This window comes from Benincasa hispida, chromosome 1 (assembly GCF_027475165.1).
Source record: "Benincasa hispida cultivar pf3 chromosome 1, pf3_genome.v1.1, whole genome shotgun sequence".
Taxonomy (NCBI): domain Eukaryota; kingdom Viridiplantae; phylum Streptophyta; class Magnoliopsida; order Cucurbitales; family Cucurbitaceae; genus Benincasa; species Benincasa hispida.
Genome location: NC_143478.1, coordinates 43767568 through 43839656, shown reverse-complemented (window position 1 = coordinate 43839656; position 72089 = coordinate 43767568). Strand labels below are relative to the sequence as shown.

Here is a 72089-nt window from a genome sequence, read left to right as displayed (position 1 = left end):
TTGGTTTGTTCATGAATCAATGAAGTAATCTTTCAATTAGTTCTTGGATTAAGCACTATTTGTATTTTGAAGAGTTTCAGTTCAATTTTTATGTTTTTATCGAGAATTTTGTTTTTTTAAAATCTTGTTTAATTTAGATTTTATTTTATTAGATTGACGCCCCTATCATGAATGCATATCTTCGCTAGTTAAATTCAAGCTTGCACGCATCCTTGTATCATCAATACTTTAAATTTACCCTTGTAGCACAAACTAGATAAGCATGCTTAGGTTTTTAGGTTATCCATGAATCTTTGCATCGCACGTTTAATCTAGATTTAAGGAAATAATTGATTATTTAAACACAGCTTTCCTGACACTTAATCAACATAGTTGAATCCTGAATCTTAATGCATGTGTTTCTAGTTCTTTATGGCTACTGGGGACCCAATTATATCTAGGAATATGTAGGTTAGTTAGAACACGATTTTCCAGCCTCAGCTACGAAGTAGGGCGCTTGATCAATTCGGATTAGTTGATTTTCGGGCTTATAGAGATTAGTTAATTTGCATCAATTGAGTAGCTATGCATGCATAATTCGAATATATGATATTTTGGCTGAAAACAATGATTTAATTTATATTGAATGGCTACTTGACCCGAGAACTAAACGAATCCATTACCGTTTCATATATCCATCACACTTTACTTTTTACTTGCATATTTTCAATCTCAAAACCACAAACCAAAATCCCCTTTTTACTAGTTTTCCACTGTCAAATCTAACCCAAAACAAATTAATTCTTCACTTCTCTGTGATTCGACCCCACACTTACCACTATTGCTATGTTTTGGTAGTAATAGGAGTAATTCGAGTAATTATAAATTTTCTTTTGTTTCGGTTCGGGGTCAAATTAACGACATCGATTCCTGAGTCCCAACAATATATGCGATATATTTAACCTAATATTTAATTGTGAATTAAACATAAAGAGAGAGAAAATATGAGATATCTAAATAAGATATAATATCAAGTGTAACATCCCACACTTTTTTATTTATTTATTAATAATGTAAAACTTTTCCTTTTTCAGTAATTGTCCTTAGTTAAAGGGCATGTTTGGAATTTTGAATTTAAAGTATAAGTGCGAGATTTTGAGTGTTGTCGTGGAATTTATTCAAAAATTATTCAATTTGAAAAGTTATGGCAGGAATTAATTATTTTTGGAAAAAGGAAAGGAATTAAATAGTATAAAGTGGGTTAAAGAAAGGATTTAATTAGAGTTATACAATTTCCCTTTTATTATTATTATTATTATTATTATCATCATCATCATCATCATTATTATTAGTAGTATTTTTTAAAAAAATAAAAAGGACCCTCCCCTCACGTCTTCTCCCTCACGCGAGCCCCCCCTCCGTTTTCTGCCTCCATGCCGCCTTACTGCGCCGTGCCCCTCAGCCATCCAATCGTCGCCGTTCGTGGGTTTCGGCTGGCTAGATCCCGCCGGTCAGACACGCCGCCAGTCGCCCAGCTCTCCAGATTGCCGCCGCCCGAGCCCAAGCTGGTCTCCACCATCTCTCGCTGTGTAAGCTTCTACCTAGCTGATTCCTTCGCCACGCGTCCGCCACTCTCAGCCCGACCAAATTCGAGTCGCCGACGTCCTCTTCCTCCCAGATCCAGCCGCTTGCCCTCTACCTTCGTGTCGACTCCGCCAAAAAAATCCAGATCTGAAGCACCGCCTTGCCGTTTGCGACCCAGCACCACTCTTTCTCAGTTGGCTGGATCCGACTCCCACCAGCGATGCACCGCTCGACGGCGAGCTTCAAATTCCTGCCTCTCTCTCTCTGACCCACGAATCTGTAGCTTGCCACCTCTGGTTGCGAATCGTTGCTGCCTAGGTTGTGCGACTCCACTCTGACACCACCGTCAAGCAGGATGTCGTCGCCACTCGCTGGATCTACTAGTTTGGGTGAGTTTTGTTGGGAATTTGAGGATTTGTGGTTCAAGTTTTGAATAACCAACCAATTATGGGCCTAATTACTGGATTAATTGTGATTTTGGATTTTAGATACAAAGTTTGGAGGCATTTTAAAGTCTTTTGGGTGTTACCGACAAGATTATGAATTCCGTCAATTTTGGTAAGTTTTGGGTGAGTAGTTGGTTTGGTTCCCTTTTTGATTAAGGGAAATCGTTGAAAATTTAGTTATTATACTTTGGTTTTGATTTAGGTTCAGTTTGGACAAATAAATAGAACTTTGGAACTGGCCTCGAACCAAGCCGCAACTTCGGTAAGTTAAATTTGTGGTCATTTGATTTAATTTGGTTAATTAGATCTAGACCCCAAAAATGAGTTTAAAACTTTGAATTTATTATTTTTGGACTAAGGGTACTAAATTAATATTTGTAATGTAAGTTATAGGGTGGATTCAAAGTCTTCCAAGAGTTGTAAGAAGGTTAATTACTTGGGTTAATTTGGGACCAAATTTGAGGTAAGTAATCTTACTACTGGAACTGTCCACGGGCCAGGCTTTAGTTGTATGCTAGCATGATAAGCGTATGTTATGGTAAATGTTAGCATATTGATTGACAGTATGACCTGAATCAAAGTATGTTCTGGCACGAATTCTGATTTGTTTACATACACACCTAAGTACTTGATCGTTAGTATCTGATAGTATGTGTTTTCATATGTCGATATCTGATCTGTTGGTGTTGAGGCATACTTGCATGTTGTGGATTTATGATGTAAGTTATACATGGATGATGTATAATATGTTATTAAGAAATATGTGTATGTGATGAAGCCATGGTATCAAGAATTTTTATGTATGTTTTAGAATTGTACAATGTTGAATCTTAGTACGTTAAGATTGTATGAATATCCTCATTGATTAGTTAGATGCTCACCAGTTTGTGTTTCCTTCGGGATTCACCAGTTTGTGTTTCCTTCGGAATTCATCAGTTTGTGGTTCCTTTGGGATTCACCAGTTTTGTGTTTCCTTCGGGATTCACCTGTTTGTGTTTCCTTCAGGATTCACCAGTTTGGTTTCCTTTGGGATTCACCAGTTTTGTGTTTCCTTCGGGATTCACCAATTTTGTGAGCATACTTAACTACAATAGGATAGGATTCAGTCTCTTGGTTGTTCCATATGTTTATGTGCCATATGTGGGTATCTAGAGGACGTAGATGCCTAGCCTGACCCCAATGGTGGGGTTACTTACTGAGTATTTCATACTCATTCTTTCTTATGTTGATGTTTCAGGTAAGGGTAGAGATACACCGACGATGGCGCATCGAAATTCATGATCGAGCCACTGGGACTAGTTTTTACGCTTCCGCATCATGAGATTTAGAGTTCTTTTCATGTTTCCCTTAATGTTTAGTTTTGATGTTTGAAACTTATTATTAAGGATTGTTTTTCATATGTATTTATTAACCTTTATGATTTATGGGTACCCTATTATTGTTTTTAACAATTGCATTTAATAAATGTCTTTTGAACTTCTCTTGTTTTAATTAGCATTTATTTCAAATAACTGAGCGTCGTTTTAAATTTTTTGCATTAGTAACGGCCTTACCTAGGTCCTAGGGGGTCGGGTCGTTACATCAAGATTATGAATAGGGATTCATATACATTGAGATTATTGTTGGATTTAATATTAAACTAAATTAATTAAATTGTTTAACTAATTATTTAATATTAATTTAATTTTAAAATTGATTATTAAAATTAATTTTGAAATTAAATGAAATTTGTCAAAATTGCATTAAAAGTCAAATTGTTGACTAGGTTAAAAATGCAATGAAAGTCAAATTGTTGACTTTTGACGTTTGATGTTTGAAAGTCAAAAAGTCAAATTTGTTGACTTTGGACTTCGAGAGTCAAACTTTGACCAAGTTAGTAGAAAGATAAGTATTATCTTTATTTGAAGATACTTGTCTCGCTAAATCCCATTTTGAGTTAGTGGATTTTTTAGTCTCAAATTCTCATCAAACTCAAGGTTGCATGTTTTGCATGTAATGACCTTTAAAAGGAGGAGTTTCTTATTTGTTTAAAACTCTTAGCCATAGTGGAATTTGATGAGATTATGTGATAATCTCATAACAATTTTCTCTCAAAGACTTAGCTTTTTCCTCTCCAAATTAGTCATTCACTGAATCCCACCATCCTGTTCCAAGGTCGGAGAATAGTCAGGAAGACTTTCGCGGTGGTTTATGAACCGTTCATGAGGAGATTGGAGCTGATTTAAAGAAGACTAGAGACTACAAATGTTGTATTTCTACTTTGTATTTATTCTTGTTTCAATTGCATGGTTATTTTTTAAACTAACTTAATTAGAGTATTTTAGATCTATTTTTCTTCTGTTGCGCATGTGTTTGTTCCATCAAAATGCTCGGCAGAGGCATGGCTATAGGAGGATTGGCTCTGATACCATGTTTAAGATGTATATATCAAAAGTGTAGTTATACAGAGGTATAAATACCATATGAACATACTAAAAATAGGATCAATTAAAAACTCTAACCATCCTAAAGATCCTCAACCCTCCTAAAGACTCTTTAACTAAGGAGACTAAATACATGTGGAAAATATACATTCACACATACTCAGAATTGCAAATACATCATATTCAAGTTAACAAAAAAAAACTTGTTAATGAAAAGAATACCTTCTATGCAACAACTACCATCATACTATCATCCAAATCAAGAGAAATTAGTAACCAGCATTTTATGTCGTAACATAGTAAATATTATTCCAAACCCAAACACCTTCCAATCTAAATTTTTCAATTATGTCAGATAGTTTCTTAATGAAGTTCCAAAACCCATCATCTCAAAATAAAAACATCATCTCAAAAAAAATTGACGGAAATCGTAAGCTTCACCCATGAATTTTTTTCATTGCCAATACGCTCTCAACCAAAATAAAAAACATTCATTTACCTGAAATTTTCGACAAGCTCCTTGATATTTACTCCCTTACGATTATTTTTCCTTGCAAATACACTCCCAACCAACACATCTAATACCTTATATTTAAAATCACTATTAGATGAAGTCTTTCTAAGCTTTACAATACATTATACTAAAAAAACTATAGTAAACAATTTAAATCTTGGTTGGATTGAACTACACAAATACCTTGTAACATCTAAAATCTTCATCAAATTGAGTATGCAAGTATGTATATATACTAAAAAGTAAAATCTTAACTTGAGTCACACAACGTATTTTATACTAACTTGACCAGAAAACAACTTTGAAAAATAAAATTATGCACAAAATACCTTGTATTTGAAGACAATTGCCCTCCATCTTCAATAATCTTCGACCGAAGACCATCATCATCATGTTAAGATAGTTATGATGAAACGTACAAAGCCAAACGGATGCTTTTATGTTTGAAAGATTGGAACCAACCTCCCCTATTGAACAACAAAGCCTCTAATCACTTCAAAATCGCCAATCCTTTATATGTTCTCAAATATTTTTCTCAATCCCTTCAAAATCATCACTATTTTTTCTTCACCCTCACAAATTACTTCCTTTTTCTTCCTCCAAGAAGTTCACTAATCTCCATCTCGTCATTGTATATAATCTTCCAAGTATGAGCTTTTTCATTGGACTATCTTTAATAATTTTCTACCCATGGTTTCTTTTAGATGAACTCCTTAAAACATGTAAATTAATATATATAGAGATTTATGGAAATCTAATTAAAATCTAAGAGAGAGAATTGAGAGAATCTTTAAAAGGTAGATATCGAATTTAAGCATAAAAATTGAGAGATTTTTTAGGGATGGTTGAGGGAGAGATGCATATTGAAGACTAGGAAAAAATTGAAAAATTGAGTGGGGAGATGGCCCTTCCCATAACGTATTGATCGTAAATCTTAAAATTTTAAAAATGGTTATTTATGCAACCAGAACTCCCTTTCTGGCTATTCTGTGCAATCTTAAAAGTTGAGTCAATCGATCCAAGCCCAAGCAATGTATTAGACCCTTGAGGCTGAGCCTGATTTGAGATTGGGTCTTTGTTTTTTAGGACCGAGTTGGGTTGGACGGGCCAAATGATGCGAGTGACAATAAGGATGAGAGATTTGAACCATATATCTTGTTATTTAATATATACTAAATGTAAGTTTTTTTCCTTAGAATTCTACTAAATATAAATTGAGCTATACTCATTTGGAGACTGTTGATTAATTTTTCTAGCATATGATTTTCAACTTTAATATTTTATATCTTGTGGAGAAAATGTGTGCTTTCTCTTACAACTATAATTCATAGGAGAATTTTCAAAAATAGAAAAATAATGAAAACTATTTACACAAAATAGCAAAATGTTAATCTTTTTTTATAAAGACTGATAGAAGTCTGTCAGTGTCTATCAGTGATAGAAACTTATAAAAGTCTATCACTGATAAAAACTTATAGAAGTCTATCACTGATTGATAGCGATAGTAAATGTTGAGAGAAGTCTATCAGTATTTATTAGTATTTTTTTCTTTTTTTGTTATTTATGGATCATCTTCATCTAATCTGTTGATACTCAACCAAATTTAAGGGGAAAAAATTTCAAAGTATCTTTTGCAATTGGCCTTTTCTTACTTTTTCTTTTTTAGGTGGGAATCAGAATACTTTGCACTTTATAAAAAAGGAAAAAAATTATTAAAAGAATCAATTTTTTATGTGGAAACACACATTATCCCAGGTTAAAGATTTCAAATAATAATTACCCAACTTTGTAAGTTTTAGAAGTTATGATTTAAGAAAAATACAAAAACCAATCAACCAAAAAAAAAAAAGTAACTTTCTTCAACTTAGCTGGATGAAATAATTTTTTTTAATCAATATTACCGTTCAAACCATAGTGAAGTTTCAAATCTACAACTTTTATATAAAAGAAGATCAAATCTTTTAACTTTAGAGATGTCTACATAGTCGGATGGTTATAGAAATGACTTTCTTATTCCTATTCCCGCCCCCTATTTTATTCTCATACCCACGAAACTTTTTATTTAATTTTATAGGGATCGAGATGAAGATTACTCATGAAAAATTTGTGGAGTCGAGTCTCTCAAAGAGAAATATTGTCTGTTTAATTTTTTTTAGAAAATCAATTAAATGATTTTTTAAAGAAAAAATCAATTCAATAATTGGTTATATCCACTGTGAATCCTCATGAATTCTTCTTCTAATTGTTTATTCCTCACGGCAAATGTTATGTAAATATTCATAAATAAGACTTAAAAAATGAATCATTCCTACAATCTCATTATTCATACATAAGAGTTTAAAATGATTCAAACGTGTACATATATTTATATGTACGTGTGTGTATATATAATTTTTTTAAAATATATATATGATGAAAATAAATAGGACAGACAACGAGAAACGAAGTTGGGAATGCATTCTTCTTCCTTATCTTCGTTTAGGTCAGAAAGAATTTTCTTCCTTCACTCCCACCCTCATCTTCAGCCTCAACATGGATTCTTCATTATCTTATTAGGGGTGAGTCTCCATAAGTGTCTAACCTAACAAGAGAAATGGACATCTCTATTGAACTTCAAAGTTAATAGTAGAGGTGTTCAAAAAACCTAATGACCCAAAAAAATCGATCAACCCAATTCAATCCGTGCCGTTTGAGTTGGGTTATCAACTCATTTGAGTTGGATTGGGTTCAAATTAATGAAAATTTTATGGATTGGGTTGGTTCATGGATTCACCTAATATAACCCGAACCAACCCGAATTTATTATAACTTTAAAATATATATTTTTTTTAACTTATAACACTATTATTTATTCATATATTGATTTTATTTTATTTTATTTCAATATTTTTTTAATAATTTATTCTTCAATAACTCTTAAAATTAGTTTCTTTGCACTTTAGAAAGAAAATTTTCACTATATAAATTGAAATTGAGTTGTTAATTTCAATTCAATATATGAAAATAATTAAATTAGATTTTTACATATTTACATTTTGCTTCTTTTTAGAATAAAATTTTAAATAAATAACCCGATTAATCCGAACCAACCCAACCCAACCCAAATATTTTATAGTTGGGTTGGGTTCATTTTTTAAATAAGGGTTATTTACGTTGAAAAAATTTACAACCTAAACAATTGGGTTGGGTCTAAAAAGTCTTTCATCCCAATCCAACCCATGAACACCTCTAGTTAATAGTACATATTTTGTTTCAAGTTGAGCTATTTTACAAAGTATATAATTTGTTTGTTAAGTAAGATTGTTCTTTTTGATTCAATATAAACATTACAAACAATTAGACAAGGATTCTAAAAATTAGCTATTCTCAACTTGGAGCAATCCTTTAAAATTTTCATTTCTATCCTTAATATGTTAAATTTTAATGAAAAGGATGGTACTATTACATTATTATTCCTTTAATGAGTGGGTCAAATTTTTTTGATAGATCACAAATAGAGTTTTATGTGCCAATTAGTATTTAAATGGCATGTTTAGCTTATTTGAAAATTCAAGCACACAACCTCCAATGTAGTTGTTAATCAAAGACTTTGATTCATAGCTATAGGACTGCCTCTAGAAGGCTTGAAAGTTGCATGATATTAAAGACCAAATTCAAGAAATACACATAAAAAATTTAAGAAAAATAATTAAGTGTCTTATTCACTTATATGTTTTGAACAATGATATGTGAAAAATGCTATTAGAAACTCTAATTTATTGATTCTTGGAAAAAGAGGGAGTGAGCCTATAAATCTAAGAAAGTAAATTCAATGAATAGATCTCAAGTCAACAGTACAACAGACAGCGCTACCTACACGCGAATTAGCTTCCAAGGTCAAGCAGTCTCAATTTCACTACAGGATTGATTTGTGAATGAATGTTGGGCTGGCCACCTCGAATGGCGTGAGCCACATGCAGGGGAGGATCTGTTTGAAAGACCGATCGGCGCCTACCCGACTAGAGGGACTGAAAAATTAATAGAGTACAAAACTTATCTTCAAGTTTTACCTTATTCTGATCGTTCAAAGGGCGATCACGGAGTCACTTAATGAAGTCCTCCGTTTCTTTCGGAGACAAAGGGAACGTCATTTCCTAAGAACCTTGCAACCTTGCGGTTCTCGGTAATCGGCCGCATCGGCCCGGTTACCTTCGTCACTGTCAGTTCCCGTAACCATTTTTTTTTTTTTTTGTTTTTATTTCTGAAGGGCTTACGGGTCATTACACCAAAGGCTTGAAGTCCCGCAGTGTGCCCCTCCTTGAATTATTCGGTCATGCAATACATATTGAATACAAAGAACAAAATGCATTTCAACCCCGTCGTAGTTCTCAATCATTTCGTGGCAACTCAAAATGTGCCTTGCGACGAGACGCAAACATTCCCCATGCTGCGATTCCTGTTATAATTGTATGTATTCAGGATGTAGCTTGGTCAATGTGTAAAGAGGGGAGAGTAACAATGATAAGTCGGAGAAGGGAAGAAAATATGTTAAGTATGAAATATTACATTCTCAGGTGAAGTAGAAAAAAGTTGACACTTATGAAAGATGGAAGGTTCCACACGTTGGAACTACGAGGCACCATGCGACTAACTTTTTATGTTATTGATGAGGGCTAGCTTGGGTTAGGAGAACATTCGAGCAATTGCCTTCGCGGACTCAAATGCGCTCACAAGACGCACAATAAGAATAAGACCAATAGAAACTTCATAAAGGACCATTTGAGCTGCAGATCGTAATACTCTAAAAAAATATATTTTGAATATAGAGGAGTGAAAGTTTATATCTAAAATAATATAAACTAACATAACTATAACTAAACAATTAATGCATTTCAACACTTTATAAGGTTGTCATTGATCTTTTATCTCAATAATAGGACGTAATAATATTTTGAAAAAAAATATATTTTGGATCCTTAGGTTATTTTGAAACCTAAAGATAAAATAGAAATTTGAAATATTAAATTTTGAATTTGGTTTCAATTTAGTCTTTATGTTTCAAAATATTGCAATTTTATCCTTGACATTTGAGTTTTGTTTGAATTTGGTCTTTATATTTCAAGATTTTATATTTTCAACCTCAATTTTTTTTATTAAATACTTACTTCAAATATGGCGGTCAATTTCTATTAATTAAATTAAAATAATTATGAAGAAAATTTTTTAATTTAATTTTAAAGTGATGAAAAACAATGAAACTTAATTAAGTATTATTCATTTAGTTATTTTAAATTCATTAACATACATTAACATCGAAAATGAAAAATGAGAATCTAGTAAAAATTTGAGATTAAAAATGTAAATCTTGAAATCTAGAGACTAAATTCAAATAAAAGCTCAAATGTCATGGGTAAAATTGCAATATTTTGAAACTTATAGACTAAATTGAAACCTATAATAACCAAACAGAAATTAGATTCCAAATTGATGAACAAAAGAGTTTTTTTTTCCTAGTTTTTTAAGGGAAAAAAAAAACAAAAAATGTAATTTGATATCATAATAAACATCAAATTCATATTTCATATCATCTAATTAATTTAGCCTAATCATTTAGGCCAATGAAATTATGAATGTAATAATGTTGAGCTTTTTGGTACCATGTCTAATCTTTTTTAGATGAAGAAAGAAAGAAAGAGACTGCAAAGGCTGAAATGGGTGTGAGTAAAATATTTGAAAAGAAAACAAAGGGATAATATAAAAAGGAGAATCAATATTGTGTTTGGACCATTTTTCTTCTTTTCTTTTGCTTTTCATGTTCATTTATGATTTAATGATCCATATATATATATATATTCTGCTAGGAAAGCAACTCTTGAGCTCATTATTGCTATATTTTAGGTATTGTATATTTGAGAATGGTACAAAATTTCACTGCCAATTGTGTGTGTGGACCATTTTTCCTTTAATTTCCATACCACTCAACCACTTCTTCTTGTCATTGAAATGTTTAGAATATTTAATGGGAGAGTGGAAGCCAATTGAAAACTTTGGAAACAATGCCAACAAGAACGTAGTTCAATTGGCATAGTGCTTGTACTATCGAGCTTGAAGTTCGAGATTCGATTCCCCCATTCCACATTTTAATTACAATACCTTTCAAAAAAAAAAAAAATGGAAACAATTTAGTGTTTTTCTCTATTGATCCCCACTTTATATTAGATCTTTTTTTTTACTTTAATAAATAATTATTTAATGTCGTTGTTTGGTTACGGTTAATAAATATTGACACGATAGTATGAATGAGAATAGTTAAATGAAGATTTTCCAATTGACTTTAGAAGTTGAAATAGAATTGACACAATATATTTAGTAAAATTATTTCAAATGGTAAAACTGTTGAAAATATTTATAAGATATAGTAAAATTTTAAAAATAGGCGTTGATAGACACTGATAGACTTCTATCATGTCTATTTGATAGACATGATAGAAGTCTATTAGTGTCAGCATCTATCATTAATAATTATAAAATTTTGTTATATTTTGTAAATATTTTTGTTCATTTTTCTATATTTAAAAACAACCTATATATTTACTTGCAGGTTAACTTTTCTTATAAAGAGTTATATTTAAAAAATAAAATAAAATAAGCCCTCGTTCAAAAGCACTTCTGTTTATTAATTATTTGAAATTTTGTTTTTTTCAAAAAAAAATATATATATATATATATATATATATATTTATATATATATATATATATATATAAATACTATTTCTACTACTATTTATGGATTTCTTTATTTTGGTATATATCCATTTTTTTTTTTATAGATTTTCTTAAAATTTAAAACTAACTTTTGAAAACTAAAAAAAAAAAAGTTTTTAAAAACTTATGTTTTTGTGTTTTAAAATTTAGCTATGAATTTAATTTTTTTTAAGGAAAGATGAAAATCAAGGAAAATTATGTTTTTATAACATTAGATGCTATATTTCTACATATTTTTAGCTTTATCTAATAGAATTCTATTTTTATCTTTAGTCAATATAATTATGCATTTTAAATTTCAAAAATAAAAATTTGATATATTAACATAAAATTATTGTTTTGACCATTTGTATTATTTAAATCACATAACCTAAAAATAACTTTCGAAAATAAAATCTAGATAATCAATCTCAATGAATTTGATAACATAAAACAAGATTCAAATTGTGGACCAAAGAATGCCTTTTTTTTAATTAAAAATCAAAGTTTATGTTTATATTAATTAATCTATTATTTTCTTCTCCTACACTTAATTAAATATTTTCTCCTGGTATATGACCCGAATTTTAAAATCACATTAATCTAAAATATCCTAAATATTATGTTGTTAGAACATCACAGTTAGAAATAATAAAAAATAATAATAATAAAAAAAGAACTAATAAAGTCGGTCCGGTAAGCTACAAGAACTATACAATAGAAAAAGTGGATGAAAGCCAACAAGTAAAACTAGAAAGCCATAAACATGAATGTCTAGTAGATCTTCTTTGAGCTAGATTGTGGGTAGAGGGACATTAAGCACTTTGAGAAATAACATTAAAAAAACACTATAGAACTTGAAACGAGATTGCATATTACAATAACATAAATCCATATAAAGACCTCTTTAAAATGCTCGATATCCATTTTCTACATTTGAATTAGTTGAAGTAATCTGAATGAATATTGTTATAGGTAAATTTGGATTATAGGTCATGATCAACTTTGAGAGAATTTGCAAGTTATCAGGAAAAGGACGAAATTTGAACTAAAAACTATGTTCCTAAGGATCAAACTAACTTACCTGGCACTGGCCGGGGTTGAGACTCCCCTTTCAACAAATGAGTCTTATTCAATATGTTTTCTAACCCATTTAGCCTTAAAAATGAGGAGAAATATCCAAACTAACTTGCTTGGCCTAGTATTGAAGGGATCGAATCCCAAGCGAAAGCGTGTGGACGTCTTACATTTAGAAATTCGATTTTTAAATAAACAAAAACAGTAAAATAAAACATGTAATTTTAGAATAAACATTCAAAGAAAACATAGGCATGCTTGAAAAAGGAAAGAGAAATCACAACCAACCTTTGTTGATTGCTCTGGTTTTCTTCTTCCACCATTGTTTATCTCAAACTTCTCCAACGTAAAAGGATACCACCAATGAAGTTACTTTGCTATTCTCTAGGATTCAAAAAACTTGAAAGTGCGGTCTCCAAGAACTTTGAGGAGGAAAAGGATAGAGAATTCTAGAGAGCACTTAGAGAAAAGGTAGAGGCTAGGTTTTTGTGTGATATCAAAACATTTTTTCTAAAATTGCTATAAAGATGTATTTATAAGGAGAAGGGTTAGTCCCTTCTCCAATAATTTCTTTTTATACCCTTAATGCTAATTAATTAAATAACTCTTATTTAATTAATTGACACATTAATTAAATAATTATATATTAAATCATATTTAATATACATTTAATTAATCATCATAAATATCATATATTTATGCTAACCTCTAATCTCCATGATTTCTTAATCAATTAATTAACCATTAATTAATTAATTAATTAACTATATTAAATCATATTTAATATGTATACATCTCATATTTATATGTATACATCTCTTTATGAATCTAATTCAATATATCTTTTACATAATTTGAATTATAGCTCATATCTATAATTAACCATTATATATTAATCTCACTAATATAAAATTCTCTCATTTGATTTGAACAATTCAAATCATTCCTCGTTAATATCCTTTTGTGAGCTAGCAATGGAACTTTATGGACCTACATATTAGAAGCTCCAATGATATAAGATTGATTGATTAAACTTCTTTAATCCAATTAATCGATATTCATTAACTACCGATCACTCCACTAAAGACTGATTGTTCCACTCTTCGTACAATAGATATATTTATGTGTCTATATTTATGTATCTATGGATATAACCAATTAACAGAGAGATGACCATTCACAAATGCTCATAGCTACAGCTGAATCAAAATATCATTTTAACCCCGCAGTTACATCTAACTCCTTAAGTACCAGTGATTCCTCCATAAACAAACAGTTTATAGTCAAACTATAAACTAACACCTCCGAGAGATTGAAGCCTCATTGTTCAAGAATCGGAACCAGCTATTAAAGGAGCAATTTATCTACTTTCCTAAGGAATGAGAATGAGTGGATTCTATCTTGTGTAGCTGTATTCCCAACTCCCTAATCAGACAAATCTCCAAAATGGTAGGCTTGTTGAGTCGGCTATCGTAGTCACTCCCACTCATACAAATCAAAGAACTACTGTCATAAATAGAAGTTCACAACTCACTCAGGACTAAGGTCAAGTCTCCTATACTCATCCTAGTGAAATATTAGTTTCTTCAAATAATAGTGTTATAAAGAGAAACCAATTATTTCGTGGTCCGGTCTATGTATAAACTCTTTTATACAAGATACCCCACTCACATATCTCTACATGAACAATATGGTTCATATTGTTTATAACACTAACATCTCATGTAACAATTACAAAGTGGGTCGTATCCGCAGTGTTACTAGGATAGACACACGACCTTCATCCATTTACTACAGACCTTTTAGGTTATTACTTGAACATGAACCATCTGTATGTCAACCATATACCGTTCAACTGACATCATATAACCTTGGATCTTAGTTTATTAGATTGAATTAATGCTGTATAAATGTCAAATAAAATACCTATGATTTTATTAGATGAATAATTTGCGTTAACATAAACTACAAACCACGAGATACACTAGATTTAGAACATCAATCCTAACAACATCCCTATTTGATGAATGGGACGTGAAACGCATGCAAGTATTAGACGCATTGTGACATGGTATATGTATCACATCAATGCTTAGATTTTCATTGTTTTTGCTAATCACTCCCTAAATTATAAATTCACCGCAGTTTTTACATGAAAATCAAGATCACTTTTTCTTGTCTGAATTTTGAGATCAACGAATATCATTATATTAAAGACCATATGACCAACGAATATCATTATATTAAAGACCATATGACCGATGGACTCTTCCGTAAAATCATGTTTGATGAATGCATTGTATTATTAATAGTTTCATCACAATTATAATTAATCTAATAATGATTAATTTTAATAGTGGGTAACAATTTAATGAGTAATGATATTTTGACTATTTAATGACGTATTAAATGGTCGTTGCTTATAAGCTCATTAATCTCAATTCAGATGGGTTACATATTGATGAGAATATACTTCTTTTTTTTTCTTAAATACAGATACTAATCTTAGCGAACCGTGAGAATCCTATCATCAAATATTATTTAACTAGGTTTTTAACACCTCTTTAGTTTCTCATCAACACCAACAAATAGAAAGAGTTGTTTCATATCCAAATAATTAAAATAAAGCAACAAAATTTTGGAGAATTTACGTAGAAAAACTCCAAATCAGAGAAAACACCACAAATTAAAAATATATATATTCACTACATGAAAAATTATTACAATCATACATAAATCTTTCACTGACTTCAATTACAAAGAAAATACTCTCTCAAACCCTTATATCACTCACAATTAGAGTTGGTATACTAGATTTAAGTGCTTCAAATCGGAATCATTTGAGACCGATGCTATATAAGCTCATCTTACACTTCTTGAAGCTCGTCACTTTCTTGAATCTTTCCGATGTGAAACAATCGCTCTTCTAATATTTTGTCAAAACTCAACACTATTGTTACTCGAGACATTTTTATAGATGAACCAAATTTTACAGTCGAATTGACGTTTGACTCATATTTTGAAATATAAGGATGTATAACATTTTGCTTGGATCACTTCTTTGTGATCTTGCTCACATTCAATCAATTCAATACAATAGTTCTCTCATATGTTAGAGCTCTTTCTTCCTCACTCTCTCGTCTTCGCGCTCTTTCTCACTCTCTCACTTGCATTTGGAGCCTAAAAAACGTTAGCCAGTGATTTATGACCTTAACAAAAAAGATTGTTTTTCATTATTTTCAAAATCCGATCAAATCACATCTTAACCCTAATATTTGCTACATATATATAAAATAAAATGAATAGTTACTTCTAATCATAAATAATCATGCGAGAGCTATCGTGAGTAATAAAGTTTTATACACGACGAAGCATAAATAAATAAAAATGTGGATTGAATTATGTCCCCTTATTGTCGGATTATTGGAAGGAAAAAAAACAAATCCAGGAATAAAAGTGGATTTTTTTTTTTTTTTTTAATAGGATAAAAGAAGAAGAAAAAGAAAATCCAATTGGAAGCACCGACAAAGAGTACCATTTTGTTGGGAAAATGTTAGAAATTAAAATAAGAAAGAAATGAACAAAAACTTAGATGGCCTTTAGAAGGCGAGTAGTAAAGGTATTAATTACTCGCAGCGCGTAGATAAGAGAAAAAAGAAAGTGATGATTTTTTAAAAAAGGTTTGAAAATCGAGCTCTCAATGGCAGGCCCGACGTAGACTTGACGGCATTAGCATAAGACAATAAAAACCATACATACTCTCTCTCTCTCTCCTTTATTTTATTCTTTTATTTTACTTTTGGATAAAATAAAAGTTTTTTTTTTCTTCTCAATTTTCTAAAATGTTCATTATTCCAAGATAAAACTATTTGACTTAGCAAGAAACAAATTTCATTGTAGGCATTGTTTACATTTTTTTTAATTCCTAAATCGCCTCTTTTCACTTTTTTTTTTAATTCCTAAATTGCCTCCTTTCACATTTGAGATTTGTCGATTTGTCTTTTTTATCGATTTTTTTTCTTTTGCACGAAATCAAAATCTTCTTGATCGTCTTTTTCATCTACTCCGTTCTTCATCAACTCGATCTGTCTTCTTCTTCTTCTTCTTTTTCCTCTTCTTGATCTTCATCTTATTCTTTCAGATAATTTTAGGCCAAATTCTTATTCTTCTTTTTCATCACGAAATTTTAGGCTAAATTCATATATTCCTTCTTTTTCTTCTTATTTTTCTTCTCCTTCTTCTCCACGGTATCAACCTCTTTCTTTTCTTTTCTTTTCTATTTTTACAGAATTTTCACATAAACTTTATGTTTAGTTTCTTCTACTTCAATTGACATGATAATATTATTTTTCTTCTTCAAGATGAGACACAACAATAGAAACCTATCATTGTCTATTACATCTTCTTTATAAAATAAAACTAACTAACTATAAAATAAAAGGTTATTTATCCATCTTCTTCTCAATGACCTATGAAACAAAACTAACTATTTTAAAACAAGCTACATATTTCAAGAAGAAACAACCACCAAATTACACACTCTCATCAACCTAAAGGGTAATTTGATGGAAGATAAACCAAGTGATAGACAGTGATAGTAGTCTATCGCTATACTATAACTGTCTATCCGATCGTGTTCTATTGGTGCCATTTGACAGTGTTTTATCGGTGTCTACCTAATAGTGTTTTATTAATGTCTATCACACTAATATCATTACTTTCTAGCTTCAATCAAGAAATTGTAAATTTTGGTTCAAAGAAATGAAATTCTCACCCCGACTTGTCTTTTCTCTTATTCGGGAAAATCTAAATCGAAACTTTCCAAGCCATTTAAAGAGTGATAAAAGACTATAACCTACTATCAATGATAAAAACTTCAATCACCTTATAATGAAGTAGAAAAATGTTTCACTATCATTGACAAGTAGTGATAGTGTACTACTGCAATCTTTCGATGATAGATAGTGATATAACATTATTAGTGGTAGATACTGATAAAAGTATATCATCGTCTATCAAGGATAGTTAGTGATATAACACTATCGTTGATAGATAGTAATAGTAATTTATCACTGTCTATTAGTGATAGACGTCTGTCAGAGCCTATCAATTTTCATGCATATTTCTATCAATGATATATATCGACGGAAGACTATCACTTGCTACTAGTGATAGAACTATGTCACTTTCTATTATGTCGTTTCTCCCCACTCGATTGTGAAACCTTAGTCAAGTTATGTAGTAGACAATGTTATATTAACCATCTATCATTTACAAATCAGACAATGTTATATAATCACATATCATCGATTGATACTATATCATTCTTTAACAATGATAGACTCTCACTGATAGATTTCTATCAGCCTATATTAATGATAGACTTGTATTAGTTTCTATCACTCATAGTCTCTATCAATGATACACTTTTTAGTTTTGACCAAGGAGTAAGCCATATTTCCTTTCTGTTATTCATTTTCTTCTACCTATCATTTCCACCTATTAACCTTTGATTATTTCATTTCTGTAGAGATTGAGAGGTTTATCCTACTTTGCGGGTGCGGAATTGTGTGGGAATTTTGTCAATTTTAAGAATAAAAAAGTGCCCAAAAGGACCATTTATAACTTCAGTTAAGCATTGTTCATCTAGTTTCTTTTTTATAATCTTCAACACGTCTAGATTTAAGTATATTGTAACCCTTAAAACACTTTCATTTATTCAACGACTTTTTCGTATTTTTCTACGTCGACTAAATGGGCGGTTGGATAGACTCATAATCACTACAAGAATTTTGGGCTTTAATGTCGGTTGGAAAAAGTGAAATCGGATGTATAATGTCGGTTTTATTTTTTAAAAAAAAAATGCGGATCTTTAATGTCGGTTTTAAACTGACATTGTAGGTATACCTTTAATGTCGGTTTAAAACCGACATTAAAGATCCACTTTTTTTATTAAAAAAAAAAGGGAAAAAAAAGAAAAGAAACCCATTCCCCCCCCCCCCCCCATTTTTTTTTCCATTTATTTTCTAAACCCTATTTTTCCAATCAGCCACTGCACCTCGCCCCCCCGCTCGCCGTTTCTGCTCAACACCATCTCATTGACTGCCATCGCACACTGCACTCTCAAATCTTGCCGTGGAAGATTTGAGGTTACGTTAATGATTTGTCGTGGAAGATCATCTCATCAAGACGAAAATGATCTTAGGTTACGTTAAATAAATCCTTGCAGTGGAAGATCTACTGCTCATTCAAATATTGTCGCCGATAGAGCTAGTTAGTTCATCATGGCGGACGTGATGCTGATGAAGGAGATTGAGGAAACGGTTGGTCGGCTTTTTGTTGTACGTCCTTTTTTTCGCGCATGTGTGTGTAATCTCATTTATCTTGTGTGTATTACTGTAGTTCTGATCCATGAATGGAACATCTCATTTAATTTCAGTCATATTGTAGGAGGCTGAGCTTGCTAAAAAGAAGACTGATGGGTACAAGCTGGATAGAGCTCATATTTTCACAGTTAACATGTTTGAGGACTTCGACAGATTTATGAAAGTCCCAGATGAGTGGACCCCTCTTGAAATTAGCCCATATACTCCTGGGGTAAACTATTTGCAACGTTACTTGATTTTGCTTACCTAGCAACGCAGTTTTTTTACAGTAACCCTTTTATGTGTTGCTTGTTTCCTATTTTAGGCTATTGTTTTGAGTTATTTTCTTTCCCAACTATGCCTATTTTTTCAAATAATAGTTACTCTCAAAGAAATGATCAGTCTATGCTCTATACCAACAAAAAATAGTAGTTATAAGCCCCATTGACAACACATGATAGCAGCTATTTCTTCATGATTTTTCATTCTTTGCTGCTAAAATGACTCAATACCAGCGTAGTTATACCATACTCTTCAATTCTAAGATGAATATTAAAGAGTGGACTCACCAAGGATTGGTTTTATGGTTTATCCTTCCTCCAAATCATAAAAAATTCTACCAACAGTCCAAACTTCCAATTGTTCGAACAAAACTATTCCAAACATCTTGCATAAAACTCATAGTTACTCTCTAAACTATGAGTTTAGAGAGTAACTATATTGAAAACAGCTCCAGTTTCATCAATTACAAACCAAAATCCTTTCAAATTTCTTGCATTGAACTCATAAACAAATTATTTCACCGTTGCTCTTTTACGATCTTCATTTTCATTATATATTTTCATATTCTATTGTAATTGATCACACATACATACCTTTTACCCATTGGCAAATCCCTAAAATATTCTAGTCAAGACTTAGTTGATAAATTTACAAACAAGGATGACCTGAATGCAATTCAAGAGTATGAGGTATGTAATATTATCACCTCCATCGCTTTCTTGCATATTAAATCGACAACGTTATTGTTAAGGATATTAAGGATGCGCTTGTTATGTAATGTTGACATTGGGTTTAGGAGCACAAATTCATTCACTAAGCGTGGAACCTTCATTGAAAGTTAGAACTTTATAACCATCATTCTCATATGTAGATTTGAACTTATTATATGGTTATCTATGTGTATATTCCTGAAATTCTTGTTGAATATTTAAATTTTAGTTCAATTTTTAAAATGTCCCAGAAATTCTAGAATAAATGTGAAAACGCTAGGTTAGAATATAGCTTAAAATCATTACAAGTATGAATTTATAATGAATTTGCTCTACTAGCGTTCTTTAACATCAGATTTAAATAGTTAGTATCTAGCTCTGTAATAGAATCGGTATTTCTATTACATTAGTAACATTTTTCATATTAAGATTCGATAAGCATCATTCTAATATTCGATTTAAATTATTTGATCATTCGATAAGCATCACTACAAGAATTTTGCCTTGAATGTACCATTTATGCACATTCCCAATAAACACGATTAGTTGAATATGAATTTTGATAACATTTTCACTTTCAATCCTTTGTCTTAAACCTTTTTTGTTTGTGTATTTTTTAGGTGTCTGGAAGGGGTAGGGAGAAGATGAATTTCTTGTAACAGCAAGGGATTCAGGTGAAAATTGTTCCTGATAAGTGCATTTTTGAATGCTTGCAGTTTTAAGCACAGTTTCTAAGTGTTTTCAAGTGACTCTAATGATATGAAAATTCCTGTTTGAGAAGTTATAGTGTGCTTATTTCTCTTTGGACCATATTGGATTAGAATGTAACACCCGTTTTGACTCATGGGTACTATTTATTTGTAGTTTAGATTTGATTCAAGGTGCTCGAGTTTGTAGGTCGCACTATGGTAGTCTTTGTGACAACTTTTGAGGTTTGAAGTATATTGTGAGCTAAATTTGCTTATTGATGTATGTGTTCTTGAATATTCATTTTTTGGAAATTCTGATAGTTCTGCTGAGAACAAGTAGTTGTGAAATATTTTTGGAAGTGTGTTTCTTTGAACAGGTTCAAGGTAAATTTTTGGCTTTGTTGTGGTAGCATCGTTATGTTGCCAAAAATTTTCCATTGTCTTCGTATGTCATATCTAGGTAACCAAGCTTCTCTTCTTCAAGATCTTGAAAAAGAAGATTCTCTCATTTATTCAACTATTAAGTTTTCTTGTTTTGCAGATGCAACAAAGGAGTAAATATTTGGTATCGCAATCTCTTTATGCTTTTTCTTAGGGAACTTTAGATCCAACACATTCACTACAAGAATTTTGCCTTGAATGTACCATTTATGCACATTCCCAATAAATACGGTTAGTTGAATATGAATTCTTATCACATTTTCACTTTCAATCCTTTGTCTTAAACCTTTTTTGTTTGTGATCCTTTGAACAACAGTGGTCAGACAAAGATGCCTACAACCAGACACTGCTGAAGTTAGGGGGTTGGTTCAAGAAGAATTATGAAGGGATCCATACTTACCAAGTAGAGAGAGACAGTAATCTCATCATGTTTGTAAAATCATAATGTTTGTATTACTTGTAATTTGTGTTTTCAAGACCTGGATTATTGTACAGCCTTTTAAATTATAATTTTATAGCAGAATTTGTGGATTTAATGTAATAGATTTACAATTCATACATGAATAATATGTCATAGCCACAACGTTCAATGATGATGTGTCATGTTATACTTAAAAAAATGGATTCGGCAATGGAATTTAAAAATAACGGACAGATTCGGGCTTCAATGTCGGTTAATAATTAAAACAAAAAATAGAGGCTTTAATGTCGGTTGCAACCAACATTAAAGACCTTTAATGTCGGTTGGAAATTTGACTGAAGGTCTTTAATGTCGTTGCAATCGACATTAAAGACCTTTAATGTTTAATGTCGGTTGCAACCGACATTGAAGGCTGTGTTAAAAACCGACATTAAAGGGCTTTAATAACACTATCTTTAATGTCGGTTGTCAATCGAGATTAAAGCCCTTTAATGTCGAATGTCGGTTTAAAACCAACAGTAAAGCTTGAATTTCTTCTAGTGAATTTTTCCTGTGGTGATGGTTGGAAGTTGAGGATTGAGGTGGCGGGTGGCAGGCACAGTTGGTTTGATAGATTTCTATCAGTTTCTATCACCGATAGACACTGGTAGACTTCTACCAGTCTTTATCAATGATAAACTTATATTAGTTTTTATCATTAATAGACACTGATAAACTTATATCAACCTCTATCAGCAATATACTTCTATCGAGTTCTATCACTGATAGACACTGATAAACTTTTATCAACTTTTTATCAATGATAGACTTGTATCAATTTTTTTATCACTTATTGTATTAATGATAGGATTCTATCTGTTTCTATCATTGATAGATACGGATAGACTTTTATCAACCTCTACTAATAATAGACTTCTGTCAGTTTCTATTGGTGAACACTAATAGACTTCTATCAGCCTCTGTCAGTGATAGACTTCTATCAGTTTTTATCCTTGATAGACACTAATGGACTTCCATTAGCTTTTATCAATGATAAATTTGTATCCGTTTCTACCAATAATAGATACTGATAGACTTCTATCAGCCTCTATCAATTTTTATCACTTATAGACACTGATAGATATCTATCAAGATCTATCACCAGAGTTAGAGATACAACATGTACAAAAAAAACCTAAATTACAACCTATCAACAAATTGTAAATACAAAGCTCAATAAAAGAATAAAGAAGCTGAAACCTTTCATTAACTTAAATAAAAAAGTCACAGCAGAGGGAATGCAAAAGTAGTTGATTGTGAAAAGGTAGGAGAAGATTTTTTAAAACGAAAATTGGTTGATGAAGATGATGAAGTAGACGGTTTCACGATTTTTTTTCGTTAGTAGGCGATTAATTACTGGTCGGGTCACGTGCAATCGTGGGTATCTTCGTGTGATTTCCTGAATCGTGAGGGAGTGGTATCTTCGCGCACATTTCATGAGGGAGTTGGGTTGGGGTTTTTTAGTCAATTTACATAGGTTTTGTTTTATTATTTAATTTTTTTTTGGTTGGATCACTACTTTGCCATATTTTTAAAATATTTTGGGCATCTTTTTTATTTTTAAAAAGACCTCTATATATATATATCTCGTAAATTTAGTCCCTACCATTTGGAAAAAATTATTAATGTTTATAGTTTGATAAAATTTTTATATACACTATTTATGATAATTTTATCAATTCATATAGACCATTTATTACGTTTTATTCAACCATATGAACTAAATTCTAGCTTTTAAAATCAAATATATTAAATTATAACTCTGTACGAACCATAAGGATCAAGTTTGCAATTTACCCCAAATAATTTTCTTGGAAAAAATACCTTTTTTGTTTAGTTTTTATTTAATTTATTCTCTAGTTTTCAAAATATTACACATTTAGTCCCTAAGTTTTGAGTTTGGTTTCAATCTAGTCCTCAGGTTTCAAAATGCTACAATTTTATCCTTGATACTTGAGTTTAGTTTCAATTTGGCCCATATATTTAAAGATTTACACTTTTAACATCGCTTTTTTACTATACACTTACTTTATGTATTACTTGATCCTTATGCTTTGCAATTTTAAGTTTAAATTTATTAACAATTTTAAAATTTTCGATTTAATTAAAAAAATGATCAAGTTTGCAAGTTTAAGTTTATTAAAGTTAATTTATTTAATAAACTTAAAATTGTTAAAAGAATTATAATTAATTAAGTTTGACTATTTTTGTATCACTTTTTTAATTAAATCGAAAATTTTACTTCATAGTTATTCTTAATTAATTACTAGAAATTGACACCAATAATTGAAAGTGAGTATTTCATGAAACGTATTTAGTGAAAAATATATTAAAAGTGTAAAGATTGAAACCTATGGACTAAATTAAAAGAAAACTCAAACCTACAAAATTGTAACATTTTGAAACCTATGATTAAATTTAAATCAAATTCATAATTTTTTTTTTTAACAAAATCAAACTCAAAATTTAAGGTCTAAAAACATAACATTTTAAAATATATAGGTCAAATAGAAACTAAACACAAAACTTATGAATCAAAAAGATATTTTTTTTTCTTTTAACTTCTCTATATCTCGTTTTTTCTCAGCTATAGTAGCAATAGGATATAGGCAAAAGTAGGAGTTTAAACTATCCATCTTTAAAATGATAATTAATACATTATGTAATGAGTTATATCGTATTCACTCCAATTATTCACTTTTGAATTTGTGGATAATGAAAAAAATATAATTAGACAACTTTTTCCTCACTTAATTTCTAACTAACATCTCAATGAATGTTACTGTGTTAATTTTTCAAAGGTTGTGTATAATTCAACTAATTAAGACATTAATAACAACATTTTTTAAATTTTCACCCATAAGATATGTTTATCAATTCAATTGCATTACTAATGAATAAAACATCTATTATCCGTCCAAAAATCGAATAGTTAGATATTTCACCCCATTGTCAAACTTTACATTCGAAATATTGTTTTAGGCCCATTTGATCATCTTTATTTTCTATTTTTATTTTTAAAAAGTTGTGCTTGTTTTCCTACCACTCCTTTATCATATATATATATATAAAGGACTTAATTTTGGAAGAACGCTACTATTTAGAGTAACAAATCAATTAAATCAAAAGATGAAAATAATGTCTATAAGCTTAATTTAAAAAAATAAATAAATAATTATAATGATTATCCTATGACCTCAAAGGTTTGAAGTCTAATTTGGTTCATTCACTTTTAACTTATATTTATTTTGTTGTCTTTAGGTTCAAAACATTCAATTCAGTCAATATATCTAGTTGATATCCATGTTAGTTCTGTGATTTCCAAATGTCTCATTTTTTAATACAATGAGGATGAAAGATTCAAATTACAGATCTCGTAATCACTAACACATATTGTATGTCACTTAAGTTATGATCGTTTATCTCAAATGTTCATTTTTATCCTCTTAACTACGAAAATATGATTGTCTTTATTTTTTAAATCTAATTTATTCTTTTTGAATAGTAATTTCACTATAAATATGACACTCAATTTTTTTTTTTTTTCTTTTTCAAAAGCTACACTCAATTTTTTTTTTAAATAATGTCATATTTTAATTTTGTGTTATAATGTTATGATTAGACATCATAACAATGACTAATTCAATTGTACGTGAACCAATATACATATTAAATATTTGAATATAGATTAGAAAAACCAAAAGAATGTTTAAATTGAGTAACGCTTTGGTGTAGCTTCATACATCTCTTTTAATCATAAAAAAATATATAAAAATATTTTTTTCTGTTTTAAAAAAATGTCACCTGATAATTTATAATTAGGCACCATATGTATTTTTCTTTTAAATTTATATAAAAAATGAACTTTTATAAACAGTTGAGCATAAATATATATTTTTTAGAATAGCATAAATAATCTTAGTGTTTTTTAATTATTATTTTTTAGTTCAACCAGGATAGAAATAGAGATTTTGATCTTTCAACCTTTGAAATGATAATTTACACTTTATTTAATAAATTATGTTATAAATTATAATGGACTCTCTTTCAATATATTGTTTTCAATATCATTTCTTTTTTTTTTTTTGTCGGTTAAATAATATGCATGATAGAGGATTATTTGAACCTCACTATCCAAGTTAGCAATTTCAATATGGAGTTAATGTATTGACAAATTGACACAACAAAAAATATTAATATCATTGTTGATGACATGAATTTTGATTTTAATATTCGATTGGTTATGTGTGCAAGAGTTAAATATTATTTAATATCCATAATTCAATTATCAACATGAGCGCAATTTAACTGATATAAATTTGTATTATCGACTTCAATATCAATATTCGATTCTCTTACTCTACATATTATTAAAAAAAAATCTTTGTATATTGTTTGGATTAAAACATGAAATAAAAAAAAGTAATTGTTAATGGAAAATTGTGGTGCCTATTTTTTAATTAATTATTAAAAATTTGTTACAGCTATTTATAAAAGCTTTTATTGACATTAACTTTCTCAATAAAACTTTAATAAAAGAAAAATAAATATTTTTCTTAAGTTTGCAATTAAAAACTAGAAACAATATTTTTTGAAAAATTAGAAAATAGATGGGTCAGTTTTCCGTTTGTAATTAATGGAAAAAATTTAAGGACCAAAAATACTACAAAAAAGAAACCCTGAAGGGTCAAATTTTAAATTTGAAAACTCAAAAATCTAAATGCTCCATAAACAAAACCTTAATAACAAAAAAAATGCAATTTTATAAAAGAATAAAAGAAAAATAATAATTTTAGTCTTGAGTTTTGAATAATAAATGTATTTAATCCATAGATTTAAAAAATTAGTACCTTTTTAAACTAATTTTAATTTAAAATAGGGATTTTGATAGATAGAAAAAATGTCAAACTATTTACAAAAATAGCAACAACAAAAAAAAACATTGATAGGCTTCTATAAACTTTTATCAATGATAGACTTGTATTAGTTTTTATCTCTGATAGTCTTTTATTAGTTTTTATAACTGATAGACACTAATAAACTTCAATCAACCTCGATCAATGATAGACTTCTATCAGTTTCTATCACTGATGAACACTGATAAACTTTCATAAACGTCTATCTGCGATAGATGTTGATAACAATATTTATCACAACTATAATTGATAACAATATTTATCACAACTATGATTAAAATTTTCTATTTTTTAGAGATCATATAAATATACTTATTTAAATTAATAAAATAAATTACTTTATAAATCTCGTAAACCTATTCTTAAACGTCAAGAGACTAGAAAGTTACATTTAAAAAATCTGAAGACTAAATACACATATTTTAAAAATCTCAAAGACTAAAAAAAAAGTACATTTTATAAGTTGATACACCAAAGACACATATTCTTCAAAATTTAGAGAATAAAAAAATAACATTCCAAAAAAAGAAAAAAGAAACTATTGACAAAGAGTCATTTACATAAAGATGGTTAATGGAGTTAGTCATTGGAAGTGATCATCGAAGTTGGCCGCTGGATGTGGTAGTCATGCTGCAATGGACACGAGTGGTCATTGGAGATGATTGTCGAAAGTAGTATTCACTAGAGGTAGTTGGCAAATGTGGTCATTGTTAGAGTGAGGGGCCAGTAGTTGCATTCTGATGGTTGTTTGTCGAAGTTGGATGTTAGAGATGGATATCAAAGTATGTCGTCGAAGTCAGTCATTTGTGGTGGCCGACGTGTGGAGTCATGGAAAATTATGGAGGGAGAGAAAGAGAAAGAGAGAAAGATTTTATTCGATAAATATGCAAACTTCAACTACTATTGAAGTTGGTGTAATTGAGTTATTTAATATCGATTTGTGAAGTTGGTGGACCAAATATTAGATTGGTTATTTTAATCAACTCAACTCAAATCAAGTCGGTAGACTAAACATTCCATAAACTATACATACCAAGTTATGTTTTGAGTTCCATCAATTTTACATTTGTTGTGTTTTATCCAAACAATCTTATTCTAGTCATTTTATTTTCAAACACATTTTTTATGGACTTCCAAATGAAACCTTAAACCAACCACACCATTTTTTAGGGGAAAAAAGAGTTGAAACAAACAACAAATACATATATATATGAAGTTTAACCTTTGAACTGTAAAATTTGTCTCCATTTTATCTTTAAAATAATTCAACAAGTTCTTAAGGTTCCATTTAGTAATAATTTATTATTATTATTTTTAATTAAACTTATAAGTAGTGCTTAGATCTCAAAATTTCTTCAATTATTATCTACTTTTTATCGATGTTTAAAAACTAAGCCAAAATTTTAAAACTAAAAAAATAACTTTTTAAAACTTTTTTTTATTATTATTTTTTATTTTTAGAATTTGGTCAAGAATTCAACTAATGTATTTAAGAAAGATGCAAGCCATCGTAAGAAATGAAAAGATAATAAACTTAATTTTAAAAAATCAAAAATAAAAAAATATTACCAAATAAGACATAAACTTCCAATTTTATATTATTCAATTTGAAAATTTTAAACATTTATTGATCCATTATATAAATTTCCAATAATTCAAAGGTATAGCCAACTAGAGTATAGTTCAATTGACATAGTGTTTATATTTTTGACCTTGAAATTTGAGGTTCGATTTTTTTACCCCACACTTTAATTACAACACATTAAAAAAAAAATTCAAAAGTATAAAACGAAGTTAAATTTATAATTGAGAACAAAAATTGAACTCAAATTCCATTCTCGGTAATACACGTGCCAAAAAAAGAAATGAAAACCGTTAAAACCAAAAGTTCGAAATCAGTGATTTTATAAATCCCACACACGAAAAAATTTGTCTATACTCTTTAGTCTCTCAATTATTTAAAACAAAACCAAATTAAACAAACACAAAATCACAAATTAAAAACAAATTTAATTAAATTTAATAATATTATCCGATTTGTCGTTTCATCATCTCATTTCCCACCGTATTTTCCAATTCCGTTTCACTCCACTCGCCAGCGCGTGGTTTCTTGAACATCCTTCACGCTCTGCAACTGCATATCCCCTTTCATTTTTCTCTGCTGGGTTTTGCAGAAGAAAGAGAAAAAAAAAAAAGCTTTCAGGGGCATCGTCTCGAGCTTCATTCTCTTGGTTATCGCGATCATACGACGTCCTCCTGTCCGATTCCATCCCCTTTTCCCCTTCCCTTTCCCCGCTTTTGAGGACTGTTCTGTATCTGCTCTTTCTGCTCTGTTTTCACTTCTCCTCTTTGATTTCCCTTTTTTCTTGTTTGGTCACCGGCTGTTTCTGTTCCTGAATCTCTGTTTGTTTATGGGTTTTGCGTGTGGAAGGTGATGGGGCTTACTGAGTCAGAACTGGGTCAGAACGAGTCAGGGGAATGAGCGAGTGGTGGCTGTTTTTAATAGTTTTGGCACTGTCGCTTCATTGTTTCCTAGTGCCCTATTGAACTTTAATCTTTCGTTTTATCAGAAACCCTTTCTGGGATTTTTTTGTTTTCTTGTCTGCAGGTCCCATTTCGCCATTATTGTACTGGTTTCCATTTTTCTTTAGGTTGTTCTTTTTTGGCTTTCGTGATAATCTTGCATTTGCTGGTTGTTTGGTATTCTTTCTGGGAACCTGTTTTATTGAGCACTGCAGCCTATTTTTGGACGGTCTTCCTGTTTTTCTCTCGCTTTTTGGTTCTTTTGATGGGGGGTGATTCTAATATTTTGGTGGGTTATCGAGAAAATGCGGGCGAGTTTGAAGGTTCAGAGTGTGTTTTTGGGATTTGTATGAACAATGTGGAGGAAGCTTTTGGGAAGAACTGGGGGAAGGGGGGGTTTTTGGGGTTGAGGAGGGGATTTTGGTAGACTGAAGAGCATCAAGTTGCAAGTTAAGGGTTTCAACTCTGTTGGAGTTTTGGGGTTTTTTTTTAGATATTAATGGAAAATACAGGGAGAGCATCGTCTTGTTTAGCTATTTCAGAGAAGAAGACGCATAAGCCTGGTGGTTGTGTTGGCATTTTCTTCCAGCTTTTTGATTGGAACCGGAGGTTGGCTAAGAAGAAGCTCTTCTCCAGGAAATTGCTTCCTCCAGGTTAGCTTCTTATATCTATCTAGCAGGGGCAATGTTTTATTCTACTGTTTTTTCTCTCGTTCATTCCTAAAAGCAAATGCTTAGCTTAAAATTTGCCTTATCTGCATTCTAATTTGAAGTTAAATCTGGTTCTGTAATGTTTAACTAGCTCGTGCACAACAAGTAACTAAGAAGTTCAAAGGAGGTGAAAAGATGCCGGCTTCAAAAAATCATTTGGTATTTACTTGTTTTCCTAGTTGTCTCTTATTTCCACTTAGTAAGTTTGTTTTCTTCTTGAGCTTATATTCTTGCTCTTTTATGGATGTTGTGCCATTCTTTGAGAAATAGATTGCTGATGAAAATAGAGGCGGTTTCCCAAATGTGAAGAAGAATGGAAATCATTGTACAGACATAGGCCACAAAAATGAAATGCGAGTACCAGGACTGGTTGCTAGACTCATGGGACTTGAGGCCATGCCTGTTATAAATCGAGATAGGCCGAGGAAAACTGGTTTTTCCAATCCTTGTGATAATGCAGAAAAGAATATAGTGGAGGATATGAATTTTGAAAAAGTAAGTGTAAAAATTGAAGCAAGGCCTCTAAAGCTTCAAAAGACAGGAATGGAGGAAGGAAAGGTGATGAGACGAATAGGAGCCGAGGTACTACAGTATAAGAGTGTTATGTCACGGTCAAGGAAGCATCCTTCTCCTCCAAAACTTCCTTCATCAACAAAAAGTCCAAGGCTTCCCTCTGGTAGGAATGTGTCTAGAGCATCCCGGTTGATTGATGTTGCCAGCAAGATATTGGAGCCTAGTCTGCAGATATCGAACAGAGCAAAATCCGCAATCACACTTCCAAAGTCTATGCATCATTCTCCCAATGAGGTTATATCGAGGGAAATGAAAGTTTTACCAGAGGAAGGTTATGGTTTGTCAAAGTCCACGGGGCAGGCATCATGTAAAAATTGCAATAATTTGCTGAAAGTTGAGGTCTTCAATCATGGTGTGGAAGAATACAAATCTGCAATTCCACCCCTCAATTCAACTTATGGCAATACATCTTTAAAGGGTTCAGGATGGAGTAAAACAACAATCTCTGAATCACTACTCCAACAAGAAAGAGATGAAATCCTCCAAACAAATTGTGATGTTCCTAAAACTGTTGCTTCCAAACAGAATGAATCCAAGGGCTGTATAATATCCAATGTTGATTCTATTGCAGAAAGAATGCCTCTGAACAAACATAATGAATCTAGGGGTTGCATAATATCTCATGTCGATTCTATTGCAGAAAGAATGCCTCTGAATAATGATTCTGTATGTCCATCATCCAGACCGTCCAGCCAACAATTCAAGCCTAGGACAAATGAATCATCCATGGTCAAGCATTGCAGTCAATCTGAAGATCATATGACATCAGTCAGGGATAGGATGTCATCAAAGTCAAAGGCAAGTATTACATCAAGCAGAAGAACCACATCGCTGGCAAATGCTGTGGGTGGGACCAAGAACTTTGTTGCTTTAAATAGAAGTCTTAATGGCTGCAGTAGAGGGAAGCTGCCCGCAAAAGTTGAAAATTCTAAGTTTGGCCTAGAAAGAAAGTCTGGATGTGAAGATTTTTCATCACAATCAAGTACCTCACCAAAGAAAAGGAGGACTGCTCACGTGAGTGGACAAATTGAAAGAAAAGCTTCTGTAGATTCACCTGCTCCAAAACAACGCTCCCATCCGTGTGATAAATTGTCTAGAACAAGTTCAAGGCTTGAAAGCAAACCTCTCCCCACAAAGCAGCCTCGTGCTGGTAATAGATTAGCTGGTCGTAGAGATGCTGCTGAAAGAGTTTGCAAAAGGGATAATGACATTGTTTCTTTCACCTTTAATTCTCCAGTAAGACAGGAAACCAGAGTTGCAACGGAGACGAATGAGGAGGGTATGTCAAATGAGAGAAACGTATCTTCCCAAAAGCCATCCTTGTTTGGAGGAGATGCTTTAGATATACTGGAACAAAAATTAATCGAATTAACTTCTCAAGGAGATGATGAGTCGGCATCTCCATTGAAGAAACCTGCTTCTGTAATCATTCAAGAACTGATAGCTGCCATAGCAGCTGCACGGAAAGTTTCATTGGAGGGTTCCACAGTCAATATGGATGTAACTTACTGTGTAAGAATCCTTTCCGTTGATAGTTCTATTTGCTTTTCCACCTTTCTCTTTTTCCATTTTGCAAATCAATCATTTTTATACTGTGATTGCTTCCTATATATTAAATGCATTGCTCATTATGTTATATTATCTGATTTTTTTTTTCTGGTGCCTTGGCACTTATGCCTCATTGCGTCAAGTGGAATCCCAAAAACATAAGAACAAATGGCTATTAGGACTGGATGCCCTTTATCAAATAATTTAGTGGCAGTCTACTTCAGTTGTTTAAAAGCTGTTTGGATTTTTCTAGTTTCCTAGTTCCGTTTATCAAATAATTGAGTGGTGTTTGCCTTTGTGTGTGTGTGTTTATATATATATATATATTTTAAGTAACTGAGTGGCAGCCTACTTCAGTTGTGCATAGTTCTCATATGTTGTGGGTTACGGGTATTAAAGTCCTCTTAAATTTGCCAACCTCAGCATAGCTTAATTAGGTAAGGTATTGCTTCTTGTTTGAGAGGTCAAATTTTTTAATCTTCCTACCCCACTTGTTAGACTAAAAACAAAGGTCCTCTTTTATCTGAAAAAGTTGGAATATCTAATACTTGATGAAAGTTGGGCTGTCAAATGTTATATGTTTAGTTCTCAATTAACCTAGTGAATAATCAATAAATAGTTAAATTGGGTCTTCTTATACCTGAAAATGACCAAAAGCAGATCCCTAATAAAATACCCGTTGCCAGTTATTTTTTTTCTTCTAAAGTTGCATTTTCATTTCTGCCAGCACCAAATATGATCTTGCAAATTTGATTTCATGGTTTGTTTGCTTTTCAATTGGCTATGCCAGCTTCCTTTTGATTATCATCGTTTAAAGAATTAAGTGACCTTCCTGAAGGTACATGAATTACAGTTATGCAATATTCTTCTGAATTACATGTTTTCAAGTTTATTTCCTCTCTACAAATTTTTGCAAGAATAACTCTCTAGTTATTTTGTATTTTTATTGTGACTATTTGGATGTGCTTATTTTACTGTATTGTTTTCTATTTGCATTATAGTCTTGCTTTTTCGCAATTTTAAGTTTGTATGGATTGAAATTCACTATTTCATCACTATGTGTTCAGAGCAGACATTTATTTTTCATCTCTCTTTTTGTTCTCATGGCTAGATCCTGGTGCATTTGACTTACATGAGAATCAAGCAGAAACACTAGTTAGGTGTACTAGGAGTATTTGAAAGTGCAATTCGGTATTTTTTTACATGGATTGTAAACCATACATTTCTTCTGGTTTTTCCATTAAATTCAATAAAACGTTTATTATTGTCCTATCCAATTGAGCCAAAGGGTATATGTATGTCAGGTTTTGGCTTGGTTCATATTCTTTGTTATTCTCTTGTTAATTTCATTCTCTTATTCTCTAATGGATGCGTAAGAAAGTATTTACTTTTGGCTGATGTGGATTCCTTTCCTGCCTTTCCAGGATGATTCGAGGGAAGAAAAAATCACAAACATTTCCAAAGGACGAGATCAACTTAGCCCTGGTTCTGTTCTCGAAGCTTCATTCTCATCCAGCAGCATGGATGAGAGCTCAGGTTAGAAGTTTAGTCTATCTGACAATACAAAATATAGAAAAGTGAAATTATGTTTTATTCGATAGGCTTTCAATATCCTTTGAAAATGCCTCCATGGGTAAGTGAGAATAATTAGGCTTTGTGATTTTTCTTTTCATCACAGGATGCAGAATTCCAGCGGAGTCTGTTGATTGTTCTATTGATCGACCGCAACTGTCTGAATCTGATTCCGATCTTTTAGATTCTGCAACCTCCTTGAGCGAAGGGAATGCTGGGAGTGAAAGGTTGACAGAAGTCTTTAATGCTATTGCTAGCATACTGCAAAGCTACAACTTTACCGGCATAAAACTGACAGGGAGTAAGCTTGCTCGTGCAAAAGAGGTTATGCTCAACACTGAAATTTTATTCGGCAGGGATGAAAATAACCTTATCATTTTGCCACTTTTTATTGACGAACTGGAAACATTCACGTGCGAAATGTGGACAAACTCTAGCGAAATTAGCAGTTTGGAGGACAGCAAGGAGGTAAACCATCTTAGAGGATTTCTTTTCGACTGTCTGATAGAATGCCTAGACTCGAAACATAGCCAACTATACTATGGTGGATCCAATGCTTTGATAAGAACATTGCCGAGGCAAAACGCAAGATCATTAATCCGAGACGTCGAGAAGGAGATCAAGAAATGGGTAAATTTTGTTGGGATGTTGACAGATGAGATAGTAGAATGGGAAATGAGTCATTCCTTGGGGAAATGGAGTGATTTTAGCATTGAAGAATTGGAGAGTGGGGCTGAAATTGATGGGTACATACTTCAAGTGTTGGTTGAGGAAATTGTAACAGAGCTTTGGGACTGCAGGAAGGGCTGATCTTGAATGTCATAGTAATGTAGGTTGTCTTTTGTGTGCAATTTTTTTTGTACAAATGGATTGGATATGAAGGTTAAATGTAATTTGTAGATGTGAATTTGTGGCTCCAATTGTTCTTGAAGCATAATTTTGGAAGCAGGCTTTGCTGCTCAAAACTCTCTGATTTGTGCATCTAATTTGCACAGTGGGTTTCCTATTATGGTAGTTTTTGAGTTAAGCAGCTTAGTGATGCGAGAGCATTCCATTTCTTCTTTAATATCAATCTTTTTCTGGTATTTGAAAGTTTTACATTGATCATTTCCTAAACTTGCCTTAACAACTTTATCTGCTTCTTTTCTTCATATTTACTTGGTTATCATGTGTTTAGATAGCCAAAGTGAAGTATTTAAAGTTGTAGAAGTAGATCAAGAGTTTTCATTTAGATTATTAATATCAAGGACTAATTTCTTATACAGTTCTGGATTAAAATAAAATATATAGATTAATATTTATAAGGGTTTAAATATTGTTTAGTTTCTATATTTTTTATTTTGATTCATTTTGGTCTATATATTTTCAACTTTGTTTCATTTTGGTATCTATACTTTAAAGATGTTTATTTTTAGTCCTTGTATTTATAACTTTGGTTTTTATATTTTTAAAATGTTGTCATTTTGATCCATTCATTTTCACTTTGAAAGGATAAAAATAGTTACTTATTTAATTAAATGAATCACAATTGAAAGTAGAGGGACCAAAATGAATATCGTTAAAGTATTGATATCAAAATGAACCAAAGTTAAAAATATAAAGATTAAAATGAACATTTTGAAAGTAGAGGGATCAAAATGAAAAGAAAAAAAAAACATAAGTAAGAGAACTAAAGTAGTATTAAAACCTATTTAAAAGGTAGATTTAAAAATCAAAATTAAAAAATAACAAAAAGAAATAATTCCAAAGCTTAGAATCTAATGTGAGCAATAATGAAATGATTTTGATGACTAGATTTGAAATTTACTGAGAAACATATGAAATCAATACCCATTAATGATTTAGACACAAGTTATAATAAGATCCTTTAAATTATTTTGATGATTGGATTTGAAAATCTACCTAGAAACTTCTGTAATCAATAATTGAACACAAAGAATCAACTATAACATCATTTTTCTTTCTTCTCACTTCATTATTCCACAACCCCAAATTATCCATTATAATTAAAAGAATCAAAAGTACCCTAAGGAAACAACACCATCACCAACAAGAACACAAAAAATTGTAAGAACATAAACAGAGCAATCTTCTTCCATTGAAAAATCACTATCAATTGTTTTTGTTTCTTATTTTCTTTCAAATTTGTCTAATCCCCAATACAGTCTTCCCTCTCCTTCCTCCTCCTCCTCTCCTATTTTCCCCATTAATGGCGTTCGCCGCTGCCGTAGAAAACCCTTTCATCTCCTCAAATCCGGCGTAACTCTTCCTCACCGCCGTCAATCCGCCGCCCCTTTTCTCCCCTGCACTCGCCGACTTACTCCCCCTCGAATTCGTCGACAATCCCCCAATTTTCTTCCCCCACGTCTTCCCTGGTGGCGTCATCTCCATCACCGGCGACAACCCCGGCGGCGGCTTTCTGTTCTCCTTTCTCAGCACTGCAGAGAAATCCGGCACCGATTGCGCCACCGCCGCGGACCTTTTCCTTAGAGTCTCCGAATCAAGAAATTTAACTTGTTTCTTCGCGGGCGGCGTGGACTTTTCCGGCTGTTCTCCGTCGCGGTACATGGCGTTCCTCAGCCGGAGCTTGGATTCTCTGAGCTCTGCGTAGGCTCTGTACCTTGGCCCTCTTTCCATCGAAAATGGCTCCGCTGTGAGCTGGAGAGAAATGGGGAGATCGGCGGCGGAGTTCTGGTGGAGGAGGAGGGATCTAGGGTCGATGGAGTGGAAGGGGAGATGGGTTTGGGCCAGATGGTTGAATTTGTCGGCCATTGTTGAAGGATGAGGAAGCTCTTGTTTGTTGTTGGTGCTGTGTTTTTCTTTGAATGCGATTATTATTAGAAAGCTTTTTAGTTTTTGTGGGGTTCGAAAAGAAAAAGGGAATTTGGTTTCTCAACGGTCTGAAATTTAGGGAAAAGATTGTGTGCTTTCGATTTCACTTTTCTAACGTTCTTCTTACTTGAGGTGGGGTCCCACTTTTGAGAAAAATGGTTAAAAGTTTTAAAATTTTGTTTGATTCATTATGGACCGTCTGATGCCAATTTGATTTTGTAGGGTAATGGTTGGTTGTCTCAGAATGAATTAAGTTTATAACATGGTATATTATATTTCTAAATGTTTTTATCTTTATTTAATATAATTATTCATCAAAATATTGTTTTCAGTATTTTTACTATTTGGATCAAAAAATCCAAAAGTAATTTTTAGAAATAGAATTCAAGTTGTTTGCCAAACATATATTTGCTAAACTCAGTGTCTCTGAACACATAAATAAAATTAGGAATGCGATTTTAAGTTGTCCACAAAAGCAAATATAATAGACTTGTTTTTTAGTCTGCATTTTAGTTTGCTTTTCGAACGGCGGCGATCTAGAAAAAAAAAATTAACCACTTTATGTATTTGATGAAGTTGATTATGTATGAACCTATTGAAATATTTTTTTAACACGTTGAATCTCAAAGTGTTTAAAACCATTTAATGCTCAACAAGTGGTTAACAACTTTGCTTTTCGAAATTGAAGAAAGAAAAGAAAATGAAGTTGAGTCTAACACATTGCATTGGAAAATTTTGAAACCATCCTTTAAAAACTACAGAAATAAAATGTTAATTTTGGATTGTTAATTTTATTCTAAAAACTTTTTACCAAAAAGATTTTTAACAAATTTAGTTTTTTACCTGTTTGCCTAAAATTAAAACATTATTTTTCCGTTTTGCCAAATGTTGTCTTAATTTCAATAGAGAAAAAAAAAAGAGATATAAAAAGGAGCCAATAGAAGAAGATATGAAAACACAAAATAAAAATCGTGTCGATCAATTTTAATGTATTTTTTGCCGTTGGATTCTCTTATTCCTTGAGTTACACTTTGGAACATATCAAATAGATGCAAAAAGAATTTTTGTGGTCGAAGAAGATGATTCTGTTTTAAAAAATGAATTGAGAGATCATATTACAAAGCATCCAAAAAGACTTATTCATTTCACATTCGGGAAACCCAAGAGAATACCTAACTTAGTTTCACCTTTCAGCTTGGGAATACTATTAAAAGACATACGTACTCCACCGTTTGGGCCAAGTCAAAGAACTTTGGAAAATCCACCACCCCACCTCTGTCTAATCCATCGATTTACCAAAAGAATCTAAGATTAACTTCGGAATGTTATCTAAAGGTGTGCGAATTCCTCCATCTGACCGAGTCAAAGAACCTAAGATAACTATCGAACTCCTCCATGGTATTCTTCAGTTATTTGAAAGAAAGAATATAAATTTAATTTTGGGATGTATCCTAGAGCACGTATTCTATTATCTGCTTCAATAGAAAATATGCTATTTTAAGTACCTCACAATCCCAATTTTCGTCCCAATCCCTCCTCAATTTAGAGTTCTTGTTACTACTTTTAATACAAGTGCATGTTGTGCCTATATTTGAAGTCACCCATTCGACTTCACAAATAAGAAAAGTGGAGGTCTACAAGTTAATGGAAAAAAATATTTTGGAGAGATAATTGTAATTGTAGTTGTTATCTATTTTAATTATCTCTCCTTCTAATATTTTATAATTCTTAGACTATGTCAAAATAATTATAGTTTGTTTTTTTCCTCTTATAACAAATCACATAAATGAGTGAATTTTATCGTAATTTTTTTTATATTGGCTTGGAATATTTCTTGTATTATTAATGAATTGTTGTCGAATTATTATACATCAATAAAATCAATAACTAAAATCGGTTATTCTTAAAGATAATATTTTATCGTAACAACTTTTATTAATTTCTAAATAATAAATATAGTCGATGGTAAAAACAGAAATTAATTCGAGTGTTGGGAAGGAAAATAAACACTTCCTTTCTATATATTAAGAATATAATGTTAACAATAATAAATTACATGAGTGTACAATGTCAAATTTTAATAGTAGTGAATTTAGTTCGAGTATCGTCTCTGGGATCAACTTGTTAGTTGGTTAAAAATCATAGATACTGATGACTTGTTTTATCTTCAGAACCTTGCATATGAAAATTGAGTTATACTAAAATAATCCTAAAATCTACTTCATTGGAGATAACAATTGAAGAAGACACATTGAAATAGACTTCATGCATTGGAATAGTAGTCAACCAATTTAACAACTCAGATGACTCTTTTGAAATTTTTGTGCGTGACGCCATATGTAGCATCTCAATGTTGTCGTACCGCGTTCAATGGTTGAACCATTTCTTCTATAGGCTTGGAAGTTCAAATTTATGCCTAACTGGCCCAATAGAACATATTGTAAATCAAATCACCAATTTGGCGGCAATTATTTTCCGAATTACGCAAAAAAACCTAATACGTATACTAAAACGCCAAATTCAATCGCAAAACAGGAAAAATGATGGGGGTTTGGGGTGTCTATTTCAGTAGAAAATTGCAAAAAATGATGGATAAGGATAAACCATGACTGTTTTAAAATGTCATCGAAAGGAGTCTTTAATGGCGATTTTAAGTCGTCAACAAAAGAAAATATAATGGACTTGTTTTTAGTTTGCATCTTATATTGCAAAAAAATAAATTAATAAAATAACTGGATTATGTGTTTGTGTTGGGAATGCCCTAAAACTCGCAGTTCGTGAATATTGGAAACATTTTCTATTTATCAATAAAAGTGTTATTGAGTTGTTTATTCAATAAAATGTTATTGACATTGCATTCTGTTGTAAAATCCAATAAATAAATCCATAGCTATAGCATGAATACTTTAACATTATGTGGAGACATAAAAGTAGATCAAGTTTTAGTATATAGCCAAAATGTTCTACAAGTATATGGATGAGATTAGGTACCTAATCCTGGTGACACTATTGGATGCGGCCCAGATGATCAAGAATCCTTAGACTTACGGGCTGGAATGTGCCACTTTGCTTAGTCAACTGAAAGAAGAGGGTCGATGTAATTGAATAGAGGTCGACCGATAGCAAGAGGGTAAGGGACTTTATTTATATAGGCGAACGGGACAACAAGGAAATGGAGTGACTACGTAAATTGAGGTTTTATGCAAAGTGAACAACTGAGCAGGAGATATCTAACTCAAAATCTCATTTATTAGGTGGATGTGATCTACTCTTTCGAGAGCTAATATTTATTAACCGATTGAAACGAAGATACAATAAATGGAAAGTCTGCCTACGATTATCCGAATTGCAAAAATAGTGCTACTAAGCTTCGAAAGGTACCTTCGCATTGATTGACTAAAGCTGATCTAACGACCCTCTCCTTAGTGAATGCAATCTTCACTAATGAACCCTGAGTTTCCTGTCGTTTTTACGGGGAAAATGCGAGAAATCGGTCAAACTGACTCTCCAGCACTCCTAACCCGAAGTTTCCTGTCGTTTTTACAGGGAAAATAAAATGAAATAACTGATCATTCGATCCTTCACTCATAAAACATAGTTGCAATAAAAAAACCCAAGAAAATGAAATGAAATTATCAGCCCAATTAGGTCCGGTTTAGCCTCATTTGGAGCCTTGGAGAACCAGTTCGGATCCGGTTCGGGTTGGGTCGAATAGTCCAAATTCAAAATAGAGTTTTTTTTATAATTATTTGTAATAATTAGTTTAATTTTCTTGCTTAGGATGCCAAAGTCGAACCATATCGGTGTTGTTTAAATATTTTATGCATGGGATGTATGTTATATTTAAATTAAACATATATGTGTATATAGTATGCCATATAGATTTAAATCCCACCATAAAGAAAGCATATTACATGCATAATCATATGTTATAAGTTAGTTATAATATATAGTCTGCATGATTAGGGTTTCTAAAGTTTAATATAAGTGTTATATTAAGTTTGAATGCCTTTGATGAATATTATGGATGGAAAGCATGTCTATTATTTTATAAGTTATTATAAAATTGGATTAGACATTAAAATACATAACAAAGATAAGTTGCATGCTTATTTAGGTCAACAACTTGTTTTAATAGTCAAAATAGATCGTTATCTTATAAAATATGGTTACAAACTCAACTGGTATATAATCATGTCTAAGACTGGAGGTATTTAAGTTGACGGACACCTCCTACTTGAGGATTATGGCCGAATAATTGAGTGTTTTTAACCAGTTTTATGAGCTTGCGTGAGCGGTGTGAGGTAATAAAATAGTTTTATCACCTAGACATCATAGATTAATCCAAATATAAACGGTATAATTGGATAAACAATATTTAATTTATTAATTATAATGAAGAGGAAATACATGACCTACCTTTAGCAAGGAAATGATAAGGCTCATGTTAGTAACGTGTTATAAAATTGAAGAGTAAAACGAGGTACAACAGGAACACAAATATTGAAAAAATATAATATTAAAAATAAATAATATAATATAAAACAAAATTTAAAATATTAGAAATTATGAAAAATATGAAAATCTCCCCTTTTAATTTCTCACCAAATTATGTCATTTCAAAATCCACAAAATGTCACTATTTATAAGCAATTTAATAATTAGGACGTGGTACCATTTAGACACTAAGGTATGGTCATAAGACATATGGATAATTTGGCATTAATCACATTGACAATAAAAAATAAACCACTTGACTTTTAGGACACTCAGCATAAGTATCTATTTTGCTATATTTATAATATTTTTAACTCAGTAGAATGAAACTACAAATGAAAACTAGGATAAATGGCAGCCATTTAACTTGGAGCTTTTTTAAAGGCACCTTTTTACCCATCCTCCCTAGTTTCTATGGGTGCTCAATTTTTTCTTTTTTTAAAAAATAACTTGTAATTAATCGCATGCGATGCACGTGTTTGGAAATTTATACTGTGACAACTAAAATATTATTATTAATTTTTAAATTTGAATCATGCTAATTTATTTTTTTTAAAAAAGTTATTGACTACAAAATTAACTAAAAATATCATAATTTTACAAATATTTACCTTAAAAATGTTATACTTTTAAAATTATTTAAGTTTGTACGGGCTTGTTATGCAAACTTTTTTCCTCCAATTAATGAAATCCTAATTTTATAATTCATATCATAGTTTAATTAATTTATATAATATAGTTAAAGAATAAGGTTAAACAAATCTCCCCTCAAGCAATCAAGTAAATAACACATATTATTAAAAATCACACATCTCTACTATGTTAAAATTAGGGATAATGGAGAATTTTTCATTCTCATATTGCCCTTTAATTTTAAAAAAATGTATACCCTAATGTTTCTCGAGTTAGTTATCCGTTACTCTTGGTTTTATTTACTCTCTCCCTTTTATTATTATGGTTATCTTTTATCAGCTCTCTCACCCTTAATGTGGTTGTAATGATTGTGTTTTATTAATTATTTCACCCTTTTATTTAGTGGTTATGATTTTCTTACTATACATTTTTTAGAAGTTTGATTAATATCGGTAACTCTTCGATAACAAACGTAGTTCCTGACTTTTCCTTCAAACGGTGAAAATTGTGAAAATGGTAAATAGTGAAGCATCAAATTTGTGACATTGGCCTTATTTTTGTCTTCAACTGACCATGTTGAATTGTTTACATAGACTTTTTATGATTTGAAATTGAATCATTTGTGAAATCTCTAATTTAAGAACTGAATTCAAATTCGATTTTAATTTCTTGGTTTTTGTGTAGATGCCAATTTTTTAAATTTATTTCCCTAGTATTATTGTATATTTCTTATGAGCATTACACGATATATTCTTCTCCCTCTCCATTCCAAATCCATCTTTATAGAATTTTTAGTTCAATAGATTTACTTTATCATTTTTTTATTATTTCAAAATTTTTAATTTAATTTGATTTATTTGTTTGATTTAGTTGCTGGAATTTGGGTGGATCATTTTCATTAATATAAATAAAATTATTTATTTTTTTAAAGGAATATTAAACTTGTAAAATATTTATGTATTTACATGTAAAAAAGCTCTAGAAGATTTATATTTTAAGAATAAATAATTGAAATATGAAAGTACTTCTTCCAAAAAAAAGCACTTTTTTTTTTGGCTTTGTTGGTTTTAGTTTTATTTTTAAATATTCATATTTTAGTGGCATACTAAAAAAAGATTCATCAAAATTATATATCAACAAATTAAAAAAATATATAGTATTAATAGTAAATCTAAGTAGCTCTAAACAAAATCTTAAAAATATTAATTTGTTAGGAGAAGATTTATTTATTTTTTTTAAAATGATTTGGGATATTGGATCCTAATAATAAAAAACCAACATTCAATTTTACTTATCAAATTTTGAGAAAGAAATTTACAAAAAAAAAAAAAAAAAAAAAATCATCGAAATAGATTCTAATATTAAGATCCATACCTATGTTGTCTATATAGAGTTTTTTCTTTATTAAAGGTCTAATTTATTAAATTTATTCTTTAAAAAATCGAGATATATAATTCTTATGAAATATATATATTTTTTTCCATTCCAAAAATCAAGCACTAATGAATTACATAATTAAAGATAATTTATGTTATTATGTCAGTTTTTTTTTTTAAAAAAAAATGTTAATATGTCACTTTTGTTTAAATTTAATTTCACAAATTTCATTCTAATTACATCATTATGTGTTTTAATTTGATTCTTCTACCTATTTTTATATATTAATTTATTATAAATTAACTTAAAATAAGATATATAATTTTGGACGCTATTTTTTAAACTATTTTGAAATATTTACTAATTTAATTTCATGAATATATTCAATCAAAATTTAGACTATATCTTCAAACTTTATGTCATAAAATCTTTTAGCCACGTGTATTGCACGTGTCTTCTAACTAGTATAATTAAAAATTATAAATTTTTTAAAAATAATTATAAGGATATAAAAATAGTAAGTCAAATTTTTCAAAAAAAAAAAAAAAAAGAGCAAGATAATTTTTCTTTTAAAAGATTTTGTTGTTTTTTTCTAAAAATAGATTTTGCAAGTTTTATATGTTAAAATTATACTTTTTTTAAAAAACCAAATCTTCTGATCATTAAAGATTTGTTTACTAACAATTTTGATATTGTGTTATTTAAAATATAAATGAGATACTTCATTTTATTACTGTAATTATTAAAGTAAAACATTAATGGATTTTTTTTCTACAAATCTAATAATTATTTATGTCAATTTTAATGCTTGGAAAAAACTTTATCTTTATTTTTAAAAGCATATAAAGCCATTGCAATTAATTTTTTTTTAGAAAAAACATATAAATCCATTGCATTTACATTAGAATCTAAAGAATAAAAATAAGGTAAATTAAACAGGGAGATCATTCGATGAAGTGGTAGATTGTAGTGGATTGTCGTTAAATCTCTAATATGTGAATAAAATAAATAAATCAAATAACTAAATCAAATCCCTCCAAATGAATTAAAAAGATCGAATTACTATATCAAAATATCTAAAAAAAAATGTTGTCTCAATTCAACATTCTTTATAAAAAAAAATCAATTCAACATAAAAAAAATGAAGAAAAAAATTAACCGTTTAATAAAGAAAATGCCAAGCGATTGGAATCCATACAAGGACATGATGCTCCTTATGGAAACCACCTAAAAAGGTTACAAGTAGTATTGATCAAAATATTTTTACTAGTGGTGGATTGTCCCTGAAATCTTCTATAAGTGAAAAACTATTTTTTTAAAAAAAAAAAAATTCCTAAATCAAATCCCTCTAAAGTCCAAAAATGAATAAATAAATAAAAACACTAATTCAACATAAAAAAACAAAAACTAACCATTAATCATGAAATTGTAAGATGATTGAGTTTACTGATCCAATAGCATGATGAGTCTCGTGGAAAACAATTAAGAGGGCGACGATTACTCCTTTAAGATCACTACCATACCATAAAGAAAGAAAGATGGTACTTAAGTTTTTTAATATTTCTTTTTAGAAAATTTTAAGTTTAGGGTGGGAGATATTTGAGGAGGATCTCATTTCTCTTTCAATAGTCTCCTCCTTAGATTATAATAATCCATGAGATATGTCTATTTATTGATAAGGTATCTTGCCAAATTAAAACAGTTGAAAATGAAGTACAAAATGATCATTACAAAAAATGCAAGGGCAAAAAGGAATATAAAGTTTCTCCTCCTTTTGATCCATTTATATATAGAATAGATAACAAAAATTGTTAATTTAAGTACAAATAACTTATAGGTAAAGAAATCAATTCCAAAAAGAAAAAAGAAAAAAAAAAGACTTTTAGGTAAAATTTATCTTTTTGGTTCTCAAGTTTTGAATGACATGTGTGTTTGATCACTAGTATTTGAAATTGGTGATTCAATCCCTAAAGACTCGTTGGATAACGTCTCGTTTCCTATCCTTGAAGAATATCAAGGTTCCTTAACCGTTGCCAGAAGATCAAGGTTGAAGTACTACTCTCGACCTCTCAAACAAGAGCATGTATACAGGTATTTCCTAATTGAGATTCAATCAATTTAATTTGACATTTTTTATCCCCTCTAATTTTATTTTTTAAAAATTAGACACTTCTTTCAAAATTTATTTTTTTGGACCCCTTGATAAAGAAAGTGAGGTTAAAAAAAAAAAAATAATAATTTATTACTTTTCTACCTCTCCAATCTTATTAAATTCAATCAACCTCTTATATCAACCACTAATTAAGGCCATGTTTGATAATATTTGGTTATTTTTATTTTTATTTTTTAAAATAAAATTTATTTCATTTACATTTCTTACAATGATTAGCATCTTTCACAAATACCATGGTTGAATTCTTAGTCAAATTCCAAAATCAAAACTTCTCAAAATTTGACTTAATTTTTTAAATCATTGGTGAAAAATAGATAACAAAAGAAGAAATTTTGAGGTGAAAGTAGTGTGTATAGACTTAATTTTTAAAACCAAAAGAATAAAATGGTTACCAGAAGTTCAATTTTTATAGTTGTATCTAAAAGTGTCAAAACCACGTAACTTTGCTATTTCAGAAAGAAGAGACTAGCGTTTGTAGAGTCCTATTCCTCATAACTATTTTTTGAAATTAAAAAATCAATCAAAGTAACCCAACATATAAGACATATTAAAGTTCAAATACCTATTCAGTAGACATAAATCTAAAATTTATTTGATTACAACTTATAATTTAACGTTTTCCTAAAAACTAATTTTCAAACAATGTCATAGAACTGCCGAGCTAAACAAGGATTCCCTTTCTCAGGCAGGGATGATATGAAGGGTATTAAAAGGGGTATAACTAGTAATAATCAATCTGTTTATATCATTTATGTTGTACAATATAATTTCATGGACAATTGGATATTAGTTCATCTTATTGTAAATTGATCTGCTTAGTTTTTCTCTCCAGATCTATGAACAGTCGGTCAACCCTTGCAGCATGATCAAATACAATTAATTTTATGTCCAGTCCTTTCCTTTCTACACTATTCATTTTTATCAAAATTCATTCTCACCAATATGATCAAAACTACAACTTTTTTTTTCTGAGGATCAAACCTTATGATACTTGTATTTCTGGGTCAAATTGAATCTGTTGACTCTTTGACTAAATCCATTTAGTGCAAGGGTTCTCACTGCCTCAACCCCTTGTTCAAGGGCTGCATCAATCTGTTGGGTTGAACAAAAAACAGTCATAAAAATTTCTACCACCAGCCACATCATAAAAATCAAAGCATAGTTCAAAATAAACAAGTAAAATTTCAAAGTTATCAAGTATGGCTGCGACGTATGACATAATGCAGAACGGAACTGTATTAGAATGCAATGGCAGTCTCACCTGTTTTCGCTCAACTGAACTGAACTTCTGCAGCAGAAAAGCTTTCATGTCCATAGTCCCAGGTGGGTTTCCAATTCCTAGATAGTAATAACAAGAGCAATGTAGTTGTTTACAGTTCCTGAAGTAGAAACTTAATAAACAGCCTTCAAACTATTGTTAACTAGATGCATACCGATGCATAGCCGAGGAAACTCACGTCGACCATCCAGATGTCCCATTACACTCTTCACCCTATATAACTAATGAAATCAATAACAGCTTTCCATGCACATGCTGCCATAAATTTCTCGACTATAAAATGACAAATAAGAGAAGAACACAACTTCCAAGTTGAATGGCAAATAAGAGAAGAAAAATGCACGTGCGATCAACTCAACTATAAAGTGCTAATATGAAACACGTTCATCAAGTCTTCAATGGGAAGTTGGTGGGTATTCGACAAGAAATACTGCATTGAGCTTCAATTTTCTTAATGACTTAAAACGCTTCTCTAAGAAGTTCCAACACATGCTCCAATAAAATATACAATACAGTAAGATGTTTATACTAAAAGATGTTTGAGAGTGCTTTTATCAAAAAGATATTTTAGTTATAAGGTCTTTAGTGGAAGGTGCTTAATCACAAATTAATTTTACTTTTAGTTCTACACTTAAATTTATTTTCAGGTGTGCTTTCTGCTCCAGAAATTTTCTCATGAAACACTTTAAATAGTTTTGACATTTTCATAATAAACTTTTATGTTACTCGTGGGGAGCACTTTTGGTCATATCAAAAGTACTCCCAAACAATGCCATGCCCATAACAAGGTTAGAAAAATTGAAAGCAAGTATGAAGTACCAATTAAAACTAGAACAAAAATAAAAGTGAAACCAACATTAAATAATATTTCGTAAACATACCCATTATGATGGCCATGTCCTCCTTTTGGCTGGAGCCTAAGAACGCCATTTGGCAAGCTCATTTCATCATAAGTCTACAATTGTAAGCATGTACAGATACTTCCATTACAATCTAATCATTTTGTACGTTTAACAAATAAGGATCACTAAGAGATATTGCAAATTATACCAACAAGATGTGTCGTAAAGGTATTTGATAATGTGCAGCAAGAGGCCCAACCTATAAAAATTAAAACAAAAAGTGACGTGAAGGGAATAACTATCTCGTCATTGTGACAAAATAATTCAACTAATGAAGGAAAGATTCATAGCATTAGCAGCTATATAATTAAAACCTCGGCATGCAAGGTTCAGATATATTTAAGAGCTAAAACATCGAGTTGGCAAGTGAATAGAATGATAATTGTCTGGTCTGGTGATCTCAAAAATCTAAAAAGTTGTTAATGTTGAGGATCCCATATTGAAAAAATCAATCTCAATGTTTAAAAGATAGATGGACTACTCCTTGCATTGCTAATTGGTTTTGAGATGAAATTTCATGTATCTAATTTGGTACTGGAGCCGATGAAGCCTAAACAAGCATTCAATATTAAGTCCAAAAGCTAAAATTTGAGATCCGATTCAAGAATCGTGAATCCAAAGAGGTACTATCTTGTAGGGGCATATTGAGGATCCCACGTTACATTGGAAAAATCAAGGGATTGTTGAAAATAGGGTTTTTACCATAGAGGTATTTTTGTAATTGCCTCTAACCCTAGGGTTCTCTACAAGTCTATTTATTCATCCTGTTCTCGTGTATTCAGTGTATTAGTTTATAATAATAATAGAAAAGATCTGTATCGTGGTTTTTCTCCCTGGTCTAGGGTTTCCATGTAAATTTTGTGTTTTTTCTCTGTGTTATTATTTTCATCATGGTATCAGAGCAAAGGGACAAAATCCTAGCCAGTATGGAAGAAAACCATCCACAATCGCCTTCCGCTGGTGGATCTTCAAGTTTTGATATGCAAACCGCTATTAGGGTTGCGGTTAAGGAGTGTTTTCAGGCTGCCCTACCAGACTTAATCTCCGCCGTCCGATTGCAGGCAACCAATTCTTCAGGAAACCATCCGGTTGCAATAGGATCACAGTCGCCGATCAGGAACAACCCAAGAACGTCGACGGACAGAGGCGTTTCCGACGTGCAGGCGACCAACGAACTTTCGATCGCTCCTCCTCGGCTATCTGAGTTTTCAGTCGCCGATTATAGGGTTTCTAACCCTCGAAAATCTCAGATCGGCGAACCCTTTCAGATCGATGAAGCAGCGCCGCCTAGGGTTTCGTCTTCTGTCGAACCCACCTTTCTGGTGTACACCCAAGGAGTCACGATAGGCTCGGTGAGTTATTCCGTCCGACAAGGAGAGCAGAATCTCTCCGATTCTGTTCTCAATTCGTTTGACCAGAGGGATGAGAGATTTTCCGGCAACTATCGTGAGCAACGCAGCCGACCGGGGCCTTCTCATCTACTAACGATCTCTCAGCCGGTTGTAGTTCGGTTCATTACTCCGATGATGTGAGACATCGGTTGGCCTTTTTGCATCAGCAGATTTCAGATACAATGCTTGGCACAACTTCCAACCGCCTACTGGTCCAGAGAATCCGGTAAACTCGTTATCTATTTTGCCCAATACAAATTACTTAACTAATTCAATGGGCAATTCTACAGGAGTTCTAGTTGGAGAAAAACTTTATGGGGAGAATTACTTCTCATGGTCCCAGTCAATTCGAATGGTTCTAGAAGGTAGGCACAAATTCGGATATCTGACAGGAGAAATTCCGCAACCCATCCCAGATGATCCTCAAGAAAAAATCTGGAAAGGGGAGGACTCTTTGCCATGGTCTGCTCTTATTAACAGTATGGAGCCCCAAATTGGCCGGCCTCTTCTATATGCAGCAACTGCAAGAGATATCTGGGAGGCAACCAGGGACTTGTACTCACAACGACAAAACGCATCCCGGTTGTACACATTACATGAACAAGTCCATGAATGCAAGCAAGGGAACATGACTGTTACGTCCTACTTCAATAAGTTGTTAGTTTTTTGGCAAGAAATGGATTTGTGCTTGGAGATTATCTGGAACTGTGCACAGGATAGGGCACAGTATTTGAAGCTTGAAGAGGCAGATCAGGTTTATGTGTTTTTGGTTGGATTAAACCTAAAATATGATAGTGTTCGAAGTCGCTTATTGGGTCAACGACCTATTCCGTCTCTCCGAGAGGTGTGTTCCGAGATTCGTCTAGAAGAAGACCGATCACAGGCTATGAACAGTCCGGTGATAGCCTCTGTTGATGCATCAGCCTTTGTCTCAAAGGCGTCCAATTCCAACAGTGACAAAAAGCCCATACCTGTCTGTGAGCACTGTAAGAAGCCGTGGCATACGAAGGACCAATGTTGGAAGCTGCACGGCAGGCCCCCGAACAGTAAGAAACGATAGTCCCATGACAGATCAAACTCCGGACGTACTTCTGTAAGTGATCCAGTTACTGAAAATTGACAGCATCAGTCATTAGCCCATAGTAAGACCAATGTGAATGCCGTCAGAGTAAGTGCCATTGCTCAATCAGGTACATTCTTAGCTCTTGGTCTTGTTAGCATTAATGGCAAGAAACCCTGGATCGTAGATTCAGAGGCCACAGATCATCTCACTAGTTCTTCAGAATTATTTGTTACTTACTGTCCGAGTGCGGGGAATGAACGTATCAGAATTGCAGATGGGTCTTTTGCCCCAGTTGCAGGAAAAGGGAATACTTTTCCTCTTGATGGTTTTATTTTACATGATACTCTTCATGTGCCAACAATATCATATAATCTTTTATCGGTCAGTAAAATTACAAGAGATCTGAACTGTAAAGCTATTTTCTCACCAGACTCTGTTGTGTTTCAGGATCAAAAGTCGGGGATGACGATTGGCATTGTCCAACATGATAGGGGGCTCTACTTTCTTTCTGACAAAACTTCTTCTAGGGAGGATCACACCGCTGGTTTTATGTCTTTAAAGTTTTCTACTTCTGAAAATGACTTTATGTTATGACATTATCGTTTAGGCCATCCGAACTTTCAGTATATGAAATATTTATTTCCGCATTTGTTTCGCAATATTGATATAGCATCTTTAACTTGTGATGTATGCATTTGTGCCAAACAAAGTCGTATTTCGTTTCGTTCTCAACCATATAAACCATCTAGTCCATTCTCCCTTATTCATAGTGATGTCTGGGGACCATCACCAACCACTACCTCTACTGGTAAACGTTGGCTCGTCACCTTCATAGACGACCATACATGTCTTACTTGGGTGTTCTTACTAGTCGATAAGTCAGAGGTGTCGTCTACCTTTAAACAATTTTATACTATGATTGAAACCCAGTTCCATGTCAAAATTGGGATTTTAAGGAGTGATAATGGACGAGAGTTCTTTAATACCTCTGTTCATGACTTTCTTGTGTCTAAGGGAATTGTTCATCAGAGCTCGTGTGCTTATACTCCTCAACAAAATGGAGTAGCCGAACGTAAAAATCGCCATCTGGTGGAAGTTTCCCGGTCTTTAATGTTGTCTGCTACTCTTCCGTCCTACCTATGGGGAGATGCCATTCTTACAGCAGCTCACCTCATCAACCGTATGTCGTCTCGTGTCCTTGACTTTCATAATCCCTTAGACCTTTTCAAAGAATCCTTTCTGACTACTTGTCTGATTTCCGATGTACCCCTCCGTGTCTTCGGCTGTCGCTTTTGTCCACTCTCATGGCCCAAATCGCACAAAATTTCACCCTCGTGTTAAAAAATGTGTCATTGTTGGGTATCCCCTTCATCAACGTGGATATAAATGCTATCATCCGTCCTCTAGAAAATATTTTGTCTCCATGGATATTACCTTTGTTGAAGACCAACCTTTCTTTCCCGTTAGTCATCTTCAGGGGGAGAGTCCAAGTGAAGAGCCTAACTGGTTCACCTATGCTATTCCCTTAGGAGATTCCACTCTGATCCCTTCCACTAGTTCTGAAAGTGCCTGCCCTTTTCTCCCTACCAGCCAGCTTCCTTGGATAACCTACTATAGGAAGAATTTCCACCTGTTAATCCGTCGGCTCCGGTCTAGGAGTCAGAACTGGCATCTGGTTCAGGTACATGTATTCCTAAAACTAATGAAGTTGATATATGTATGGAGACTGACAAGTGCAGGGACGAAAAGGATGAAGGAGGTAGAAATGGCCATACCGAATATGTGACAGATGAAGAAACAACTGAAAGAGAGAATAATAAAGGGAAAAGCCCTGTTGTTGACAAAGAAATGGAAGATAAAAGTCCTGTTGTTGACAAAGGAGTGGAAGATATTACTAAAAATCTCGAGTTACAGGTGATCGGTCATGCTGAGAAACCGAGAGAAGTGGAAAATCGTGATGCCTCCCTCGACCTTCCGATAGCACTAAGGAAAGGTACTCGCTCATGTGCAAAGTACTCTATGCACAGCTACTTGACGTATAATAACTTGTCTTCTGAGTTTAAAGCATTTACCACTAGCTTGGACACCATAATAATTCCAAGCAATATCCGTAAAGCCATGGAGAACTCTGAATGGAAATCGACTATTATGGAAAAAATGAGGGCTCTTGAGAAAAATGGCACATGGGAACAGGTGCCTTCACCAGGACACAAGACAGTTGGTTGCAAATGGGTTTTCATTGTAAAATACAAATCAGATGGGACGATTGATCTGCTAAAGGTTTTACCCAGACTTACGGAGTTGATTATTCTGAAACATTTGCTCCTGTAGCTAAACTCAATGCTATTCGTGTGTTGTTGTCAATTGCTGTTAACAAAGATTGGCCACTGTATCAATTAGATGTTAAAAATGCGTTCCTTAATGGTGAACTTGAAGAGGAGGTCTATATGAGCCCGCCTCCTGGATTTGAAAGTCAGTTCAAGCACAAGGTTTGCAGACTGAAGAAATCCTTATATGGACTGAAAGAATCCCCAAGGGCTTGGTTCGATAGGTTTACTACATTTGTTAAAGCACAAGGTTAACCAAGGGCACTTAGATCATACACTATTTACGAAACGATCTAATTCCGAGAAGGTTGTTGTTCTCATAGTGTATGTTGATGATATTGTTTTGTCCGGTGATGATGAGAGTGAAATTATGAGGCTTAAAATGAGAATGGCCAAAGAATTTGAAATTAAAGATCTTGGTAAGCTGAGATACTTCCTGGGAATGGAGGTAGCTCGATCAAGAGAAGGTATTTCAGTATCGCAAAGAAAATATACACTTGATTTACTCAAAGAGACAGGCATGACTGGTTGTAAACCTGTTGACACACCTGTGGAGTATAATGCAAAACTTGGTGTTACAAACAACTGGGTTCCTGTGAGCAAGGAAAGGTACCAGAGGTTGGTTGAAAAGTTGATCTACTTATCCCATACCAGACCAGATATTTCATATGCAGTAAGCGTTGTGAGCCAGTTTATGCAAGCTCCGTATAAGGAACATATGAATGCAGTTGAGCGTATCCTTCGATATTTGAAGGGAACCCCCAGTAAGGGCTTAATGTTTAAAAAATCTGGGAAAAGAACGATTGAAGCCTATACAGATTTTGATTGGGTAGGCTCTGTTATTGATAGAAAGTCAACTTCTGGATATTGTACTTTTGTCTAGGGTAACCTTGTCACTTGGCGAAGTAAGAAACAGGGAGTAGTGGCGAGGAGTAGTGTTGAAGCTGAGTACAGGGCAATGACTTTGGGAATATGTGAAAAAATTTGGTTAAATAAGGTGTTGACTGATCTTTACCAAGACAGGGAGCTTCCAATGAAGTTGTTCTGTGATAATAAAGCTGTAATAAACATTGCGAACAACCCAGTTCAGCATGACAGAACCAAACATGTAGAGATCGACCGACACTTCATTAAAGAAAGACTGGATAACGGGAGCATTTGTATTCCCTATATTTCGTCTAATCAACAAGTGGCAGATGTTCTCACCAAGGGGCTGCTTAGACCAAATTTTGACTATTGTCTCAGCAAGTTGGGTCTTATCGACATTTATGCACCAACTTGAGGGAGAGTGTTGAAAATAGGGTTTTTACCATAGGGGTATTTTTGTAATTGCCTCTAACCCTAGGGTTCTCTACAAGTCTATTTATTCACCCTGTTCTCATGTATTCAGTGTATTAGTTTATAATAATAATAGAAAAGATCTGTACCGTGGTTTTTCTCCCTGGTCTAGAGTTTTCGTGTAAATTTTGTGTTTTTTCTCTGTTATTATTTTCATCAGGGACAATCACAATTTTTGTAAGATAGATGAGCTACTCCTCTCATTCCCAATTGGTTTTGAGATAAAACCTCAAATATCTGATAAGAACATGTAAATTATTTGTATTTGTAGCATAGCAACAAGAAGCACTTCATAGTTCAATGTTTGCCTCAAAAATTGAGTTTTTATCCTTAAGATACAAAATAACAAAGCTCTAACACAAAACGCAATAGAGTGCATAGCTATAAATTGGTGCAAATCAATACAGCCAGATAAGATAGTCCTTACAATATTACATCATCATCCAAAATCTAATACAGGAGTCAACTGAGTTTTCTAGTACATGTGGCCAGTAAGTTAGAGAAACGAAAAATCTAAGTATCTTCAGGCCACCATCACAATGAAAGCCTACTTAGTCATAGATTTAGTTCACATCGAGCAAACCACAGTTAACTTTCAGCCTCTCTCTCTCTCCCTTTTTTAGACACTTCCAAAATAGGAAACTAATATTATTTTATTTCTAACAGTTTACATCTCTAATCTCTCAAACAAATGCTTTGCTCAATAAGAAAATCCCGACTAATGAGATTGAAAAGGGAAAATTATGCCATTTTATTATTATTATTATTACAACTGTTTCAAAACCATGAGTAATTCGAGTATTTTAACACATTTCAAACAAATCATACATAGTGAAAATAAATGACTCCATAACAATGCCTCCCAGCAAAATTGAAGGTTAACTAGATCATCTAAAGGCCTAAAAAATATCCAAACATATCCAACTCCTCTCCACATGCTTATCTAATTGGGACATTGACAATGTCATTGTTTCAAAGGTAAACAAAAGATATATCCATAGGAATATGTTACAGCAATTTGGTTGGCTATCTTTTTTACAGGCAAAATGTTCTACCTTTTGTCAAGCAACTTGTTCCATGATAGGAAGTCTTCGTTTAGAAATATATTTCCATTTTTAGTGCAGAGTTGCGGAGTTGCTTTCCTTATTGCTTTACACACAGGATTTTTTCCGTTCAGAAAATATTTTCAAAGTGACACTATATTGTGATGGTGCTTTATTTTTAGGGTAAGCCACTAGTTTTAGATTGTGTTTTTTGTGGAGTGAATTATCACCGTGAAGGTGTCCTTTCTTTCATGTGTTTGATTGTTAACCCTGTGGTCAAAGTTTGTAGCCTATGGTCATCCAAATTAAGCTATAAGGCATCGTACGGGCTGTTTCACACTGGAACGTTTAAGAGTCCGTTTGTACTTAGTGGAACCTAAGTTGTGTTAGTTTTCCCATTCTTGTTTGAGAGAAGTTGAGAGATACTTAGTGGGGAGCCTGAGTAAGCTAGTTTGAGGGGATCTCAAATTTTTGCCAAGTGAAGTGAAGAGCATTTGTGGAAGTGAATGGATCTTAAACTTAAGGGGAGTCTAAATAGAAACTAGAGATTGCCTATTTGTGAGTTGTTGTAGAGGGATTCTTACCGATAAGTACTGCGTTGTAATTACTAAACTTTTTCATTAGTGAAGTTTCGTTCCATTGAGCATATTGCTCCCAGACATAGGTGATATTGCACCAAATTGGGTTACCAATCTTGTGTCCATTTTCTCTTGTATTTACCTTGTTGGTTCTGTTGTAATTCACCATGTTATAACATTTTGTCTGATGTGTGTAAAAAAAGTTTTTAGATTCATTTATTGTTTCATAATTTAAGTTCATACAAGGAACTCAATGAGCTTCATATACTATGCTTCAAACTAAGCTTAGGATCCTTACACTTCAGAAATAAACAAACCATCACTCAACTGTATGCTGTGTACCATGCTTATCGAACAAAAGAAGAAAAGAGAGACGAGTAGACAAACCGATTCTCCGCAGAAATTCATGTAAGTCTGAGGCTTTGCCAACAAAATTGGTACTTCTCCAATTGAGCCTGTACTGATCATTCAAGAAACTCAATGAACTTCAAATCTACATAAGACGGAAACCCAATTCAATAACATAGAAGGAGGAAAAAAAGACTAACCTATTCCAATCAGAGCTTTGGATTGTATTGTGTTCATCAAAATGCCCTGCGCTTGAGCAATGCTATCAATCATTTCGAAACCAACCTGAACAATCAAAACCAAGAGGCCAAAGAGACCAATTTTATTAAGTGTCATTGCACGGAGAAAGCAGTAGATAGGAAATTTGCTTCGTTTAAAAGTAGTAGTATACTATCAAAATTCCTTCCCAAACTCGCTCTAAAAAGTTCAATACACAGAGTTAAAGAATGTATGATTACATTGTGCCGAGTCCCATGATACTTGTTTCCTGGGTTACCCAGTCCAACAATAAGCCAAGGAGTATACTCCACTTTAACGCCATTGTCATTATCTGGCAATGAAGCTCGTATAGAGAGTCTAGTCGAGACCAGAGGCTTTGTGGAACGAGGATGGAAATGGGCAGTACTCGAATTGGAAAATAAGCAAACACTTTGGACGGATGCTGCATATAACATTGAACCTAAAGCAGGAAAAAGAAAACCATTGAAGAATCATGACGTTTCGTTGAAATTGTCCGGGGAAAACCGAGAAGAAGAACAAGAAAGCGAAAGGAAAATTTAGAAAAGCGAAGAAGAAGATTAAAGAGTGAACCTGCGTGTAAATTGGATAGTTTGGTAGAAAGAAGAGTTGATTTTGAGTAGAAGCAGCAGTGGATAAAGCCGTAGAAGGAGAAGAAGAAGAACACACCCAAACCTCCCTGAAGAGGAAGAAGAAGAAGAAGGGGCCTTTTTTTTTTTAGGATAGAATGTAGAATCCCACGTGGGACAGAACACAAACTGCTTTGATAAAATTTTAATCAGCCTAATCAAAAAAATAAAATAAAAAAAAAAAAAAAAAAAAAATCGAACTAATATATAATGAAAAACATAGCCCGTCATTCCATTTTTTATTTTGGGTCCAATTAGGCCTTTTTCTTTCCTTTTTCCTTCATTTTTTTTCCTTTCTTTTTCAATTACTTACAAAAACTTAAAAGCTAAAGCTAAAAGGCTAATTACTTCAAACTCTAAAAAGAACTATTCAAAATTGTATAAAGAAGTAAAAAAATTCACATTGGGTTGGAAATGATTTTTGGACTTGGGTCCATAGCAAAAATTAAGGGAGTAGGAGAGCCTTATCTCACGTTGGAAAATTTAGCAATCCTTAAAGGATATAAATACCGAAACATGCTCAAATGAGTCTAAAGTGTGTTGGTGGTAGAAGTGTAACTCTTTCATTATGTGAGCATGTCGTTGTCATTGATCTCATGTTGTGTTAACAAACTTTTTATTCACTAATAATTTTAATGTTTGTGTCTAATAGTAGTTTTTCCACTATTCAATTCTATTTTACTCTGAAAGCCTGATTCGCTACTCTCTAAATCATTCCAAAGTCCGGGTCTAGCTCAGCTCTAAGCCTAGGGTTGGAACCAACTTCTTTCTATTTTAGTATAATTAGAATGGAGTCTCAGTAATCCGTGCTAAAGCCCACCCTATAGCTTCTACTTAGTTTTTTTTTTCTAGTCCTAAAGGTCCCCAGACTCATCTTGCTGGCGAAATTCGATTCTAGATCCAATGGCCCAAATTGAATTTGGTTTTCACTTTTTTCTTCTCTTTTTAAACTCTTCATCTTCTTAAAAATTATTATGACAATTTTTGTTATTTTCAATCCTCCAGTTACTTTCTCTTCAAGCTTCAATTTTCTTCTTTTCATCTTCTTATTGAGAGAGATATTTTATGTTGTGAGGATTATTTTATTAAGTGCTAAATTTGTAAATCCACTCTTTTAGAGAGTTTGTCGAGCATGCTGTTTATTTTTCCAAACTATTGTAAGGATTGCTCTTGATCTCGGAAAAAGAGTCGTTTGTAACAGTTTGATCCTCAACCGTAGAAAGGATCGAATTTATTCTTGCACTCGAAAAAAAAACATTTACGGTTCGACTCTAAGTCATGTGACATACCCAATAGGAGCTTGGAGAAGTGAATGTAAATCAATTGTGTGAACCACTATAAAATTCTCGGTATCAATTTCTCTATCTCTCTCTTATTTAATTTTGCAATTAATTTGTTTTATATTTTATTGCTTGAAATTAACTGCAATTTTTGTTCTTGAAATTAATTTCTTATATTGGATTATTTTGATTGGTTGTTCTTGAATTTCTATGTCCATTATCAATTCTGTTATTAAAATTAAATTATGTGCTTAAAAGTGTTAGTTTTAATTTTTTGGCTATGTTAGGTGGAAATTATTTGCATGAATTTGTTATTTAAATTACTTGTTAGTGAAAAGTTTGTTAGTTTTTTTAGTTGGGCTCGCATTAGAAAAAAGTTTTAATTAGTTTGATTAAACCCTATTCACTCCTCCCCTCCCCCTCTAGGGTTGTCATATCGATCACACAAAGGTGACTAATGACTCTTATCTAGAATCCTCCAAAGAACCTCTTGATGTTTCTGACCAACCAAAGTAGTCATCTGTGATTGATCTTGATAAATATGAGAAAGACAACAAAACAGTCTTGTGGCCATCTGTTGAATCATATAATAAATTCGATGTTTGATCTGTTCGTGGTCCAAAAATTAGCAAAAGTAATTTGGAATACATTGGAGTCCCGATATGCAGGAGATGATGCAGGCCGCAAGAAGTGTTGGGGTTGATGCCCTAAACATCGTAGGGTCCTATAGATTGTAAACATTATTGAACAAATTCATTGTGTATTTAATAAAATATATGATATTTTATTCATTGTCTATAAAATATATGATATTTTAGTTGCATTAACCACAAACCGATAAACTAACATCCAAGGTTATCTTTGTAACTTAAACATGTATGTAGAGACATATAGGTAGATCATGTTTAAGTGATAACCTAAATGGTCTGTAGTAGATGGATAAGGTTGGATACCTTATCCTGGTGACACTACGAGTATGGCCCGTTTTGTAGGTGTTAAAATTGTTGTAAAGTACTACAAATGATCTGATTCTGATCATTTATGTATAGACATGTGAGCGGGGATATTCCATATAAAAGAGTTTGTATAAGACCAGACCACGAAATGTTTAGTCTAATTATGTAACTTCGTTTATAATAAAGACTTACATTTCACCAGGATGACCATACGTAACATGATCTGAATCCTGATTGAGTTGTAAACTCCTGCCTATGAGGGCGGTCCTTTGATTTGTATGGGTGAGAGTGGCCAGATCGCCGATTCAACAAGCCTACCATTTTAGGGATTTGTCTGATTGGGGAGCTGGGAACACAACTACACAAGATGGAATTCACTTCTTCCCTGAGGCAGGGGTAAGTAGATAAATTGCTCCCTTAAGAGCTGATTTCGGGTCTTGGACAATGTGGTGCCATACCCTCTCCTGCCCCAAAAGGGGTTTAGTCATAGTTGGACTATGATCTATTATTCATTAGAGGGATCAATGGTACTTAAGGAGTTAGATGTAACTATAGGGGCAAGACCGTAATTTGGCCTAGTTGTACTTATGAGCAATTTGTGAAGGGTCATCGTACTGTTGATTAGTTATATCCAATAAACACAGAAATATATCTATAGTGCGAAGAGTGCAGCTATCGGTCTTTAGAGGAATGCCCTATAGTTAACTGATGGTGAATAATTTAATTAAAGAGTTTAATTAATTATTCATGTACCGTTGGAGCTTCAAGCTACAGGTCCATGAGGTCCCCTTGGTAGCTTAATAGGATTAATTGAGAATCAGTCTTTGGATTAATTTGAATTATTCAAATTAATAGAGAGATTTAATTATATATGATATAATTAAGTTGATTCAATTATATGTGATATAATTGTTATAATGTATTTGATACATTATAGCTTAATGAGAGGAAATAAATATTTGAATAAGATTCAAATATAGTTTCTATGAATTGGATTCATAGTTGTTAAATTTAATATAAATATGATTTATATTAAATGTCATATTATAGAGAAACAAAACTATAGCTTATATTGTATGTGATACAATATTAAAACCATAAGTTATATGTTATATTTGATATAACATATAATTTAAGATATATATAATATGATAAGTTAGTTATCATATTTATATTTATATTAATTATTATTTTAATAATAAGAGAGGAAGTTACAACTCCCTTCCACTTCTTTTCTCTCCACCCATATAAGTGGGCGGTGGTTAATTTTGGCATTTTGAAAAAGAAAGGGTTTCTTTATCTTGTTATAGATTGTCGATTTTGACAGTGAGAAAACAACAAAAGAGTTTTGTGTGTTTTTGAGTTTTTGAGAACATTCTCATTCCTTCCTCCTTACCATTAAGTTCTCCCTCAAATCCAAATAGCCAGAGCCCACACACTCTTGGGTTCTCACCCTGAGAATACCGAGGAAGCCTTCATGGTAGTGTTCGAACTTGTTCGAGTTATTTCTTGGAGAAAGTTTTCAAGTGGTTCATGTTCTGTTTGAGGGAAATCTTGAAGAAAGGTCTTCAAAGGTGAGGTTTCTAAAACTTTTTCATTAGCATGCTGTAATTTATAAAGAAATGCATATCTTGTTTCTTGTTTACTACAAAATTTATATTCAATGAAAAATGGTTTTTGGTCGATCTGCTTCCACTCAAGGTTCTCTTCTCATAGAGTTTCTTCAAGAATTACATCATCGGTAAATGGCTACAATTTCATATGATGGACGAGAAACTGATAGTAGAGCAAAATTCATAAATATGAAAATTTGGTGGCCAACGTTCTATCTGAGGGCATGAAGATGTGTGAGGTTCTCCAAGCAAATGTACTGCTCGAGAAATTTCTCCCATCCTAGAGCGACTACACAAACCATATGAAACACAAAAAGAAGGATTTAACGCTCTAAGAGCTTATTAATCACGTGCGCACGGAAGAATCCAACAGGCTAAAACATAAGCTAATTTCTGGAAATCTGAATTAAATTAGTGCTAATTTGGTTGAATTTTCTACTGTTAACAAAGACATGTTAAAAGATCACAAGAAGCAATTTGAAAAGAATATTTCCTCTCAAAAGAAGGGACATCACAAAGCTGTTGGTGGGAAGATTGAAAAGAAGAAATTAATTTGTTATATCTGTGGAAATTCTGGGCATAAATCCTACCAATGCAATCAAAGGAATGGAAGGTCAAATCAGCAATCCACCTAAGCTAATCGTGCTTAACAAGATGACATAATAGCTACTGTTATGGAAGGCAGTCTGATGGAAAACAAAATTGACTGAATTCTTGACATCGGAGCTTCAAGACACTTCTACTCAACCGAGAGCTCTTCCATGACTATGAGGACACTACTGACGGAGGTGTGTATTTTGAAAGGATTGAATCTCAAGTGGAAGTGTGTGGTCACCTTGCAATTTTGTTTTCGATTTTACATAAACAAAATATGGTATAAAAATAACAACATAATGGATAAACAATCAAGATTAGCATGCATTTAAGAGAATAAAATAGGGAAGAGCTAAAACTTACCTTTATAGATTCTCAAATTCTTCACGATTCCTCTGCGTCTTCTCCGGAACATCTCTTCAATGATCTGTTGGGATTGGTGTCCTAATTCTCTCGGAGTCTCGTAGTTTGTAAACACTGTACACATTGTTATGAATAAAATAAGAGTTATTTTATTTTACATTTACTCATATCCAATAAACAAAGTTCCATGGTTATTGTATGTAAACTTAAGCATGTATATAAGATGTACAAGTGGATCATGCCTTAAGTGATAACCTAAAAAGATCTGTAGCATAAGGATAAAAGAAGGATACTTTATCCTAGTGATACTATGGATACGACTCACATTGTAGAGGTTTATAAGTGTTATGAAATACTACAGATGGTCTGATCCTGACCATTCATGTGGAGACATGCGAGTGGGGGTGTCCTATACAAAGAGTTTGTATAAGACCAGACCATGAGATGAATAGTTTCTTTATATAACATCGTTGATACTTGAGACTTACATCTCATCTAAATGACCATAGGTGACATGACCTTAATCCTAAGTGTTTTGGGAACTCTTGCCTTTGAGGGCGGTCCTTTGATTAGTATGGGTGAGAATGGCTAGATTGCCAACTCATCAAGCCTACCTTTTTGGGGATTTGTCTGATTGAGGAGCTGGGAACTTAGTTACACAAGATGGAATTCACTCCTTCCCTGAAGTAGAGTAAGTAGATAGATTGCTTCCTTAAGGGCTGATTCCAGGTCTTGAACATAGTGACCACAACCTCTCTTTGAAAGAGAGGACTCAGTCATAGTAGGACTATGACTTATGGTCATTAGAGAGATCAGTGGTAGTTAAGAAGTTAGATGTAACTACAGAGGCATAACGGTAAATTAGCCTAACTGTACTTATGAGCGATCTGTGAAGGGTTATCACACTGTTGATTGGTTGATATGGACATAAAATATATTTGTAATGAGGAGAGTGTAGTTGTTAGTCTTTAGTGGAGTGCCCGACAGTTAACAGATGGTGGATCTCGTGACTAAAGAGTTTAGTCAGTTATTCACATACCGTTGGAGCTTCAAGCTATAGGTTCATAAGGTCTCTTTGGTAGCTCAATGGATTCAAATTGAGAATAAGTTCTTGGGGTTGATTTGAATTGTTCAAATTGACAAGAGCAAATTCAATTATATATGATATAATTGGTATGATGTATGAGATACATCAAGTGGAGGATTAATGTAAATATGATTTACATTAAGTACCATATAATAGAAAAAGAACTATGGTTTATATGTTTCATGAGATAAAATATTAAAATTATAGGTTATAAATATAATATGGTAAGTTGGTTATCATATTTATTCATAATAATATTAATTATTTGATCATTATCTTTTTTTTCTCTAATAACCAATTGAGTGGGAGGTTATTGGTGGTTTTATGGTAACCGTGAGATAAAAGGAAAAACATTTTCCTAATTTTGAAGAGTTACTCAATTCAGGAAAAAACTCACGGTAAAGCTATCAAGTGAAAGTGCTTCACTAAGCGATAGCTAGTAGAGAGACTAAACGATCGTGGAGATTAACTATATGATAGTTCATCAGTTAGTCATAGCTAACGATCGTGTGGTATCTATACGATAGGCTGCCATCTTCTACATGATTGAGTACATCATCTATACGATAGACTGTGTCATCTCCCACTTGCTCAATCGTCTATACAATTGTTGTTCCTCTAATATTTTCCTCTAACCAAGATCATACAGAGCCCATAACTCCTAGATTCTCACAACGAGAATACCAAGGTAACCATTGTGTTGGTGTCCTCACTCAACTTTATTGATATCGAGGTTCTGGAGGCCGTTCGTTGGGTTCGTGTTCGTTGTGATCGTGCTATTGTTCCGGTCGTTGTGTTCGAGGGTTGAGGTGTTTTTCTTGGACGCATTGGAGTGATTGAAGGAGTTTGAAAAATGAGTCTTCAAAGGTATTCATACTCTATCCTTTGATTATCTTGTCAGCATGCTGTGATTTCTAGTTGTTACATGATCTGTTAGTTTTCATTTATTGACTGTAATTGTTAATGTTCAATTTCAAATGGAATTTAGAACGATCCTTCCGCTGCTCATGGAAATCCTAATGTTTGATTTTCTTCAATTGGTATTAGAGCCAGGTTATTCTGATATTCCAAATTTCACGTCTGTTTTAAACTTCTTTTACAGTCATGGTAGGTATTCTGCATTGCGTTTATGTGTTAAATGTGTTTGTGGATGTGTGTTGATGAATGTTTACGGGTTAATTGCCTTTGTGTAAAGCTTTTTTTGAATTTACAAAGTGTTAATTTGTAAGGGCCCATGCATTTTTTTGGGCATAATTAACAAACAAACGAGTTTGTAATTCAAAGTGTTTGAGTTTATTGAGTCGTTGGTGATAGAGTTTTGAAACATGGAGATGCGGATATCATCAAGGAAGAAGACCAAAGGTTGGTCGTATCGTGTAGCCTATGGTAAACGATCGTTGGGATTTGGCTAAACAATAGTGTAGAAATTTTCTGCGCGATCGTGTAGTATTTATTAAATGATCGTTTAGCTAATGCTAAACGATGGGGTAAAGTGTTTGCTCCACCGCGTAGCGTTGGTTGCTCGATCGCGTGGACGCTGGAGGTAAACGATCACGTAGAGAGCATTTGATGCTCATCGTTTAATTAAAGGCGCGTGCACTAAACGATCATGTAGTTAGCATACTTCATCGCGTAGTCACTGACTACACGATCATGTAGTATACGATACCCTAGCACTCGCTCATCGATTGTTTAAACGATTGTACTTCACCGCATCGTTATCATTTAGATGATCGTTTAAGGCTTGCGTTGTATGTTACACGCTGCACGATCGCGTACCTCATGCTTCATCCCATAGTAAAGGTACACGATCATTTAGCTCAGGAAGCGTTGGTAAACAATCAAGTAAAGTGTTTACTCTTTCGTGTAGGCGATCACAAGGAGTTTGATACACGATTAGTGGAGACACGTTTCTTCGCCCAGACAGTTCAAGACCCAGTTCGTCTGTTTGAACTGGTGACTCTTTGCTATATGTAATAGTTAGTTTTGGTTTTTGAGGATTTTGAGGCTAATTATCCCGGTTCATCAACTTTTATGTAATATACATGAGATGTATGTTGGTTTATATGCCATAGTGTATGATATATAGATTTGAAACCCGCCTTAGGTTATGCAATTATTCATGCATCATGTATTATAAGTGTTATAATATGGCATGATGAAATTACAAGAGAGAGCATGCACATGCATCATGAAATATAAGAGTCATATTTATGCATGTAGTAAGAATTTTCATGCATCATCTTTATATTATAAGAGTTATAGTATAAGGGTGAATGGAAGCATGTTTGCTTGGTTCGTATAAGTGTTATATAAAAGTAGCAATGAATGAACAATGCATGGAGCATGACACTTAGGCTTGTTTATAAGCGTTATGAATGCCTTATATGTGTTTTCTTTGTGTTGTGGATGGTTTTGGTTGTTTTTGTTATAAGCGTTATGATGGAAATTAGAACTAAAATCAATAAGAAAGAGATGCATGCAAACTTAAATGAACTCATATTTTAAAAGGGTTTTAAAATTGGATTGAGATAGACCTAAGTTCAAGGTTCTAATGAGATTAGCAACCTAAGTTTAATCTTTTTAAATCGATTTTAGGATTAAATTGATTGGCATAAAAGATTAAAATTGTATTAAATCTATCTATAAGAGACCTTTTGTCTAAGACGGGTTCTGTTTAGGCTGGGGTACTTAAGCTGATGGAAATGGAACACCCCTTACCTAAGAACCTACCTAAAAAGGTGAATTAGATAGATTTTCTGCAAGCATGCACCAGTTGATCAAAGACTCTGTTAAAGAGTTTAATGGATGATGATCAAAAGTTGTTCAACTTTCCAAGGTAAATATTACTCTTAGGCAAACCTAAAAAGTCATTTAGTTAAAATTCTTAGCCGTGTTTTTTTCTAAGTATACTAAACCCTAGGTTATAAAATACTTAGTGAGAGGAAGATATATATATGATATATCAATAATTCCACTCACGTTTCTCCCTAAATGTTCACGCCGTGAAATTCATGCTTGGCCTCGTGGTGCCCTAGGAGCATCCCCATTTGGATGGTGTTTGCATGAGTCAATATCAAGGTGGACGGAGAGAGTATTTATAGTAAGTGGGCGAAGGGTGTGTGTCAACACGTCCTGCGGTCTCCTTCATTAATTCGCCCCGTGAGATCATTCTTGTACTCCCTCGTGGTGCCTTGGGAGCATCCCTCTTCGGATGGATTTTGTGCAGTTGGTCAATATCAAGGTGAACTCCGAAAATGGATAGGGTTGTTGGGGATGATGCCTTAAACTCTCGTGTCCTATAGTTTGTAAATACAGTTTTGTATGAACACTTGTGATGTATAATATATGATATTTTTCTTCACTACTTGTCTTTAACATTGGATGTTTTATTTGCTTTACCACAAACCAATATACTAAAATCCCTGGTTGTCATTATGTAACTTAAGCATGTATGTGGTGACATACAAGTGGATCATGTTTTAGGTGATAACTAAAATGGTCTGTAGTATATGGACATAGGAGGGAAACCTTATCCTCGTAACGCTATGGATGCGGCCCGCTTTGTGGAATAGTTACAAGTGTTGTAACTTACTACAGATGGTCTGATCCTGATCATCCATGTGGGGACGTGTCTACACGATTGTTGTTCCTCCAGTCTCTTCCTCTAACCAAGATCATATAGAGCCCATAACTCCTGGATTCTCACCGAGAATACCAAGGTAACCATTGTGGTGGTGTCCTCATTCAATCGATTGATATCGAGGTTCTGGAGGCTGTTCGTTGGGTTCATGTTCGTTGTATCGTGCTGTTGTTTTGGTTGTTGTGTTCGAGGGCTGAGGTGTTGGACACATTGAAGTGATCGAAGGTGTTTGAAGAATGAGTCTTCAAAGGTATGCATACTCTATCCTTTGATTATCTTGTCAGCATGCCGTAATTTCTAGTTGTTGCATGACCTGTTAGTTTTTGTTTATTGATTGTAGTTGTTAGTGTTCAATTTCAAATGGAATTTGGAACAATCCTTCCGCTGCTCATGGAAATCCTCATGTCTAATTTCCTTTATGATCAAGGGACAGTACCGTAAGTGAAACCTTGTTATTCTTTAGGAACCCAAGAATTGGATGTGTGGTCTCGAAGACTTGAAAAAGGAAGAAGAAGTAGTAGAGAAACGAAGAGAGATTTTGAAAAAAGTAGTAGGAGACTAGGATTCAGAATTTTCAAGTTAACTATGTCACAAATATGGCCCATGAAGACCTATTTATAGAGAGGAGGGGTGACCCCCTTCTCCTAGTCTTTCCTATTTCTACTCTAGTTATAATTTAATTAAATAACTTTTATTTAATTAATTACTCCAATAATCAAATTGTTGGGAATGGTGTCCTAAATCTCCTTGTAATTTTGTAGTTTGTAAACTCTGTATAAACATATTGTTAATAAAATAAGTGTTAATTTATAATCATATACTCAATCCAATAAACTAAAATCCGAGTTTATTTTATGTAATTTAAACAAGTATGTAGAGACATACAGGTGGATCTTGTTTAAATGATAACCTAAATGGTCTGTAATAGATGGATAAGGTTGGGTACCTTATCCTTGTGACACTACGATACGACCTGCTTTATAGGTGTTACAAATGTTGTAAAGTGCTACAAATGATCTGATCCTGATCATTTATGTGAAGACATGCGAGCGGGAGTATTCTATACAAAGAGTTTGTATAAGACCGGACCACGAAATGATTAGTCTCTTTATATAACAACGTTAATAACAGAGACTTACATTTCACTAGGATGATCATAGGTGACATGACTTGAATCCTGAGTGAGTTGTGAACTTCTGCTCATGAAGGCGGTCCTTTAATTTGTATATGTGAGAGTGGCCAGATTACCAACTCAACAAGCCTACCATTTTAGGGATTCGTCTGATTAGGGAGCTAGGAACTCAGCTACACAAGGCGAAAGTCACTCCTTCCTCGATGCAAGGGTAAGTAGATAAATTGCTCCCTTAAGGTCTTATTCCGAGTCTTGAACATAGTGGCCACACCCTCTCCTGGCTTGAGAGGACTTGGTCATAGTGGGACTATGACTTATTGTTCATTAGAGGAATCAGTGGTACTTAGGGAGTTAGATGTAACTACAAGAGAAAATTGGTTTTTTGGCCCAACTGTACTTACGAGCAATTTTTGAAGGGACATCGCACTGTTGATTAGTTATATCCAATGGACACAAAAATATATCCAACTCCATCACATGATGCGCGATATTACATTAGCTGAAACCTTATTCATTACTCGTTCGCTAAGGTATGAAACTCACTCAAACGCCCAAACCTACCAACTCAAAAAACAAACACCTCCGTTAAGTGCATGATAAAGTCAAAGTAGCAATAACAATTAAGAATAAACAAACCTGGAAAGTGAATGGGAATCCATACAAGCTGTATGACTCAAGTGACTTATTATTCGTGGGCTTCTTCTTGTACATTGCCACCTTCCCTTTAAGTGCACCTTTTAAGTTACTCAGGTTTTTTGGGAATATCATGTGGCCCAGTCATAATTACAAAAATCCTCCCACTCATCAATCAACCCCAACATGGTCCAGTCCATGTGTTGCCTCCGTTCCCTTCCCGTCATGGCCAACTCGATGAAATAAAAAATAGCCATCTTCACTGGATCCTCATCACTCTCGAACTGATAATCTAGGAAATCATTGTCCAACTCAGTCCCATTCATGTTGGTCTTATCTCCCAAATATAACTTCTTAAGCCTAAGAGCTCTATCTTGATCGAAATCAACTTCATGCCTAGGACTATATCTCAAACCAGTGACAATATCAAGCTCATCCCGACTAAAAAAAAACCATCTTCCCTAGCAACTTAAAACTAATAACATCTTCTCTATCCTCTTGTATTTCCTATAGAAGAATATAATGACATAAAGGCCCATTAAAAACTAACTCCACATCCAAAAAATGGCAAAAAATAGTATACTTAAACATATGCAACTACCTAGGTGTTAACTGAAGGAAATCACAAACAGAGATCTCTATGAGTAGCGGAAGTGGATCGTTCCAAATTCCAATTCGAATGAACAAAATGATTACAGTCTTAAACAGAAACGAATAGATTATGCATATACAGAAATTACAGAATGCTACAATAAGATTCAAGGGATAGAGTATGCGTACCTTTGAAGAACTATTCTTCAAGTATCCCTCGATTAGACTCCAATGCGTCCAAAGCGGCACTCGAACGCAATGAACATAACACCAACAACATGAACAACCAGCAGCTCCTCGAACCCAATCGAGTCTAACTCGATCTTCGAATTGAGTTAGAACATCACCACAAGTGATACCTTGGTATTCTCGGTGTAAGAATCCAGAAGTTGTGGGCTTTGTATGATCTTGGATTGAGGAAGATAGGAGGTATGCGATAAAGTAGATCGAGTAAGTGGGAGATAAGAACATTGTCTATCACATAGATGATGTACTCGATCGTTTAGCAAACTGAAGCCTATTGCATAGACTTTGCTACTTGATCGTGTAGTAACGATCAACGAGTTACTGTCGTATAGTCAACTCTAAACGATTGTGTATGCTCTCAACGACTATCGCTTAGTAAAAACTCTTTTTATTTGATAGCCTATTCGTGAGATTCTTTTGAGTGAATCAACTGCTAAATTTAGGAAAACAATTTTCTTTTTATCTCACGGTTACTATAAAACTTCCAATAACCTCCCACTCAATCAATTATTAGAGAAAAAGAATTAATTACCATATAATTAATATATTATAAATAAATATGTTAACCAACTTATCATATTATATTTATAACCTATAGTTTTAATATTTCATCATATGAAACATATAAACCATAGTTATTTTTCTATTTTATGGTACTTAATATAAATCATATTTATATTAATTCCTCCAATTCACATCAATTATATCATATATAATTGAATTTCCTCTTGTTAATTTGAGCACTTTAAACTAACCCAAAATCTGATTCTCAACTTCAACCCATTGAGCTACCAAGGGGATCTCATGGACTTGTAGCTTGAAGCTCCAACGGTGCGTGAATAACTGACTAAAATTTTAGTCACGAAATCCACCATCTGTTAATTGTTGGTCATTTCACTAAAGATCGACAACTGCACTCTTTGCACTACAAATATATTTCCATGTCTATAGAACCAATCAACAGTGCGATAACCCTTTACAAATCACTCGTAAGTATAGTTGGGCCAATTTACCGTTTTGCCCCTGTAGCTACATCTACTCCTTAAGTACCACTGATTTCTCTAATGAATAATAAATCATAGTCCTACTATGACTGAGTCATTTCTTCCAAAGAGAGTGCGTGGCCACTATGTTCAAGACCTGGAATCAGCCCTTAAGGGAGCAATTTATTTACTTACCCCTGTTTAGGGGAAGAAGTGAATTCCATCTTGTATAGCTGAGTTCCCAGCTCCCCAATCAGACGAATCTACAAAAAAGGTAGGCTTGTTGAGTTGGAAATCTGGCCACTTTCATCCATACTAATCAAAGGACTGCCCTCATAGGCAAGAGTTATCAAAACACTTAGGATTAAGGTCATGTCACCTATGATCATTTTGGTGAGATGTAAGTCTCAATTATCAACAACGTTATATAAAGAGAATAATCATCTCATGTGGAGACTAATGGGTGATTCCACTAAAGCCCATAGCTGAACTCCTCTCACTGTAGATATATTATGTCCACTTGATATAACCATGATTAGTAAGTTAACCCTTCACAGGTTACTCGTAATAATGGCTGGGTCTCTGTTTTATCCCCCGAAATTACCTCTTGTTCCTTAAGTTCCACTGATCCCCTAATGAATAATTGATTTGTGATCCAATCAGCAAATCGAATCACTCTCAGGCCAATGAGAGGGTGAGACCTCTTATTCAAGACCCAGAATCAGCACTTGAAGGGAACAACCTCTCTACAAACCCTAATCAGTTAGGAGTGAATTCCCTCTTGCACCCTATGTTCCCAGCTATTCATCCGGTCTTATCCCCAAAATGGTAAGCTTATTGAGCAGAGGCAATTAGTCTACTCTCACCGTTTGCAGATCAAAGGATAATCCCGTACAATCATGAGTTCATAGTTAGCTCAGGATTAAGGTTACGTTACCTAGGTCATCGCTTCGAAATTGTCAGTCTTAAATAGTAAACAACGTTATAAAGTAAGAGTGACAGTTTCATTGTCCGATCTTACACAAAACTCATTTGCATAGGATACCTCCACTTCTCATGTCTCAACATGCACGAATTAGGATCACTTCATATCTAACTTTACAACACTTTGTAACAACTACAAAGTAGGCCGCATCAATAGTGTTACCAGAATAAGGTACCCAATCTTATTCATATACTATAGATCATTTTGACTATTTACTCGAACCTGATCCACTTGTATGTCTCCACATAAAGTTCAAGTACTCATATAATAGTCAAGGGACTTAGGTTTATTGGATTTCTAAAAAACAATATATTCAACAATAACTTTATTGAATTCTCAAAATAAGTTGTAATGTTTACAAACCACGAGTTTTAGGACTTAAAACCCAACACCACTTGTATGTCTCACATACATGCTTAAGTTACATAAAATAACCATGGATCTTAGTTTATTGGATTTGAGTAAATGCAAATAAAATAACACTTATTTTATTTGTATACAAAATGTTTACAAACTACGAGACCATCGGGAGAATTAGGACATCAATCCCAACATTAACTTCATTTTAATATTCGAGACTGTTTTTGCTAAATGAGAACAACAAGTTAGATTTGTCGAAAAATGATTAGACGTACGAATCTTGGTCACCAATGTCATTTGACAAACAAACCACAAGCCATACATTCAACTCAACAATCAAATAGGCAAAACAACAATAAAACAATACACATAAATCTAGAATCTAGCTAAATTCTCGGTGAAGAACTCGGATCTTTCCCTAATAATGAATAACTCGGGCCATTTACACCGACATGCCACGAGATTAGGGATTTTGTAAAGGAACTCTTATACAAGAGTAGCCATGAGAGGAAGCGGATCTTTCAAATTCATTGTGACAGAATTTCCACATATACATTCAAACATACAGATATGCATTAACAACTAAATTACTGGCATGCTTTCAGATAAAAAAAATAAGAGAACGAAGACTTACTAGTTGAAGACTTTCTTTAGAACAAATCTTGCTCTCTCACGAACGGACTCCTTATACTCTTGCTAGAACGTCAGGCAATGGGGATGACACCACCACTCGGAGCCCTTAGTATTCTCAGAGTGATAATCCAAAGTGTGAGCTTGTTCGAATTTGGTAGAGGTGAGGAGGAAATGAAATCGTGTACAAAGATCAAGCAAGTGGGAGAAGGGAACGACTATTGTATAGTCAGGGTGCTTGATCGTTTAGGCGAGGTACACGATCGAGTAGGAAAAGCTAAATGATCGTTTAGAAAATTTCGGGCGCTAAGCGATCGTTTAGTAAACTATGGGTGATCGTTTAGAGAAGCGCGCGCATGGGTGAACGATCATTTAGTAAGATGTGAGATGCTATCGTATAGGCTCTCAATTCACTAAGAAATAGGATGCTAACCAATAATCGCGTATCTGCAAAATGAAAACAATTTTCATTTTATTCTTTAGTTTCGAAAACCAAATTGAACTTCCCATTAACACATGTTTACGGAGAAAACACCGGGAAATTATCTCATAACTGTCCAATTAATAAAATAATAAATATAATCATATTATATTCATAACCTATAGTTTGATATCATATATCAACCATAAGCTCCAACGGTATGTGAATAGCTGACTAAACTCTTTAGCCACGAGATCTACCATCCGTTAACTGCTAGACATTCCACTAAAGATCTACAATTGAACTCTTCTTATCGCAAATATATTTCTGTGTCCACCAGATATAACCAATCATGAGTACGATAATCCTTTACAGATGCTCATAAGTACA

At 32.9% G+C, this 72089-nt stretch overlaps 3 protein-coding genes across 4 annotated transcripts; 1 reads left to right on the top strand and 2 right to left on the bottom strand.

The window, feature by feature from the left end:
- The first annotated feature begins 28624 nt into the window (after window positions 1–28624).
- Window positions 28625–34620, top strand: TRM22 (DnaA initiator-associating protein). Its single transcript, XM_039028245.2, has 5 exons — window positions 28625–29785; window positions 29934–30001; window positions 30113–31927; window positions 33388–33499; window positions 33642–34620. Exons 1-5 carry the CDS (start codon window positions 29632–29634, stop codon window positions 34343–34345), a joined length of 2853 nt encoding a protein of 950 aa, XP_038884173.1. The 5' UTR covers window positions 28625–29631; the 3' UTR covers window positions 34346–34620.
- Window positions 34621–35474: 854 nt separating this feature from the next.
- On the bottom strand, window positions 35475–36472 carry LOC120089840 (homeobox Hox-B3-like protein). The gene has a single exon (XM_039047251.2). The coding sequence runs from the start codon at window positions 36305–36307 to the stop codon at window positions 35675–35677; it is 633 nt and encodes a 210-aa protein (XP_038903179.1). The 5' UTR covers window positions 36308–36472; the 3' UTR covers window positions 35475–35674.
- Window positions 36473–45765: 9293 nt separating this feature from the next.
- LOC120086880 (Peptidyl-tRNA hydrolase family protein) lies at window positions 45766–56308 on the bottom strand. Of its 2 annotated transcripts, XM_039043698.2 has the most exons (9): window positions 56127–56308; window positions 55775–55995; window positions 55517–55601; window positions 55356–55423; window positions 47377–47427; window positions 47208–47281; window positions 46481–46539; window positions 46309–46385; window positions 45766–46139 (listed from the first exon to the last, which is right to left on the bottom strand). In XM_039043698.2, exons 2-9 carry the CDS (start codon window positions 55988–55990, stop codon window positions 46023–46025), a joined length of 747 nt encoding a protein of 248 aa, XP_038899626.1. In that variant the 5' UTR covers window positions 55991–55995; window positions 56127–56308; the 3' UTR covers window positions 45766–46022. The 2 variants fall into 2 exon arrangements, with proteins under 2 accessions (XP_038899626.1, XP_090173603.1); XM_090317477.1 differs by lacking the exon at window positions 47377–47427 and having other exon boundaries at window positions 56127–56306.
- Window positions 56309–72089: the final 15781 nt, after the last annotated feature.

Coding starts and splice junctions, on each gene's coding strand:
- TRM22 (XM_039028245.2), top strand. CDS start 29,632: ATGGAAAATACAGGGAGAGCATCGTCTTGTTTAGCTATTTCAGAGAAG. Junction 30,002..30,112: donor CGGCTTCAAAAAATCATTTG/GTATTTACTTGT, acceptor TTTGAGAAATAG/ATTGCTGATGAAAATAGAGG. Junction 33,500..33,641: donor CAGCATGGATGAGAGCTCAG/GTTAGAAGTTTA, acceptor TTTTCATCACAG/GATGCAGAATTCCAGCGGAG.
- LOC120086880 (XM_039043698.2), bottom strand. CDS start 55,990: ATGTTATATGCAGCATCCGTCCAAAGTGTTTGCTTATTTTCCAATTCG. Junction 46,540..47,207: donor GGACATGGCCATCATAATGG/GTATGTTTACGA, acceptor TTAGTTATATAG/GGTGAAGAGTGTAATGGGAC. Junction 46,386..46,480: donor GTTTCCTCGGCTATGCATCG/GTATGCATCTAG, acceptor ATTACTATCTAG/GAATTGGAAACCCACCTGGG.
- LOC120089840 (XM_039047251.2), bottom strand. CDS start 36,307: ATGGCCGACAAATTCAACCATCTGGCCCAAACCCATCTCCCCTTCCAC.